General features: G+C 33.8%; 2 protein-coding genes across 3 annotated transcripts; both read left to right on the top strand.

Annotated features, from left to right (window-relative positions):
- The first annotated feature begins 24,185 nt into the window (after window positions 1-24,185).
- On the top strand, window positions 24,186-36,203 carry LOC141483289 (uncharacterized). 2 transcript variants are annotated; one of them, XM_074177785.1, is made up of 7 exons: window positions 24,186-27,192; window positions 27,576-27,703; window positions 28,100-28,231; window positions 30,508-30,639; window positions 31,031-31,294; window positions 31,437-31,663; window positions 34,756-36,203. In XM_074177785.1, the coding sequence occupies exons 1-5, from the start codon at window positions 27,081-27,083 to the stop codon at window positions 31,046-31,048; spliced, it is 522 nt and encodes a 173-aa protein (XP_074033886.1). In that variant the 5' UTR covers window positions 24,186-27,080; the 3' UTR covers window positions 31,049-31,294; window positions 31,437-31,663; window positions 34,756-36,203. The 2 variants fall into 2 exon arrangements, with proteins under 2 accessions (XP_074033886.1, XP_074033887.1); XM_074177786.1 differs by lacking the exon at window positions 30,508-30,639.
- Window positions 36,204-57,220: 21,017 nt separating this feature from the next.
- On the top strand, window positions 57,221-64,859 carry LOC141483288 (uncharacterized). Its single transcript, XM_074177784.1, has 3 exons — window positions 57,221-57,648; window positions 62,346-62,580; window positions 64,432-64,859. Exons 1-3 carry the CDS (start codon window positions 57,521-57,523, stop codon window positions 64,639-64,641), a joined length of 573 nt encoding a protein of 190 aa, XP_074033885.1. The 5' UTR covers window positions 57,221-57,520; the 3' UTR covers window positions 64,642-64,859.
- Window positions 64,860-72,089: the final 7,230 nt, after the last annotated feature.

Here is a 72,089-nt window from a genome sequence, read left to right as displayed (position 1 = left end):
TTCACATTGTCTATGGGCTTTATGCCATATAGAGTACTGCCTAATAAAACAGCCCTGTTATCAACCCATTCCACTACAATAATGCATTTGTCTTTATCGGTTTTGTAGTCATAGACTCCTCTTTATTATTTCTGTAGAACTTTGCCAGTTTCTATCAAGCAACCAGCAATTCTATTGGCTAGTAGTGATCCCAGGCTATTTATTTTCATTTCATTCTTGAGATACAAGAAGAGTGGCAGACTAGCGAAATAGTTATCAAAAAATAGAGTCGATTTGCTTGGATCATGCAATGATTTTGCTAAAGCAATTACAGTTGCAGCTCCAACACCCAAGTCAAACTCGTTCACAGTAATTTCATTCGTAGTTTCCTTCAAAACATCAAAGGTACTCGAACCTTGGTAGGGAATAAAATCTGATATATTTCCGCTTACACCATCAATAACAAAAAATTTATACCCCCATTTATGGGGTTTATTTTTATATACTGACAGACGGTCCACCAAGATCACAATCAAGATGTCATTTATGTAAATTAGCTCTTGATCGATTGTAATTTAAAAGTGAATGAAATAAAAAATTATTGTTTTTCTGTTTTTATTTCAATTTTTCAATATGTCATTTACATCACTAATGAGAATACATTTTTCATAAATAACTGTGATACATTAATCATCACTATCCTCGTTACAATAATCAATGAAACGATTAAATCAATTATTCGTATCCATGTTACATTCATAACGTGGCTTGAGTCTGAACAAAAATTCCTTAAATCGATTTTGACACCACATAGAACTATTTCGATAAATGGAGTGGATATGACATGAATATTACAAATTGCTATTTTTAACACCTTGACACGTATTTTGATTACCAAGTGATCATCTTCAAGAGGAAGATTAAACAGTAATATTCATTACTACACCAAAGGTTCCAAACAGTGCATCATAAGTGGATATGACCTGTTTGATAAAATAAATGAAAATGGTCTCTAATCACATGTAAATTTAGAATAATATTATGCAAAAGAAACTTATAACAAGATCTATATAAATTGAGACTTTTAATTCTATATCTGTTAACCATATACAATATTCAGGTTCTGGATATTTTAATTTCCAATCACATTGACTGATAACTGCACTTTGTTCACTTGATGTGGAAACTGTACTTTTGTATAACATATTGTTTGAAATGTGAAAATCATCTGTATTTGAACATTTTGAAATGGTCATCCATTCATAGTCATTGAATTTTTTCACAATTTCCAAAGTTAGGTTCAAAGGTAATGATGGATTCGAGGTCTGGAGAAATGATTTTCCCTATCAATGAAAAGTATCATATCTAATTGCTATAATGTTCCCATGAAAGTGTATTGAAAGAATTGGAAATTATTCTACGTTTGTCGTCATGAGGACTGAGATCAATTTTTGATTATTCTATAGTGAATACGTTATGGGCATAGGAACGAATAGTTTGTTGTGATATATTTTTGTTTTTGAACTCTTTCAGACAAGCAACATAATCCTCGGAAGTTATATTATTTTTCATTCTTCTTGACTCCTTTAAATCTTTTTGTAATACATAAATTCTTGATTTCCAAATCTATTCGTTTCTTATTCACACCCTTTTTCATCAATTTTTTCTTTAAACATTCAATATCTTGTTGGGTAACGAGAGTTTTGAAAGCATGCATCTTTGAATGAAGACCGGCAAAATGTGTAATGATTTTACCATTTGTCTCATCTTTCATTAAACCAGGTACTCTTTTATTCATCCATGGAACATTGTACTCATTAGTTTTCTCATAACCAGAGGTATCGAACTTTCCATTTTTTTTATTACATCTTCATAAACATCATCACAATTCAATTCATAAAAGTGTCTGTGTACATTAACTTGCAACTATCTAGTCTAACTGTGGGCAACATGAAATCGTGATGGAAGTCATACATACAAAGTTTGGAAATGACCAAAATTGACATACCAATGTAAAGAGGTTTATTAAAAATCAATTCGGCTTTCTTCAATTCAATTGCCATGAAATTTTCATCGAAAATTGTTCTACTATGGAACTACGGACTAGCAATCAAATTTTTGGCTCCTTAACGACCTTCATAAAAATTAACCAATTTAACAACTCTTTGTAGCCTTATATTTTTTATTGTTTTTCCAAATACAGCATTATCAGCTAATTTTTATGGATTTTTTTCAAAATTACTTGTAGCCATAGCCCTCAATCAAGTATAAAGTTCAATATATAGTCGCAGCCATTTAGACTGTTTAAATTCCAATACCTTATGTATCTTAGTTGAAATCAAACCGTTTGCCAATGCTTGTTTCAAATTTCTATAATGCAAGATGTACTCTTTTTTACTATGTAAATCAGCATTCAATTCTGGTAATTTTAAAGTGGGTGGAACTGAATGATCTGCATAAAATGGAAAGTCTTTTTGTCTTTTTGTGAGTCATGTATAGTTCGAGGTTAGTCTGAATCAAATTGTTAAATGTATCCCACCGGCATATATATATACATATATATATATATATATATATATATATATATATATATATATATATATATATATATATATATATATATATATATATATATATATGTTTTATATATCACGTGTCTATGGTTTGCCACTTTCATGAGTGCTATGTCCGATATTAACTTCTGTTTCTATATCAAGACACTCAATAAGTTTCATATTTGTATAATTTCCTGGACCCGGATGTCACGCAGGTAGCTATAGCTGCCTCCGTGGTGATTTTGATAGTTTTCTTGTGAACACGAGATCTATCAACTGAAACCACAAATGTGCGGTTGCCTCCTGTTGGTGGCTCCGTGCATTTGTATTTCTATCTTTTGGTAACCAAGTGTTGCCCATCCTTACACTTGGCTGCACCATACTGATGATGGGCCAAAAACCCGAAACACGTGTCTATGGTTTGCCACTTTCATGAGTGCTATGTCCGATATTAACTTCTGTTTCTATATCAAGACACTCAATAAGTTTCATATTTGTATAATTTCCTGGACCCGGATGTCACGCAGGTAGCTATAGCTGCCTCTGTGGTGATTTTGATAGTTTTCTTGTGAACACGATATTAACTTCTGTTTTTATATATATATATATATATATATATATATATATATATATATATATATATATATATATATATATAAATACACCATTCTATCATTTTGACGTCACCTGGCGTCACCTAGAAGGAGTAAATTTATTAAAAAAATAACCGTGTATATAGATTCAGCGATTTTTTTAGACCCCACACTGTTGTCGGCATGTTTTTATCTCATACTTTATGTATATTTATATATTCCACTCCAAGGTTTATTTTGACTTGTGAACAAAAAATCATTCCATAAGGAAACATTCTGGCGTCATACAAGGTTGTCAATTTTTCAGCATTGACAAGAGATATGATTTTGGCATCTTATTTGCACATGTACTATCATTATGGACTCAATATACAAACAAATTTATTAAAAGTTTAATTCATGTAACATTAGTAGCAATCGTGTATGTGATCAATTGAAAGATATTTTACCATCATTAGGACGTCATAATTTATAAAAACTTATTGAAATTTTACTACAAATTGCAGTCTGCTTACAAACTATTATTTTTCGCCAATGTGGTGGGAGTACTTTTCTGTTTTGAAGTTACTGCATTCAGAGAATATAGTTCAGTTTAGATTTTGTGTTGAAAGAGAGAAGTTGTATTATTGTGCTACGATGAGTTCTAGAGCTTCTAAAATTATGGCTTTAGCGAGATCCTTAGGTAAGTATATTTAAGATTTTCACCTTAATATTACATCCTTCTGACATCTTCATGCTTTTTACATTCTTGTAGCTTCACTATATTTTCTATATCTTTTTTGCTACAATATATGGTGTGTCTACTTTAGTTGGAATAATTTACTTTTGCTTTAATAATTTCTCGGATAGAGTTATGAAGAAAAATTCTGAATGATCCAAATCTTAAAGTAATTTTAATCATTCGCTTTCGAATTATTTCAGTCACTTGCTATTTGCTAATAATATATATATATATATATATATAGCTTTTGTATAAAGGACATAATACAGTAAATCTGTAAAAGTAAGACGCAAATAAGATATTTTTGATTAATTTTACAAAATACTGACGTACAAAGACAATAACCATTCTTTATTTAATGCCAGCTCAAATAAACATGTACATTATTGTATAATCATATCGTATTTCCTTTGGAAAAGTTAAACTTCATAATTAAACTTTTAGGGAAAACTAGGACCTCATTTACATATAACCGCTTATGTAATGTGCCTCTTTCTCTTAAAGAGAATAATTTTCTCAATAACGAGAATTGTTCTTCAGTTCAAGTGGCAAAAAATATTTCTTCATCTGCAACGGAAAATAATGATTGTAATGAGGAGAATAGTTCTTCGGTTTTTGTCGAAAATAATGTTCTCTCATATCTAACGGAGAGTGATTATTTTAAGGAGAATAGTTCTTTAGATCCTGTGGCTCCATCGGAGAACTTGCGCGACTCCCAAGAGAATCTTCATTTCCCTTTAGAAACTCCTCCTCCAGATCCAATCAAAGGATTGGAATTTTTGTTAGAAGTAAAATTTTTAATATTTTGAAACAAAATACATTGATATTACTTATTTTCACTCCAGCTTATATACACTTTCCACAAGAAATACGGGTTAGTTATTTGACTAATTGTTTTTACTGTAGTGTTATTTCAAAAACATCTATTTTCTAAATACATTTTTGTAAGGATTCGTTTTATTACGACTCGGATAAAGATCCATTATATACCCCTAGTTCCGATAGTGAAGGCAGCGAATATGGGATTTCAAAGGTATTCAGATATTTTGTATTTACTGTTGCTGTTGCTAGCTTGCTTTCTTTCTTCTAGCAAAAGAAAAATTGTAAAGATATTAACAATAGTAAAGATGAAAAAAGTAGTAATGATAAGACAAGTAGTAATGATACGAGAACTAGTAATGATAAGAGAAGCAGCAATGACAAGAGAAATAGAAGGGATAATGGAACAAGTAAAAAGAAAAATAGTATCAATAGGAGAGGCAGGAAAATCTATAGTAATCAGAAAACAAACAAAACTGAGAAAAATAACGAAAAGAAATTGAAATATAATATTAAAACCACTAAAAATATCTCAGAAAATCAAGAAGAAGGAAATTGTTCAGAGGTTGATAACAAATATTTTCAAAATAATACATTTGTTGATTATTTGTGTTTTTTTTATGCTAAAACTTTACACCTGGGGCAAATCGACGAGAAGAAAAATGAGGAATCACAAGAGTTGCAACAAGAATTTAATTTAACATCTCTCATAAATATCAAGCAAAAAGAAGAACCTAAACCCAAGAGAGTGAGAACGAGGGACTACTGTTATTTCTGTGAAGACCTTGTACTGAATTTCGCTAGACACGTAATTAAATATCATTCCCATGAAGTTGAAGTAATTAAAATAATATCAAAGCCTGTAGGCAGCAAAGAAAGAAAATGTCTACTTACAAATTTGCGTAAAAGGGGAAATTACGTAAACTCTCAGACCCATTTCAAAGCAATGAAAAAACCAAATTTACCCCACACTCAAAGTTCATACATTGCTTGTGAATTTTGTTTGGGATTTTATTCTAAACGTCATTTATGGCGCCATAAACAAAAGTATTCAGGAAAATCAAATGACGGAACTCAGAAGAGGTTTTTACTAAAACTCAGTATAGATAAAAAACTGCAGCAAAAAGTGTTTCCAACTATGAGGATGGATGAAGTATCATTGGTAGCCAAGAAAGATACCCTCATTTGTGCATTTGGGGCTAGATATATTAAAACTCCTCGGGATGCTCATTTTGTGAATATTGCTTCTCGAAAAATGAGGGAGCTATCTAAAATTCTTATCGAAGTGAGAAAATTAGAACCAACCGTAAAAACATTATTTGATGCCTTAAATCCAAAATGCTACGATCATTTGGTGACTGCCACTAAAATCATTGCAAAATATGATCCATTTGAAGGGGTTTTTGAATCACCAACTTTTGCAATGAATATTAGCACTGTACTAAAACAATGTTCTGACATCGCAATTGTTTATGCTTAAAAAAAAAGGTGTTTATTCTGATATTTCCACAGCTGTTGCTCAAGTAGATTTGCAAACGATGATTAAACTTTTAGAGGCTAACTGGAGATATGATATATCCACCGAAGCTTCAAATAACTTAAATATGCAAAAGTGGAACAAAATTACAATTGTTCCGCTCGCAAGTGATTTGCAGTTATTAAAACAATATCTGTGTGCTAAAGCAGAAGAATGTGCTGGAGTATTAAAATCTGATCCCGCAAATAGCAAATCTTATAATATATTATTAGAAACTATTTATTGTCGGTTAATTTTATTGAACAGAAAAAGACCTGGAGAGTTGCAACGTCTCCTGTTAGACACTTACTTTAATTCAGAAAAACCAAATGAAACTAAATATGAGGAATTTTCAGAAGTAGTTTCTCCGGCCGAAAAAGTGTTGTTACAAAAATTCAAAAGAGTTGTTATTAGGGGGAAAAGGGATCGTGGCGTACCAGTTCTATTTAGACCCGATGTACAGCGTCATATTAACATTATTTTGAGTGCTAGAGAAAAATATATTATTAAAGATAGTAAAAATTTTTTTGTAAGTAGCGGTTCTGATAAACCTTTCAGGGGATATAAAATACTGCAGCAACATGCAAATTCATGTGGTGCTAAAAACCCGAAAGCGCTCACATCAACGCGCCTAAGAAAACATTTAGCAACCCTTTCTCAAGTGTTCCACATGACGGAAAATGACCTAGAACAATTAGCGTCGTTTATGGGACACACTACTGGAATTCATAAGAAGTCATATAGGCTGCCTGACGATATATACCAGACTGCAAAAATTTCTAAAATTTTGTTATTAATGGAGAAAGGTTCGGCAGCAAATTTTACAGGCAAATCTTCAGAGGAAATAACGGTCGACATGGAACAGCAAAAGAAGTTGGTTATTTCTTTTTTTAATGAACATATACAGAAAAAAAAAGCTCCAACTCAGATGGAACTGAAAGAAAAACATCCCAACTTGTTAGAAAACAAAGACTGGAAAAAGATAAAGGTCTTCATTCAAAATGCATACTCCACGAAAAAGTAAAGTTATTTTTAGCTGTTTGCATGAAAAATATAAATCTTTATTTCATTTCTGCTTTACATTTGGAAAAGTATTTCCGTTTTATTAATTATATCTGAGTTACATTAACAGTCATTTATGTAACTTATATTTTAATTTTTAGCTGTTTAAAAATATTTTTGATAAAAAAATAGATGTGAATCTTGTGTTCTCTTTGTTGATTTCATTATTACCTGCTTGGTTGTTTGGAGCTGATTTTAAATAAAAACTTTCATATATTTAATTCTATTTCATTAACCTTACCTACTATTATTTGGGTCACACTGGATTTATATTTTCCGAACAATTTCAGTTTGGATTAGGTAGGTAGCTAAGCTGTTTCAAGAATACACTATTACCGAAAGTGTTAAGAAATGTTCTGAAACAGAAAACTAATTTAATATAAAAACTCTTAGACTAGGATTAATAATCTAATCTAATTAAAATTTGTCTGAAATAGAAGCTGGAGAAGCTCATTTCTATTGGGACTATATATTTTTTTGGAATATTTCCCATTTTTAGGGAATAATTAAGATTTTTCGTAATACTTTGGGACTATTATCCATAAAATTCTAAAAACGATAATTTAAGGTAATAATAATTTCAGTTAATATTTTTCTCAAAAAAAACAAAGAAATTTGAAAAAATAATATTTGGGTGCAAATTGGTATGCTACTTGAGTCTCATAATCATAAATATTCACTTAAAATGAAAGTCTTGAACCCGAAAATTCTCAAAAACTACCAAAAAATCCCAAACAAACCAAAAAACTAATATTTTCTAATAAACTAATAGTCAAAATAACCTGAAAAAATTACAAAAAGCTTTTAATAAGAATTTTCCACCAAGATAAAAATTTCAAACGTAGTAGTTTTCAATTGTTATTTTAGAAAAAAATATTGTTTACTTTATATTATGATTTTTTTTATAGTTACTTTGTGGAAACTATACATCTTTGAAACGTTTTATAAACAGAAGTTTATATAAATTTCCACCATTTTTTAATAAAAAAATGTTTTTATTAAGTAATGACGGCCGTTTCATGATTAGTTAAACTTGAAACGGCCGTCATCGCTAAATAAAAACATTTTTTTATTAAAACGTGGTTGAAATTTAAATAAGCCTTTGTTTATAATACGTTCTACTTCATATTACTTTATTCGCTTTTATTTAATAAATACGACAAAACATGACTTAGTGGCGAACTGCCACAATGTAACTGAATTACGTTTTCCTTCGGTTTAATACTATAATAATGGTGTATCTTGATGCCATAATGATAGTAAGTAATCCCATTTGTATATAGCTATATATCTTGAGGTTGAAATGTTATTCACTAAAAATTACTTAAAGAGTAATAAGAATTCAAGATCGACCAAATATCAATATACGGTGTTGCCAGATTTCTGATGCCGAAATGTTGATAGAGTGAAAGCTGGATATACATCTATAACAGCGCCAATGTGGATAAATCCCAAACTAATTATATATGAATTTTTACATTCTACTATCATTTGGACACACACGAAAACATTAAATTACTTTACACTGAAAAGAGTTAGATAGGTGGTATTGGGGCCCAATAATCTGGAGTTACATCTGGTTCGAATGCGGTAAAAACAGTGTTTCTATCTCACTCGAAACAAAATTTATTAAACAAAAACAGTGTGGCGTCGATATACTAACGCCACACCGTTGTGTGGCATATATATATATATATATATCAGTGTTGGTGGTTTGACCAATCAACCGACAACTGCGGTAGCAGAAATTTGGGAAGCTAACCTTAAATGCCATCGGAAAACGATTCCACATGTTTCTAGAAATGATATGAAATCTAGAAAGGTTAATGCAGTCAAGCTGCTGGAAAATAAATCCATGAAAATCAAAAAATGAATAGGTAAGTACTCTTTGATTATTCCCATATTGATTTCAATTTAAGAGCCACCGGTATAAAGCTGTTTCAGCCTATTGGGCATCGTCAGTACCGGTATATATATATATATATATATATATATATATATATATATATATATATATATATATATATATATATATATTGTATAAGTCATTTTCCATAGAGAAGGTTTTTACGTTATCAATTTTTCTGTAACTCGCCACTAGATGGCGCTGTAGAACACTTTTTTGAAAGCACTATTCTATAAAGCTGCGCACGCCTGAGTTCGTTGATTCGAGTCTGTCAAAACCTTGGAACAGCAGCAATACAGAAACATAGTACTAGTATTATATAAAATGATTTAAAATCCCTAAAAGAACCAATACAAATCAAAAATTAAAATTGATAGCTGAAAATGACAATTATATCAAGCAGAAACCTGAAATTAATGAAGTAAAATACAACTAAAAATGAATCAAATTGCCATAACCATAACATAACCAAAAGTTTGCAATTTGTAATCGATTTGAAGACGTGTAAATTCACATAACCATTTGTAAATGTTCTAATCGTGAAAATTACATATTTTTACTGAAGTAGACTTTTATTATCAATGATTATTTTTTTTTAAGTAGAGAAAATGATTCTGTATCAGCCCCAACAAAATTTCATAACATTCAATTGTCCAAACACTTGATATTTATAATCCCCCTTCAAAAATACATTCCTAGCTAGCACAGAAAAAATATCTTTGGAAAGTTACATAACCAGAAGTATGCAATTTGTGACGAATGTAAAGTAGCGTAAATTCACATAACTATTTGTGATTTTTCCAATCGTGAAAAGGACCTCTAAATCTGTAGGGTAGGGAGGGCGAGTGTAGGTCCACAGCACTTAGGCAACATGTAATCCATTGTACATCCTCCCGAGGAGTTGTCCTCCTAGGTCATCGTCCATCCTGTCCTTTCCAGGAAGGTGAGCAGGTTACTAGGAGACATATCCTTTATATTGGCAGGTGTAGGCCAAAACTCCTAGAACACACACTCTCTTATTGACGATAACTCCGGACACTCGCATAGGACATGCCTGACAGGACATCTTCCTGTTCACACATCCTGCATAGAGGTTTGTCCACTAGCCCTATATTATGGAGGTGTTTCCTTAGTTGACAGTGGCCAGTTAGAAATCCTACTCCGGACAAAATTAATAATGGTATCTTGCTCAATAAACTGATGAGTTTTGGTTTTTCGAATACCGCCTGTCAGCTGATGCAATCCTATTTGACATGTAGAAAACATTTCGTGTCCTATAACAGTTATAAATCTAGAACATATATAGCTTCTTCTGGTGTGCCTCAGGGCTCCAACCTAGGCCCTCTTTTGTTTTTATTGTTTATTAATGACTCATGTGAAAGTTTAGCTTGTGAGCGGTTATGCTTCGCGGATGACTTGAAATTATTTTCTATAATTAAGGAAGTAGGCGATTGTGTAAATCTTCAATCTCAATTATAATTTCTTGTTGCTTGGTGTAGCAATAATAAATTGAAACTCAATGTGGAGAAATGTAAAATAGTGAGTGATAGTCGAAAAAAAAAAGGTTTATACATTCCCGTATGTAATACAGGATTCAGATCTGCTGAGATGTAATGAGATCATCAAAGACCTTGGGGTAATATTCGATCATAAATTAACATTTGATGGACATATTTCACAAAAAGTTTCAGAATCTTTCAGAGCTTATGGTTTCATTGTTAGAAATTGCAGAAACTTTCATAATATTAAAGCCATGAAGCTGTTGTATTTCACCTACGTACGTTAGAAGATAGAATATGCAAGTATCCTCTGGAGTCCATTCTATGAGATTCATAACATAGCTATTGAAAGAGTTCAAAGAAAGTTTTGTAAATTTCTTATTTTCAGAATAGACGGTTTTTACCCTGAGAGAGGTATCAGTATTGATGTCATATATGAACGTTTGGAACTTTTTAGTTTAGAGCATCGCAGAAAATGTGCGTCGCTCATATTTTCATTCAAGTTAGTAAATGAGAGAGTTGGCTGCCCTAAAATTCTTGAACAACAAATTAACTTCAATGTACCACGGCCAGCTTCACGATCTCACTCCATTTTTGGACCTCTCAGAGCAAGAACTAACATTAGGCTCAATTCCCCAATATATGTTATGTGCACAAATTTTAATAGCATTCGTGCCCATGGTGATTTATTATTCACTAACCTTCATAACATTATTAGAATTGCTAACATATACTTGAAGTAGGTAATTAGAATTAGTTTTTCTTTTTTGTTCATTTCATTTTTCGTTTAAGGTTAAGTATTGTGAATAAAATTTCATATTGTCCTGTAAATGAGTAATTGTTGGACAATAAAGCTATTAGTATTATTATTATTATAAGACATGCCCGACCATCTCATCTTCCTGTTCACACATCCTGCATAGAGTTGTGTTCACTAGCCCCATAATATGGAGGTTTTTCCTTAGTTGACAGTGGCCAGTCAGAAATCCTATTGTTATACGTACATTTTTCCTGGTCATTGCCAAATATTTCTTCGGCGTCAGCTTCCCAAGGTCACCCAAGGTGATCCTGGCAAGATTACATCCTTTGGTTTCGTCCAATCTCTTTAAGGATTGAGCATGGGAATACCACTTGACTAGTTCTGCAATTTTCGAAGTCATCAGGCCGTAGGTGCCACCGATGGGTCCTAAAATTCTTAGTCCAGCCGCTTCCTTGGCTAAAGAGTCGGCAATGCGATTACCTTTACTTCTGTCGTGCTCTTTAACCCAGCTAGGATAATGTTTTTATCTACCAAGGCTTTGGCTAAATCTTGGTGACACTCTAGTACCAGCCCTGAGGTTATACGTTGTCTGTTCAAGGCTAATAGGGCTTGTCTGCTGTCAGTGCAGATTGTTATGTTTTTGCCAGAAATTCCTTTCTTGCTTATTTCTTTTGTGGCGATTGAGATACCAGCCAGTTCTGTTTGGACCACGCTGGTATTTCTTCCCATTCCCCACTTAATCCTTAGGCTTACTGATCTGGAGTACACTCCACATCATATGAAAAGGACATATTCTTACTGGAGATGATTTTTAGGATCATTGCTTATTTTTTCTCACACTAGAGAAAATAATTCTGTATCAGCCCCGAATGGTATGTATAAACATAGCTTGTCATTCCATTTGGATACCAGGTCATCGGCTGCGGATGGACATCTTCACCGGCACCCTACTCTATGATATCAAAGTCCTACCGACTTGCCGAACTAAGGCAGATCTTTTTTCCTTTCGTTTCAACACCCTGTATTCGTAATGTCATCTGAGAGACTTCCTCAACGATACGCACACCACTGACCATACCATTTGATTTCGAAAATACTGATACATTAAGGGTTTGTCCACTTTATTAACTCCCTGTATTATATAGGGGTTATTTCTCTGAATCTTTTTCATAATTACAGTCACTGAATATCTCTTCAAAAAAGAAGACGCCAAAGCGACACTGATCTCTTTATGTTCATTTAACGTTCAGTTCATCTTACCAGTATACTCTCAGTTATATTTATCACCCCCCGTATCGACGACGTCCTTGGAATAATTACTGAATACTGTCATTTATTCCGCCACCATATGAAACCTATCAAGTGACATAAAAAAAAAGATTTTCAACGATTTCCTTAAAATTTTGCCCACCACTGTACTCCATACTTCTGATATTGACATGAACTTGACTAACTTGGTGGATTCCAACAATGAAAATTCAAACCCTCATAGAATTGTCACTCGATTACAATACTATTTTATTATAACTTTAACAAAAATTTTTACCTATCCGACATGTCAATATAAAACAAATGTAAATGTATTTTTAATTAGGAAAGTATTCTGTTCATTTTATTATTTAATGCAAACAGTCACAATCGCCAAAAGTTGCTACATTGACTATCGCGGTATCATGTGTTTAAAACAAAACACCGTTGATAGTTCCATCATTTTTTTTCGGCTTGTTTGAGGCGTTCAAGTTCAAGATGATTGTCGATATTTCGTGAATCGCAGAGGAATTGAAAAAGGCTGTGAGTAATAGTGTTGTGAGTGATTAGACAATATTTTAGCGACAAAGAATTTGACGACTTGCCAAAAGCTTCGAAAGTCTCGATATTTGAATTTGACGAGAAGTTGCTGTTTGCAGCGAAGTAGGTCAGTTTGAATATTACTTTTTTATGATTTAGCATTTTCATTATTAGGAAATGAAAGTTATTTCAATTATATTACAAAATATTTCCCATTCAAAACACTTTGAATTTTTTGTCGGACTCAATTAGTTTTCGAGATATAACCTGTCGAAGTTTGCATGCCGTCATATTTTACCTTTTTTTTAAGCAATGAATGATGGCAATTCACAATTTTTTTTAATTAACAGAACTTTTCCCATATCATTGCACCTTTCTCTATCTCTTTTCCTGAAATTAGAATGAAATTCCATAATTTGTCAGGTGCACACAAATCACCTTTTATAAATTGCATTAGGATTCACTTTTCATTCACTATATGTTCACTATACGTTCCTTCTAGAATTCGAAGGTCAGGTTAGATGTTGAGAAAAGATAGTTTTTACAAATGTAAATATTCGAAAATACGTTCGTTTTAGAATTTGGAGGTCAGGTTAGATGTTGAAGATACATATTTTTTTTTAATTCTAAAGTAAGGTTAGAAAAGTTAGGTTAGGTCGGGTTATATTTATCACGTCCCGCATCGACGACGTCCTTGAAATAATTTCTGAATACTGTCATTTAATCCGCCACCAAATGAAACCTATCAAGTGACATAAAAAAGGGTTTTCAACGATTTCCTTAAAATTTTCCCCATCACTGTACTCATTACTTCTGATATTGACATGAACTTGACTAACTTGGTCAATTCCAACAATGAAAATTCAAACCCTCATAGAATTGTCACTCGATTACAATACTATTTTATTATAACTTTAACAAAAATTTTTACCTATCTGACATGTCAATATAAAATAAATGTAAATGTATTTTTAATTAGGAAAGTATTCTGTTCATTTTATTATTTTATGCAAACAGTCACAATCGCCAAAAGTTGCTACATTGACTAAAGCGGTATCATGTGTTTAAAACAAAATACCGTTGATAGTTCCATAATTTTTTTTCGGCTTGTTTGAGGCGTTCAAGTTCAAGAAGATTGTCGATATTTCGTGAGTCGCAGAGGAATTGAAAAAGGCTGTAAGTAATAGTGTTGTGAGTGATTAGACAATATTTTAGCGAAAAAGAATTTGACGACTTGCCGAAAGCTTCGAAAGTCCCGATATTTGAATTTGACGAGAAGTTGCTGATTGTTTGCAGCGAAGTAGGTCAGTTTGAATATTACTTTTTTATGATTTAGCATTGTCATTATTAGGGAATGGTAAGTTATTTCGATTATATTATTTTTTGTCGGATTCAATCAGTTTTCGAGATATAACCTGTCGAAGTTTGCATAACGTCATATTTTACCTTTTTTTAAACAATGAATGATTGCATTTCACAAATTTTTTTAATCAACAGAACTTTTCCCATATCATCGCACCTTTTTCTATCCCTTTTCAATCACTTATTGCCGAGTTTCCTGAAATTAGAACGAAATTCCATAATTTGTCAGGTGCACACAAATCATTTTTTATAAATTGCATTAAGATTCACTATTCATTCACTATACGTTAACTATACGTTTACTATACGTTCCTTCTAGAAATCAGAGGTCAGGTTAGATGTTGAAGATACATAGTTTTTTTAAATTCTAAAGTAAGGTTAGACAAAGTTAGGTTAGGTCGGGTTATATTTATCACCCCCCGTATGAATAACGTCCTTGGAATAATTTCTGAATACTGTCATTTAATCCGCCACCAAATGAAACCCATCAAGTGACATAAAAAAAAGGGTTTTCAACGATTTCCTTAAAATTTTGCCCACCACTGTACTCCATACTTCTGATATTGACATGAACTTGACTAACTTGGTGGATTCCAACAATGAAAATTCAAACCATCATAGAATTGTCGCTCGATTACAATACTATTTTATTGTTACTTTAACAAAAATTTTTACCTATCTGACATGTCAATATAAAATAAATGTGAATGTATTTTTAATTAGGAAAGTATTCTGTTCATTTTATTATTTTATGCAAACAGTCACAATCGCCAAAAGTTGCTACATTGACTATCGCGGTATCATGTGTTTAAAACAAAACACCGTTGATAGTTCCATAATTTTTTTTCGGCTTGTTTGAGGCGTTCAAGTTCAAGAAGATTGTCGATATCTCGTGAATCGCAGAGGAATTGAAAAAGGCTGTAAGTAATAGTGTTGTGAGTGATTAGACAATATTTTAGCGAAAAAGAATTTGACGACTTGCCGAAAGCTTCGAAAGTCCCGATATTTGAATTTGACGAGAAGTTGCTGATTGTTTGCAGCGAAGTAGGTCAGTTTGAATATTACTTTTTTATGATTTAGCATTTTCATCATTAGGGAATGGTAAGTTATTTCAATTATATTCTTTTTTGTCGGACTCAATTACTTTTTGAAATATAACCTGTCGAAGTTTGCATGACGTCATATTTTCCCTTTTTTGGAAGCAATGAATGATTGCAATTCACAAATTTTTTCAATTAACAGAACTTTTCCCATATCATCGCACCTTTTTCTATCCCTTTTCCATCACTTATTGCCGAGTTTCCTGAGATTAGAATGAAATTTCATAATTTGTCAGGTGCACACAAATCATTTTTTATAAATTGCATTAAGATTCACTGTTCATTCACTATTCATTCACTTTTCATTCACTATACATTCACTTTACGTTCCTTCTAGAATTCGGAGGTCAGGTTAGATGTTGAGGAAAGATAGTTTTTACAAAAGTTAATATTCGAAAATACGTTCCTTTTAGAATTTGGAGGTCAGGTTAGATGTTAAGGATACATAGTTTTTTATAAATTATAAAGTAAGGTTAGACAAAATTAGGTTAGGTCGGGTCAGGTTAAACTGAGTTAGCATGTGACAAATTATGGAAATTTAATCTAATTTCAAGAAACTTGTCAATAAGTGAATGAAAAGGGATATGTAGAGAAAAGTGCGATGATATGGAAAAAGATGTGTTGAATGAAAAATATGTGAATTGCAATCGTTTATTGCTTAAAAAAAAAGTAAAATATGATATCATACAAACTCTGGCAGGCTATATAAACCTTATTATGAGCACTGTCCAACTTTAATGCATTTAATAAACCAAAATAGACTTTCTCAACTTCAAAAACTCCAAAATAGGGGCATGAGAATTATATTAAGATGCAGTCGTTATACTTCCATTGATCACATGAATTATATCGCCCGTTCCCATGTGAACTGCTGACCATGCTGAAGCAGAATCTCGCGATTCTGGGAAACTGATGTGCAAGCATTCTTATCTTCATGGGAAGAATACTTTTGTAATTCAGTTATAATTATGCTCTCATACTGTTAACATCAATTTTTGTTAATAAAATTAATTTTTAAAAAGGGACTTTGACATCCGAAAGTTATATTTGGCGCAGTCGGTAGGATACTCGAAATTGAACGTATCGAACGTGCAGTTTTCGTTTCAACGATTTATCGGGTATCGAACTTGTTGTTTTGTCTTGTGGAGGTGTTTGTGAAGGAGTGGCTCTTCAAACCTCAAGAAACCCAATCCATCGTGGACCTTTAGCTACCCTCAACAGGCAGATCATCGGGGAGTGGAACAGAATCGTCCAGTCTCGCAAGGAAGTCTTTCTGGAAATCAAAAATCGAGGAACCAGTCGTCTACCTTATAAAGGATGCTCAAAGTTCTTACAATTTTAATGTAAGTCGTAATTTTTAAATGTCTATTGATAACTTATCTCAAATTCTTGGAAAGTTAAATTTGAATAACGAAAACCCTTCAGCTGACTCTTCAGTTTCTTTGCCTAATTCTTCTAGTAGTTCAAATATAATAATGGCTAATCAATTCAACTCAGAATACCTTAGGTGTGTGCCCGAATTCGACGGCAACCCTAATGATTTAAATAGATATCTAGCAGTTTGTGATTCAATAATTAATACTTTTTATAATGTGGCTGAGCCGACAAGCTTTCAAAATGTTTATTTGCTGAACTGTCTCATTTCAAAATTATCAGGCAATGCTAAAGTAGTAGCCAATATACAGGATGTTTCAAATTGGAGAGAACTCAAAGATACATTAACCAGAAACTTTGCCGATCAAAGGGATGAAACTTGCCTAAACAGAGACATGGTTATGCTTAGGCAATCCCCTAATGAAAAGCCTCAACAGTTCTATGATAGGTGTTTAAATATATTGAACCTATTGTGCAATTATATCGACGTTCACGAAATCACACAAGAATCTAAAAGGTGTAAAAGAGATTTATATAGCAATTTGGCATTGAAAACCTTTCTTTCTGGGCTCAAGGAACCCTTGGGTACTACAATACGTTGTATGCAACCCAAATCTCTCAGTGAAGCATTGCAGTTTGTTTTACAGGAAGACAATGTACATTACTTCCAAAATTTCTCAAATAAGAATACATTTAGACCAAACTTTCAACCTTCTAGAACACCAATTCAGATCAGACAGCCAAATTCTTCTCCTGTCAATAATTATAGTACACCAAATAACTTTTTCAGACAGCAAAATCAATTTCCTTCACAACCAATACCAATTCAGCCACGAGCACCAAGCCAACCCCAAAAATTCTTTACCAACGCGCAAGTTTTTAGACAACCATTTCAAAACAGAAATGTTTTCAGGCCCAATCAGAATCAGAACTTCACAAAACCTACACCCATGAGTGTATCCACCAGAAATACATATCAAACAAATAAACCAGTACCAATGAGTGTTTCGACAAGAAACGCCCCTAATTATCGATCAGGTCCCTCAAACTCATTTCAAAACCAACCCCAAAGAAATTTTATATCAGAGGAATTATTTAATACGGTAGTTAGTGACACTCAAAATGAACCAAATTATAGCGAACACGAATATTACGCTGAAGAAGATTATAACGAACATTATGACGAATTTCTATACTGTGAAAATGAAAATCAGGAAAGTAACTTTGACAATTCCGAGGTAAATTTTCAGGAAATGCCAACCACGAACAATCAAACCTAGTTCCGCAAATCATTTCTTTCAATAATTCTAGTTCTAGCGAATTATCATATATAACATTTCCGGAATATGACGCAAAATTTCTCATTGATTCAGGCTCCACGAAATCTTTTATAGATCCAGAAATTGCTCAAAAACTGTTTCCAAATCTAATTAAATACGACCCGTTTATTGTTTCCACAGTTTTCCAAAAATCAGCTCATAAATATAGCGCATCTATGCCCGCTTCAAAATTATTCAATTTGCCACAACAAAAACATTTAAAATTTTTCCTTTTCAAATTTCATGACATTTTCAAAGGATTAATTGGTCTTGACAATTTAAAACTTTTACAAGCTAACCTAGATTTTGGTAATGGCTATCTTATCACTCCTTATGCGAAAATAAAACTGAAGTTTCAAAAAACAAAAAGCGATCTCAATTTAATTACGATTGCTCCAAGATCTGAGCAAGTGATACAGGTCAAAACATCAATTCAGAATGGTGAAATAATAATACCTCACCAACGCTTCCATAATTGTGAATTGCCAGAGTGTCTTACTGTTGCAAATAAAGGTAGAGCTCTCACTACAATTTTGAACAACACCACCAAACCAGTAACCCTGAATTTTTCAGAACCAATCGCTGTTGAAAAATTTGATAAGAACGAAATTCAAAAAATCGATTTTCATAATTTTGATGATTCCCCTAAGCAAAATCTAGATTTTTCAAAAATTCGATGTGACCATTTGAATGACGAGGAAAGATCTAAGATACTTTCGCTGTGCAAAGAATTCTCTGACATATTTTATTATGAAAATACCCCGCTGACTTTTACGAGCCGTGTAAAGCACCAAATTAGAACATCTGATGAAATACCGGTGTATACAAAATCATACCGGTACCCATTTATACACAAGCAAGAAGTCGAAAATCAGATCAAAAAAATGCTCGACCAGAAAATTATTCGGCCAAGCAATTCTCCTTGGTCATCGCCTATTTGGGTGGTACCCAAAAAGGTCGATGCTTCTGGGAAGCAAAAATGGAGGGTTGTTGTTGACTATCGCAAGCTCAATGAGAAAACGATAGATGACAAATACCCTTTACCTAACATCACAGATCTTCTGGACAAACTGGGAAAATGCCAGTATTTCACAACACTCGACCTGGCCAGTGGCTTCCATCAAATTGAAATGGAAGAGGACGATATTGAAAAAACAGCTTTCAATACGGAACATGGCCATTATGAGTACCTGAGAATGCCATTTGGTTTGAAAAACGCGCCAGCTACCTTTCAGCGCGTAATGGATAATATCCTTCGTGGTATCCAGAACGAAAAGTGCTTGGTATACCTCGACGATATTATTATCTTCTCGACTTCCCTCCAAGAACACCTTGAGAGCCTTAAATCTGTCTTCAACAGGCTGAGAAGCTCAAACTTCAAAATTCAGCTGGATAAATCGGAATTCCTACGAAAGGAAGTAGCCTATCTGGGACACGTCGTGACTCCCGAAGGTGTCAAGCCGAATCCAGATAAAATCACAGCCATCAAAAATTTCCCCGTCCCAAAAACCACCAAACAGATCAAAGGATTCTTGGGTTTGTTAGGTTACTATCGACGCTTTATCAATAATTTCGCTAGACTAACGAAACCATTAACCAAATGCCTGAAGAAAGGCGCAAAAATTGAACATAATGCAGAGTTTTTGGAATGTTTCAATACCTGCAAAAACCTGTTAATCAATGATCCGATTTTGCAGTACCCCGACTTTTCTAAACCTTTTAATCTCACCACGGACGCAAGTAAATTCGCCCTAGGAGCTGTCCTTTCTCAAGGCCCTATAGGCCAAGACCTTCCAGTTGCATACGCATCTCGGACCCTGAATGACTCTGAGCAAAATTACTCAGTCATTGAGAAAGAGCTTCTCGCGATCGTATGGGCTACCAAATACTTCCGCCCATATCTCTTTGGACGAAAGTTCAATATAGTCACTGACCACAAACCCCTTCAGTGGTTATTCTCTCTGAAGGACCCCAACTCAAAATTGCTGAGATGGCGGATCAAACTAGAGGAATACGATTATACCATAATCTACAAAAAAGGCAAGTTGAACACCAACGCCGATGCTTTATCCCGTGTCGAAATCCACACTAAGGACACCAAAACCTTTTGGGAGGAATTGGATGACATACTAGACGAATCACAACGTCTAACAAATCAAAGTGTCACTTTCAGTGGTCAAGGAAACTCAGTAAGTCGTTGCCTTGAAACCCCGGATTATCAACCCTCTTCCGATATTTTGATTATTGGAGAACCCAATCTGGACACTGAATATTCCCCCATCATGATTCCTCCTAACGAAATGCATGTAAATAATACGGACAACGAGTTACCTCCGAAAAGTCACACAGAAAATGACAATCTTTCTTTACAAGTTCAACCTGATACCGAACGTACAGGAGATGAACCCCTACCAGAACTCAGAATACACGAAGACAATGAATTACCTTCCACAGGTAATGGAAGAAATGACATTTCTTCACCATTGCAACCTAATATCGAACAAATAGAAGATGACACCATTCACTCAAATGCTGAACAGAACCCAGTTGTAACAATTCCAATAGCGCAGTGTGCCGTGAACCTAGGGCTCAATCAGTTGATTATAAGCTCAGTTCTCCATTCTCCGGCCAAACCTAAAACTACCATTCTGTTCGAGAAAAAGATGAGAATTCATGTACAAATATCGCAAAATAATACAGAAAACGATATTTTGAATTTTATCAAAGAATATGTCGCCCCAGGAGTGCAGTACCATGTCTATTTTGAAAACCCCGAACTTTATGAACCATTTTCGGCAACAATTCAAAAATATTTCAAGTGGCCCTCTATAAAATTCAAAAGGTGTACCAAAAAGCTTCTGGACGTTACAAAAAAAGAAGACGTTCAAGAAATTATTAAAAACCACCATGAAGGTAAGTCAAACCACCGCGGTGTTGACGAAACTTTCGCAAGAATTAAGGAAAAACATTACTGGCCGAACATAAAAGAAACCATTCAAACATATATTAATCAATGCCTTATTTGCCAACAAAGCAAATATGAGCGAAACCCCATTAAAATGAAGCTCAACATCACCCCTACAGCAACCAAACCTTTCGAAATCGTACATATGGATACATTCACTATCGAAAGTAGAAAATTCCTCACAATCATAGACAGTTTTTCAAAGTACGCACAGGCATACCTAGTCAACTCCTTGACAGGTACGGAAATAGCCGACAACCTCATTCAATTTTTTTCTCATCATGGTATCCCCAAACGAATTATCGTTGACAACGGTACCGAATTCAATAACTTTCTCATTTCGGAACTCCTGGCTTTACACAAAGTCGAAGTTCATTTCACATCACCACACCATCCTCAATCCAATGGAATGATAGAACGGTTCCATTCTACCATTCTAGAACACATTCGTCTACTCAACACTAGAGGATTTTTGAAAACCCCTCCAAAAATGAAAATGTTGTACGCAATTTTGGCATACAACCACTCTATACATTCGGTCACAAAACTCAAGCCAATTGACATCATAAGTGGTCACATTTCAACCAATGATCCTTTCAATATTGATATTGATCGGAAATTACTAAATGATTACACCAATGATCACAAGGAACGATCGAAACTCCTCTATTCCAAAATAAACTCGGATCTAATAAAGCAAAAAGGAAAAGATAGTAGAACGAGAAAATAAAAAACGTGATGATCCCATTGTATTCAAAACCAAACAAAAAGTTTACGTGAAAAAACATATTAGGCAGAAGGATGCAAATAAATTTCAAAAACCAACTCAAATCAAAACGGTCGATCATACAATGAAAACAGTTTCTACAGAAAACCAACAAAAAATTCACATGGACAATTTAAAACGTCCCCTCAAAAAATACCCATCTCCCATTAAAAATTGATTAATTTTTCAGATTATCTGGAACTCTCGGACTCCAGGAAAATATATCTAAACAAAACCTAAAGAACAATCCAGGACTTATTCCTCTCAAACTTGGAACAGCCAAAGTCGAAACGCACGCATATTCACTTATTCATTATTATGATTTAAATCCAATAATCGTGGAGGTAAATAAACTGAAATTCCATTCAAAAAATGTAAGGACACTTGTAGGCAGTCACAAAGACTACTCATGGGACACATCTAACTATTTAAAAATATTAGAATTTTCGGAAAAGGAGGTGACTGATAGACTCAACAATATTTTACCACATCCACTTAGAACAAAGCGCGGTCTTATAAACGGAATTGGATCCATTTTCAAGTCGATCACAGGAAATTTAGATTCCAACGATGGTGAAAAATATGACCGCCTGATCAAAGAATTACAAGATAATCAAAATAATCTAGTAACGAATATCAAGAAGCAAAACTCACTCTCAATCTCATTAATTGATCAGTTCAATAGTACAGTTCAGCAAGTGAAACATAACGAAAGGCTTTTGGAATCAAAAATTAATCAAATAGCAAAAATTGTTGAAAATCAAACGTATAAAGAAAACTCTATGTTTATTAAAGACATCTTGAATCAGATAATCAATACATTTGAAATCATAAATTCAATTTTGCAAGATGTTGAAAACTCAATACAATTTTCTAGACTGAACATTCTTCATCCTAGTATTATAAAAACAAAAGATTTGTTCAAAGAACTGCAAAAATTGAATAAAATTGTTGAGAAAGACCAACTACCAATTGAAATAAGTTTCGAGAATACTTTGCTTTATGAAAAAATTATTAGCCTCAAAAGCTATATATCAAATTTCAGAATAACCTATATCTTGCATATTCCAATTACCCATCCATCAAATTTCGATTACTATCACCTATTTTCTATTCCGATATTAACTAAGGGTCAGTTTAAGGCTGTTATACCTCAAAACAAATATTTGACAAAAAACGAAAAATTGTATGCATTCTTGAGCGATCCTTGTTTGGAGATCTCCCATCGAACCTATATCTGCCCATCCACCAACATCAGAGAGCTGACAGAAGACAATCCATGCGAAATCCAGCTACTCAATGTCCAGAACACCTCCACTTGTAAGCAGACTGTCATACATTTATCGAGACCAGCCATTAGACAACTAGACAACTCCAACAAATGGGTTGTCCTTCTACCGGCTCAACAAACTACCAAACTCAAGTGCCAAAACCAGAACGAAATCGAGAACCTACTACCTGGAAGTTATCTATTCGACATTCCAATTGGATGCCAGTTATCCTGTGGCAACCAAATCATCACCAACGATCACCAAGTTACCAATAGTGAACCAATCATCTTACCAGACTTGGAAGAAGGGAAGCCAGAGCCACCCAAATCAATAGGGATCCAACTTGATGACCTGAACCTGGACGAACTTCATTCAATAAAAACTGCAATAATGGAAAACGAACCGATTATATCTTTCAAAGACGTAGCACATATCCCAAGTTTTTGGACGATGTTTATCTACTTGGTCCTAGTATCAATCTGTTTGTACCTACTGCACAAGAAGATTGGCTTCAGAGGGTGCAAAACCAATGGACCATCCAAACCAAGTCAAGATATCGAGATGTCTAGGGTTCAACTTCCTCGCTGACCCTCCTACGTTGAATCTTCGGGGGGAGGAATTATATCGCCCGTTCCCATGTGAACTGCTGACCATGCTGAAGCAGAATCTCGCGATTCTGGGAAACTGATGTGCAAGCATTCTTATCTTCATGGGAAGAATACTTTTGTAATTCAGTTATAATTATGCTCTCATACTGTTAACATCAATTTTTGTTAATAAAATTAATTTTTAAAAAGGGACTTTGACATCCGAAAGTTATATTTCATGTTAAATATACTACAATGGCTGTCGATTTCAAATCGATTATTTTTTTTTAAATGGTTTTTATATTTAAAATAACCAAAAGTCTCCAACCAACATATTTTGATGAATTTTTGGTTTTCAATAATCAAATACATGAACAGGAGACAAGATTTTATAATAATTTTCATACACACTGGAGGCGGAACGAAAATCTTATTCTACAAGGGACTACGGGAATTTGACAATTTACCAAATGCCATTAAAGAGGAAAATACTGTAAGAGGGTTTGAAAATAAATTATTGGAATACCTAGAGCGTTAGTTAGTTGGAAAATATGTATATTATATGTATGTTACTATATCAATATTGGTTTTCAACATTGGGTCTTATAAATTGTATATTTTTTATAATCATCTTTTTATTTAGTTCATCTTCATTATTGTTATTATCTATATACAGATTTGAATTTTATTAATATTTTTTGCACTGTGGAAATTTAAATTTTTAATTAGTTATTATGTCTTGTAAGATTAGGATGTATCCTATAATAAAGATTACTTACGTACTTACTTACTTACCTTGAAAACTAATTGATTCCGACAAAAAATAAAAAGTGTTCTGAATTCCTATCATCACGTAGTATAATCACAAAAACTTTCCCGTTTTTTTCAATTATATTACGAAATATTTCCCACATTTTCTAATTTTAATTGAGGATGCAGAAAATCAACAAGTGGGTATTTGTTTAAATGTTAATTTGCAATCATAGAACAGTGTTTTTTTTTTTTGGAACGAGAGTTTTCATTCTGTAATGAGTGAATGCTAAAAGTAGAAGACGTAGTCGATGTATTTGAGTAAAATGAAAGCACGAATGAATTCTTTTTTGTTTCGAAATCATCATTTGAATATGGAATAAATTGACGCTTCGGGAAAACGGCCCAATAAAACGATGTCATATCAGGTGATCTTGTAGTCCACATTATCTTCTATTGGTTTCAGAACTGTAAAATTCATTCATCTATATGATACAACGTATCATAGAGATAATCCATGATGAACCATTTACGCTTACGTGAACGTTTGTGTTTGACCATAAAAAGGAAACTAAGATACTCAGCTTTAATTACCTTTATTTATTTAGGGTCCGAAAGGGATAATTCAAAAATGAAATCGAAAGCAATCGGTTTGAGACGCGTAAATATAGGTTTGGAGGGGTCCTCTGTAAACTGCTACGAGTCAATTTATAATTAGGAAACTCAAAAGTCATTATAGAAGAATCCTGTACGTGGAATTCAGACGAAACGGTTTTTTTCATTGATGTTATGGAATCACAGAAGATTTTGTGAAAAAATTTCGAAAATCACTGATTTACGTAGCCCTCAAAAAATCAAGAGGTGTTGGGTAGAGAAACTTAAGGGGCCATACCGAGTGGCCAATTCATGCCTGAACATTACCATTCCAACATTTTTTATTATGAGCTTTTGTCAAAAATATTTAGCCTTTCTATCGAGCAATTCAAAAGTTTTGTATTTTTTCAACTACTTGTTTCTTGATGTACTTTCAAAACAGGTAATTGGAAGTACCTACTTGTACTGAAATTGGACTCCTTAATTTGATTTTTTCATTAAAATCGTTATACCCATTTCAAGTTAAAATAAATATCGTATTAACTGATTTCAATTTTTTTTTTATGTTTGATATTCCTGAATTTTTTGGTACGTAATAACAATAATTTCTAACGTTTCTATTTCCTATGGCGGACTCAAAGAAAAAATCTCCAGAACTCAACTCATCTGTTTCGAATGACCTCAGCATTATGGATCCATCTCCACCTTCAAGAGCAGTTAAAACTCTCCTGCCTCATGGTAGTTGAATCATTCGGACTACTCCTAAATTTTCGATTTGAGCTCTTCTTCCTAGATATCCATTATCTTCAAAAAAAATGAAAGGACACGGATTAGCACGAGTGTGGCCAATCGAGAGTTTAAGCGCCTTTGTATTTTTTTTTCTTCATTTTAAAGTTACGTTGCATATGGTAACTCTGTATATAATATATAGGGTCTTTCAATAAGTGCTTCTTATTTTTCAATTTAAATGAAACAAAGTGTATGAGTGAGATATCATTGAAATGTTTTATTCGTCTGAAAGACCTATTGATGCCATTTTGCGGGAAATATATCATTCATGTAGTATAGGGAAGTCCAATTTTCCATTACTAGCGCATAAATCAGGCTGAATTTGACCGATAGCAAGGGTTATGTCGCGGCTTTGAGGACCGCTGTGGTTTGGTGTTTATAGCAGGGGAGCTCACGATGCAAAATGGGGATTTATTCTAGCGTCATTGAGACATATTAGGTTGCAAAGCTTAGATGATAAGAAGAAAAAAATGTTATATAATATATACCTTTTCATCGATGGGGGAAGCTGCTATAGATTATTAGATATGTGAAAACAACTGTTGCATGGACATACTCGAGCGCGTCAGATATTGCTACCATCAATGTCCTACGTATTTTTAATAATGTTGGTATGTTAATCTGATCGTTTGCATGATGTGGGTGGTTGTACGTAAGGGTTAAAAATGAAAAGAAAAAAAAAATAACAGAGCGCGTCAGATTTTCTAAGGGGGTGTTAAGTGCCCCAAAAAAAAAGCTCTCATTCAATAATCTGACGATTTCGATCTGACGAAAACTAGCGGCCATTCTTATAATGTGTAAAAAAATTCGTCATTTTGAAATACTCAAGCGCGTCAGATTAAGATATATATGGTTCATCTTTACGTTTTAGACGTGCTGTTTCATAATCTGACGATTATCTAGAGGGATCCGCCTAATCTGACAAAAAAATATTAAAAAAAAAATTGTTTTTAATCATTGAACTTATTTAATTGAAAGTTATAATTTCTAGGATTCCGATTTCCGATGGCGGACTCTAAGAGAAACTCTTCAGAACCAAACTCCTCTGTTTCGCATGACCTCAGCATAATGGATCCATCTCCGCTTCCAAGAGCAGTTAAAACTCTCCTGCCTCATGGTAAGAATTGTTTCGGATGATGATATACAAATAAATTTAAAGTTTCAAAAAGTTGGATCTTTCGGACCACTCCTAAATTTTCGATTTGAACTCTTCTTCCTCAAGTTTTTTATATATACAGATATCCAGTATCAGCGAAAAAGATGAAAGGCATGGATAAATTAGCACGATTGTGGCCAATCGAGAGTTAAAGCGCCCTTGTAATTTTTTACGTTGCATGTGGTAACTCTGTATATGATATATAGGGTCTTTCATTATGAGCTTCCTATTTTTTAATGTAAATGAAACAAGTTAAAATTATTATCGTATATAACTGATTTCACAACTTTTTATAAATATGTGATATTCCTAATTTTTTGGTACGTAAAAACAATAATTTCTAGCACTCCGATTTCCTATGGCGGACTCTGAGAGAAACTCTTCCGAACCAAACTCATCTGTTTCGCATGACCTCAGCATAATGGATCCATCTCCGCTTCCAGAGCAGTTAAAACTCCTCTCCTACCTCCTGGTAAGAATTGTTTCGGATGATGATATACAAATAAATTTATAGTTTCAAAAAGTTGGATCTTTCGGACCACTCCTAAATTTTCGATTTGAACTCTTCTTCCTCAAGTTTTTTATATATACAGATATTCAGTATCAGCGAAAAAGATGAAAGACATGGATTAATTAGCACGATTGTGGCCAATCGAGAGTTAAAGCGCCTTTGTAATTTTTTTTTATTTTAAAGTTACGTTGCATGTGGTAACTCTGTATATGATATATAGGGTCTTTCATTATGAGCTTCCTATTTTTTAATTCAAATGAAACAAGTTAAAATAAATATCGTATATAATTGAGTTCACAACTTTTTTTAAATGTGTGATATTCCTAATTTTTTGGTACGAAAAACAATAATTTCTAGCATTCCGATTTCCTATGGCGGACTCTAAGAGAAACTCTTCAGAACAAAATTCATCAGTGTCGGATTACGTCGACGCGGTGGAACCATCTTCAATTACAAGAAGAAGAGCAGTTAAAACTCTACTGCCTCGTGGTAAGAATTGTTTCAGATGATGATATATAAATAAATTAAAAGTTTCAAAAAGTTGGATCTTTCGCAACACTCATAAAATTTCGATTTGAGCTCTTCTTCCTCAGGTTTTTTATACAGTGTCATCCCCAAAGTATGCACCATATGGAAAACTTATTTTTTAAGCGTTTTTCGACAAAAAGTTATTCTTGATAAAAGTTTGTGCTTCACCTAAAACTAAACATGCTCCAACGAAATACAGTAAAACACTCGTAATTTATGAGAAGCCTTCAAATATTTAATTTTGAGACAAGAATAAAGTACTCTTATTATGGAAAATCTTGGAAAATGTTATTTAGAAAAATTGTTGTGCATTGAAAAATATATCTAGTTTTGGGGTAATTGCCATCTAAGTGGAGTTTTATTTTTTTACTCATTTTTTTTAAATGGGGACTACGAATAATGAAAATTTCATAAAACGATAAATAGAAAGCATCCTGTATACGACGTATTATTTTAAAAGCCTGCAATATTACAAGTCACACAACTATAGTGTCAACCACGGTCAATTTTTTTTGAAAGTAAAATAATTTTCAAAGTTTTTGGTGCAAAGTTATTTTTATTTTTTGTTAACACCAAAAATTACTGAAAATTATACGGTATTGTAACAAGACCTTAATATTCAATAATATCAAATCACAAAATATCAAAATAAAATAGGTATTGTGGAACAAACTCATTGATTTTCTGGAGATCATTTTGGAGAATTATTTTGGACAAGAAAATCTCCAGAAAGTAAATGAGTTTCTGAAATACCTATTTTATTTTGATGTTGTGTGATTTGATATTATTGAATATTGAGTTCTTGTTACAATACAGTATAATTTTCAGTGATTTTGGGTGTTGACAAAAAATAAAAATAACTTTGCACCAAAAACTTTGAAAATTATTTTACTCTTAACAAAAATTTACCGTGGTTAACACCATCGTTGTGTAATTCGTAATATTACAGGCTCTCAAAATAAACTGTCGTATACAGAATGCTGTCTATTTATCGTTTTAGCAAATTTTCATTTTTCGTAGTACTCATTTTAAAAAATGGGTAAAAAAATAATACTTACCTTGGATGACCATAACTTCAAATCTAGATGTATTTTTCAATGCTGATCAACTTTTTTGAATAACATTTTCCGAAATTTTTCTTGTCTCAAAATCAAATATTTGACGGCTTCTCATAAATTACGTGTGTTTTACTGTATTTCGCTGGAGTATGTTTGGTTTTAGGTGAAGCACAAACCTTTATCAGGAATAACGTTTTGTCGAAAAACCCTTAATAAATAAGTTTTCCATATGGTACATACTTTGAGAATTACACTGTATTTACAGATATCCATTATCCAAGTCCAAGGACTTGGATTAATTAGCACGATTGTGGTTAATTGGGACTTTAAGCGCCTTTGTAACTTTTATTCATTTTAAATTTACGTTGCATGTGGTAACTCTGTATATGATATATAGGGTCTTTCATTATGACCTTCCTATTTTTTAATTTAAATGAAACAAGTTAAAATAAATATCGTATATAACTGATTTCACAACTTCTTATAAATATGTGATATTCCTAATTTTTTGGTAAGTAAAAACAATAATTTCTTCATCTAGCTTTTCCTATTACGACTAATAACCAGTCCGTGCAAAGCTTATTGTTAAATCATCTGAAAATGGAATTTTCAACAGGTGATGATCGACTGTATTGTCAAACATGCGCCAAACTGACTGTTATAAGGAAACAAGTATAGCTGAGGCACCAGTCGATCTAATAATAACACTGATGATTTTCAAACAAGACTCAACCTCTAACGGAAGCAAGAAACTCTTTGGAAAGTTCGAAATAGATGAACATTTCAACCTAGCAGACCACAATTATAATATTCATGCAGTCATTGTTCACTGTGGTTCTGGCGTTGAATTTGGTCATTATTACGCCTTGGTCAAAGACGAAACGGACTGGTTTAAGTTTGACGATAGTCGTGCCACAAAGTGTTCTGGCGATGCATTGAATTTATTGGAGCCTCTGGAGACACCCTACATTTTGTTTTATAAGAGAGAGGACATTGTTAGATCAAGATCTTCAGATGATGTGGTGCTGTAGGTTTTTCCGGGTTTTCCTGCAGCTAAAAAAGCAAATGCGCCACTGGAATCAATGAAGTCGCCTCGAAGCGCCAATTAATTTTTATTGTTGTTTTTATTTTATTTTTATCGTCATTTTGATAAAAAATTTCCTTCCTTACAATTTCTAGCATTCCAATTTCCTATGGCGGACTCTAAGAGAAACTCTTCAGAACAAAATTCATCAGTTTCCGATTACGTCGAAGCGGAGGAATCATCTTCAGCTCAAAAACGAAGAGCAATTGAAAATGTGCTCAGTGATGGTCAGAATTGTTTCAGATGATGGTAGACGAATAAATTTAAAGTTTCAAAAAGTTGGATCTTTCGGACCACTCCTAAATTTTCGATTTGAGCTCTTCTTCCTCAAGTTTTTCATATATACAGATATCCAGTATCAGCGAAAAAGATGAAAGGGCAGGGATTAATTAGCACGATTGTGACCAATCGAGAGTTCAAGCCCTTTGTAATTTTTTTTTCATTTTGAAGTTACGTTGCATGTGGTAACTCTGTATATGATATATAGGGTCTTTCATTATGAGCTTTCTATTTTTTAATGTAAATGAAAGAAGTTAAAATAAATATCGTATATAATTGAGTTCATAACTTTTTTTTTAAATTCCTAATTTTTTGGTAAATAAAAACAATAATTTCTAGCATTTTTATCAACTGTAAATTCCACGATGGAATCTCCTTCATGTGTTTCGGATGACCTCCTCATAATTGAACCATCATCGCCTCCAAAAGGGAGAGCGATTAAAACTCTCCTATCGGCTGGTAAGAATTGTTTCAGACGATGATATACGAATAAATTTAATTGATGTCATATTCTTTTCATAGTGAGGAGAAATCCAAGGAGAGCTGTACCGATAAGGAACTATTTTGAAGGAGACAAACCATCGGTTCTTCCCAAAAATTCATGTTAGTAAACTTGCACATCCGTAAGATATATTTTTCGAATAGAAATAGCTCAGGAATAATCATCTTATTTAATCAGTCGCGTTGCTTTCTTTGTCTCCAGGTCACTGACAAATTTAGTCCCCTAACAATCTTATATTTTCAGACAAAGCCTCTCTGGAAGATAATCCAGTCCCAGTTGGTTCAACGGATCGAGCCAGAAAAACTGTGCCAAGACGTATATTGGCAGTCCGTTATTCCAACATTCACGGATACGGAGTTTTTGCCGTAAAGAATTTGGAAACTGGAATTCGGCTGGGACCCTATGAAGGAGTTCGTACAGACGTCAAAACAGAGACTGGATATGCTTGGGAGTTGAGTGATGGAACATTCGTAAGTATATAATAACACTTTTGTTGAACGATATGCTCATTGAAGTTTGATTAGTAATCGACATACGAGGTATGTTAAAAAAGTAAGGCGAATTTTCATTTTCTCAAAAAATATTCGTGTCGTTGGGAGCAATACCCAGCTGAACTTCCACTAATTTCAAATCTTTCAATGATTCGACCTTTATGTGAGGAAACATTCTTGAAATGTGACCTTCATGGCTTTGTTGATAGCAGCGAGAAAGGCTACGCTGCCGTTATTTATTTTCGATATCTAAGTAAAAACGGCATTAAGATAACTCTCGTGTATGCAAAATCCCAAGCAACACCACTTCCTCCATATTCCTCCAAACTTCATTTTGTCAAAGTCACAGCGTGGTCTGATTCTACAACTGTCTTGGATTCATCTCCACATCGCTGGAGAACCTTCGTTTCAAATCGAGTGCCCTACATCCAAGATAAAATTCCTCCATCTTCTTGGCGACATCTTCTCCGCTCCGAAGACAATCCGGGGCATCCTGGCTCCAGAGGATTGCTGCCATCTCAGCTTCTTGACTGTCCCTTATGGTGGGCGGGGCCGATTTGGTTACAACAAAATGTAGAAACTTGACCACACAGTATTTCCGATCATAATTCTTCCCAAGCTGGTGATGAAGAACGAATGATCCAAGGGTTTCAACCCTCAAAATCATCCGTGATTTTAACGATTAATATTAGAAAGGAAAAACTGGGTTCAGAATTGTTCCCTTACCTTTCTTCCGGGCGGATCCCTGGGCGACGATGGCCTTTTCTACGGTCGAATAGGTAATGTGCAAAACCCTCGACTGAGGGTTTTGGGGAATTTTAGAATATCCAAGATATGTTGACCCGTCGTTTACCTTCACCGTTTTGCCTCTGCCGAGTCAACGAGATAAGGACTTTGTTTTCTTGCACCAGTTTTTATCGTGCTCTTTTTCGTTTGAAAAGCATCGCAGCAGATTAGACCAGTAAAATTTGAAAGGAAATTATTGTATAAAGAAACGAAATGAGGAAAATGATTTTGGCATATTGGCAGCAACAGATACAGGAGACATATCATTATTGATCTTGCTGGACTACAGTAAAGCATTCGACTCATTGAATCCAGAAATACTTATATCTATGTTCAATTACATTGGCTTCTCTAAAACAGCCGTTAAGATGATGCAAGAATATTTCACAATAAATGGTGAAACTCGAAGGCGAACTATCTGAATCGATGCTATTAATTCGCGGTGTTCCGCAAGGATCTATACTTGGGCCCTTGCTTTTTAGTTTATATACCTCCAATATACTGACTATGATCAATCTTTGTAAGTATCATGCTTACGCTGATGATACACAACTTTATGTTTCGTTTAAACCAGAATTGCTGAATGAAGCTGTTGCTGACATCAATACTGAACTTCAAAACATTTATGATTCTTCTATGAAACATGAACTGCATATCAATCCTAATAAAACGCAGGTTCTTATGTTTGGTCCCAAGTTATTATGCCAAAGGTATTTACCTCAAGTAAATATCTCTCTGAATGGTATAACTCTAAATATAGTACTGGAGGCAACAAATCTTGGCTTGATATTGGATAATAATTTCAAGTCCAAAAAGCAAGTCTCATTATATATCCAGAGAGCTCACGCCAACTTAAGATTGATTTATCCTCACCGAGCATACCTAAATACTCACACGAAAATCAATGTACGCCAGACTCTCATCCTTTCACAGTTCACCTACTGTTCACCTGTATATTATCCCTGTTTGGATAGTCTAGATTTATGCAGGATACAAAAAGTCCATAATTCCTGTTTACGCTACATCTATGGCATCCGTAAGTTCCAGCATATCTCTCATAAGCTTTCTCAGTCGCAATGGCTGTCAATGAAGCATCGTTTCTTATTGCAATCTCTAACCCTATTTCACACTTCAATCATCAACAAGTCAACGCAGTATCTGTATGATAAATTTCGATTTCGTGAAAATGAACAAAAAGTGAATATCCGACACAAAAATGCAATGACTCCCCCCCACCACAGCACAGCACTGTTCGAGAGATCGTTCAGTTTTTCTATCTACACTCATTACAATAGTCTTCCCAAACATCTAAAAAAATTAAACTGACACTTTTCAAGCTTCACGCTCGTAACTGGCTATATGAAAGACGGCTATCGTGCAACTAAAGTCTCGCATAAAATGCAAAGTTCAAGCCATTCTGTAAGCATTATAAATTACCCTTCTTTTATTCTTTTCATTTTTTTCTCTCTCTCTTACTACATAGGTACTATAATTTTTTGTACATCATATGTTCGATGAATACTTTTAAGTTTTGTGTATTGTTAGGGAGTTGAATGGAGGAGCAGGATTCGGCGTGTTGCACACGCTTATCTCCTGAATTCCGCTCCAGGATTTTACCAAACCCATTGAATTTTCGTTTATGTACTTTCTTTTTCACCTTAGTAAATAAAAGACATTATTATTATTATTATTATTATATTTTCCCCAGATATTGACTTAACTTCATATACATATGAGCGAAATATTAACAGTCGTCATTTTCTATTTTTCCCCTCCAAATTAGTCCCCCCTCAGATAAAATACACTTGTACCAGTTATTTTTCCAATACAGCAGTTCTGATATGCACTTTTTGGTATGTCCTTCAGCTCTCTCAGGGATTCGGTTCTTATCTTCTCAATCGTCGCAGAACACCGTCCTTTCATGGGTCTCTTCAATCTTGGGAATATCAAAAAGTTGCAGGGGGCAAATCTGGTGAATACGGTGACTGAGGCATGATTACCATGTTGTATTCGACCGCAAAATTACGAACAAGTATACGAAAAGCAGATATAATAATTATAAAAATATGCTTTACCCAAAGATGCATCAATTCACAATTGAACTTAACGAATAAACCATCACCCCTTTGCCGATCTGGATATAAACAACTAAATGAATAACAATGCTCTCCCCTGGCTCGCTCGAGTTGTTCCCATCCAACCTCTCGGGCCCCGCGTTTTTTCGGGTACCGTGTTTTTTTCCACCCATTTCGAAAGTGGTGATGAACGATTCTTTTTTTTTTCAGATCGACGCAACTGATGAAACCACCTCTAATTATTTAAGGTTTGTGAATTGTGCAAGAACCGAGAAAGAGGAGAATCTGGAGGCTTTCGAGTTCAATGGCGAGCTATATTATAAAACAAAGAAAAACATACTGAAAGGAGACGAACTTCTTATTTTTTATGGTGTTTCATTCGCAAAAAATCTAGGCATTGATATGAAAACATATTATGGCGAGGAAGATGCAAAAATAGTGTCTCGCCCTTGCAGCAGGCGTACGAGTGCGTCTACTTCACAGAGGTACGATTATTCTATATTGATTTTTGTTGTTTTTATATAGCGGAAGACCGACAATTTTTCCATAATATAATGTGCAAGATGAAGAATAATGAACATACCTATTTAAGCCCTATCAGGCTATCAATGCGAATCCAGCAAAATTGCAAAAAAATACATCAATTTTTAGCTAATTAGTTGCTAAAACAACGATTTTGTTGCTCGTGCCCATCCTTAGAAATCGAAAATAATGCTATCGTGATATCAAGGTAGCAAGGTAACTCAAAAAATTATACACTTTCCCTTTGATCTTTACAGAATATTTAGTTGCTATTTAGTTGCTTAACCTTGAATATAGCGAAAACATTTTAAATATTTTTTTTTTAATTTTTTATGATCTCGCTAACTTGAAACTGTTTTTTCCTGGAATTGAAGATGTTCTAAATTTGTTGCTCACCAAGAGTAAACTTAAATACATCTTGAGTAACAGCAACAAAATAGTTGAAACCGATCGGCCGATTTTTCTTCTTGTTTTTTTCTTTTTCCACGTTGTTGCTATCTTGAAACTGCTTTTCCTCAGAATAAAAAGTATTTCAAATTTGTTGCTCACCAGGAGTATACTCAAATAAACCTTGAGTATCAGCAGTATCGACCGATCGGTCGATTTTTAATTTTTTCTTTATTTTCCTCGTTCTTGCTATCTTGAAACTGGTGAAACTGGATAGTAATCAGCTGATCGGTTTCAAATATTTGTTGCTGATACTCAAGATGTATTTGAGTATACTCCTGGTGAGCAAAAAGTTTGAAACATTTTTCATTCTGAGGAAAAGTAGTTTCAAGATAGCAAGATCATAAAAAATAAAAAAAAAAAGTATTTAAAAATGTTTCGCTATATCCAAGGTTTAGCAACTAAATATTCCGTAAAGATCAAAAGGAAAGTGTATAATTTATTGGGTTACCTTGCAACCTTGATATCACAATAGCATTATTTTCGATTTCTAAGGATCGGCACGAGCAACAAAATCGTTGTTTTGGCAACTAATTAGCTACAAATTGATGTATATTTTTTTGCAGTATTGCTGGATTCGCCTTGCTAGCCTGATAGGGCTACCTATTCATCATTCTATATATTTCCAATCATAATGTTGTTACAATATTGATTTTTATAAATAAATAAATATAGTAATCAGTTTTAAATGGTATTTTTGATTGAATACCAAAATGCACGCCCCTGCTGGTATAAAACGACCCGAACGTCACCCATATTTGGATAAACGAAATCAAGAAACATGGAGAGACAAGAGCTGTTGCGCTTGATATTTCTAAGGCCGTTGTCCGTGTTTGGCACGAGGTTTTGCTGGTCAAACTTGCTATGACTTGTTGATTCATTGTTATGTATGGCTTTCCAGCTTCCTGGAAGAACGTTCCCTACAAGTGGACATCTATAAATATCTCTCGAATACTTTCATCATCAACGCTGGTGTTCCCCAGGGATCCATATTTTCTCCAATCCTCTTTTTATTGTATATCAACGACTTATTGAAAAAAAAAACAAGAATCCAATATATCGCTTTGCTGACGACATCACACTTGTCTCGTCAATCCATTTGGATTCCAGGACATCGGCTACGGAGGCACATCTTCACCGGCAGCAGGAGGTGACTCATCGTAATGAGGATCTAGTGGTGATTCCGAGTTGGTGTGATAGTAACCAGGTTCAATTCAATGCCACGAAAACCCAGGCATCGGTTTTCTCCAGAAAATTTAATGTCTCCGATGCGGGTATAATAATGTCAGGACAGTCAATTCCACTTTCTGCTTCGATGAGTTTGTTAGGGTTTTAAAATGGACACCAATATGTCTTAGCACAATCATGTCGCTGGAACTGCAAGGGCTGCTCCTCGAAAGCTTGGAACACAATTCCGAACCAGGAAACTGTACACACCTCAGCAACTTTTGATGCTTTATAAAGCTCAGATCAGATCTTCTTTGGAGTATTGATCTCATGTAGGGAGCTTCGCCTCTAGGCATACCCTGAAGCTGCTGGATTCCATCCAGAAAAGAGCTATCCACCTGATCGAAGACAAGAACATCACTTGCAACCTTGGTAGTCTGGAACATCGAAGAAAGGTTGGAAATTAGTCTCTCTTTTATAGATACTTCAACAGGAGGTATTCAAGTGACTTGGCATGTTTGATTACACCAAGAGCGGCACATATCAGAAATGCCCGACGGACTGTGGCTGCTCATCGTTTTGAGGTTCAACTCAGTACACCTCGACCTCGAATTGACCATTTTAGAGATTGTTGACGTGGTACCTTTCTACTAGTAAAACCGAACACTAAATGAGAATATTCTAACTGAACAATGATGTTCATGGTCGTACTGACATTTTTTGTCGTTTTTGTGAACAAAAAATAACTTAACAAACCTTATCGGGTTGTTGGAATTGCCATATGGCAGATAAAAAGGAATATTTCTAGAGATATCGATATTAATGTGTTTGTCTTCAGGAAATTATTAAATGTTCCGCCGCCAATTATTAAATGTTCCGCCGCCATTTTGTAGTAGGCGAAAATATTTTTTTTCCAGATGGCACCCAGTCGCCATCTTGAAAGTTTCGTTATTCAATTTCACTGCAAAATAAAGTATTCATGCATTAATTTCATTATCCCAAATTTCAATTTTCTGAGTTGACCCTTTCAAAAATTAAAAGGTGGGGGACATTGTAGAAATGCACTGTATAATAAACATCCACTAGTTTTAATTACTAGAAAACAGAGTATACCACTATTACTATTATTATCGGTGTATCAGTTGATTTAAAGAATGCGCTTATTTTTTTCTTCCACAATCACAATTTTCAAGGTCTTGTTCATTTCGTGTAAAGAATGATTTTTCAATAAACATGTTATTGATTCAATTCAGGACAAAAGGTGAAAGCAGAGGAAACTCTTCATTGTAGTAATAGTTTGGTTTCTGATTTGCAGTGAGAGCAGAGTCGAGTGTCGTTCCATGAAATCATTAATAGAGATTCAATGCGAAGATTGTGAGTATAAAAGCTGGGATCCAGAAGATATGGCCAATCATCGTGTGGCAGAACACGAGGATGAGAATAGTACCTGGTATTCCTGCAGCCTCTGCGACTTTCATACTAGTAGCAGAGGAGATCTTGGCAGACATTCGAACTCTCACATATTGTGAAGAAACAAAGATAGAAAGTCATCGAATGAACCTTCACAATCAACCGAATTATTAATTAATACCGCCTCTCTGTTAAAGCCTTTTTATAGTTGTGTTGAAATAGCTGCGATAGCTCAGCATATTAATTTCTGATTGCATCGAATAAATGGTTAAAAACATTATCTTTTTTCAAAAGGAAAATGTAAAAAAAATGTGTTATATCTTAAGACATCGATTAAATGGTAAATTTTGAATTCTAGTGCCTTCATCCCAGGATTGGTCTTCGCCGGTTTTGGAATTGTCAGTGACATAATTTTTCTATGTTTATAGTATTAGGTTGTTCTACTTGTTTTTTTTTCAGAATTGTTATACCATAGAGTGCAATTTTCTGTGCAATTCAATGTTTCCAAACAAAATAATTTTAAATCTAAAGCAAATGGAACTTCAAACGTTCAAGCCAGTCTCGATATACCTACACAATAGGTTTAATAGACTGACGCTTATCAGAAAACAACTACTCCCCTGGCTAATGCGTTGGATTATATCCGACAGGCGTCAGTGCAGGAATCTTCACAGAAAATGTCCTGCATATGCAACTGGCAATACAACTGAAAGAGACGACCTGAAAGAATTCCAATTTTGAATTATGGAATATCTTTGACTTTAGGTCGATGATGGTCACTATCTTGCGCTGAGGAGTGGCTTATAAGCCCGAAACCGGTCTGCAAGTGTGCCCGTTCCATAATTGAAGTTGCTTTGCCAATTGCATATGCAGGAAATTTTCTGCACTGACGCCTGTCGGATATAATCCAACGCCCTTCGTGGCATTAGCCAGGGGAGTAGTTGTTTTCTGATAGGCGTCAGTCCATTTAACGTACTGTGTAGGTATATCGAGACTGGCTTGAACGTTTGAAGTTCCATTTGCTTTAGATTTGTTTACTGCCAGTCTTCAAGCATAGCCCACTGACTAATAACGAAATAATTTTGTGAAATTACATAACCAAAATTTCATCAGTTCGGACTTCCATTGTCTAATCTTCTAATATATAGAAATGAATGTTTTTTGGTTGGTTGGTGGCTTGGTAAGTGATATACTTCTACATCGCTCCACCGATCTTGATGAAATTTGACATATACAGGGTGTCTCTGGACTTCCTCTTTTCCTCTCGGGAATGTATAGATGGGGTCAAAATATCACCAGTACTTCATATAACTTTTTTTCCTAAAAGTCTTCGTAACCAAGTTACGGGCCCTCGAAGTTACAAAATGAAAAATGTTTTTCTTTGATAACTTTTCAAGTGAATATTCAAAATCATCCAAATTTTGGTAATTGACTAAACAAATGAATTCTTTCGATGAGCTTTCATGCAGGAGTCAGTTGTTTTGCTACAAAGTCAGGAACGGACTACCCCCGATGGTCCACACCCCAAAACTTTGAAATGACAGATATTTTTCAATATTTTTCAACAAAATAAGGTTACTTGGACAATTTTATGAATAAAAGTACTGGTGTGGAAAGTCGATCGGAGCAACGAGCCTTGATAAAAATGTAGTTCTACTCGACGACATCAAACCCGCTCGTCCACCATTATTTGAAATGAATAATTATCAAAGCAGAAATAATAATGATAACGTTAATTCAACAATACATTTATAACAGGAATAATACAAAGTATGCTAAAATGAAGTCGTAAACAAAAAGTACAGTACCTATATGGAAGTTTAAGTCACAATTGTGATAGCAGATATTTTTTCAAAAGAAATATCAAGTTCTGTAGATTCGTGGTGTTTTTAAACTAACAAGCTACTCTACTATGAAATATCGAATTCATTCCATATTTTGTATGTACATAATACGTGTGGAATAATCACGTTTCGTGTTGATCAGTTATCTGAATCTCATGAAACTCAACATTCGAATGTTTCAAATTCTTCTTCACAGCTAAACTGTTGAGGAGTTTCACTGATAATTATAATTTTATGGGAGAAATTCTTCAACACGAATCTAAATTTAGCTGAAAAAACGCACATCGGAAAAAATATTTACTATACTAATAAAAAGCAAACGAATGAACTACAAAAACGGCTGCACATGATCAGGTGAAAAATATCCAGGGAATAATTATGTTCCATTTCTTTCACAGATGTTGACAAAAAACCTTTTAGAAAGTTTTGATAAAAAATGAGAAACTGGAATGCGATTTTGTTTTGTTGAGTGGTGCGTTGTCATATGACTATCATTGTATTGTCAATATTCTATAGGATATATTGAATTTTTTGATATGGCCGAACAGTTTACATCCAATGAATATGCAGATATGCATGTATTTTATGGACGAGCATTTTGTAATGCTGCAGAAGCTCGTCGTCTGTATTCCGAGCATTTTCCCAATCGAACGGTACCGTCAAGAGAAACATTCGAGCGTGTCGATCGCAGCTTGAGGGAGACAGGTATGTAATAATTGATAATTAATTTGAGCACGTTGTTTTATTTCGATATTATTGTAGGTACAGTTTTGCCAAAACGAGGTGGTGAGGGCGCTCCTAGGACTGTACGTACCGTTGTATTGGAGGAAAATATTTTGAAAGCCGTCGCTGATGATCCTTCAATGAGCATCAGAAATCTATCAGAACAGTTCCATACATCCAAGTCCACTATTCATAGAATAATTAGGGAACAACTGCTCCACCCATTTCACATCCAGAAGGTACATGCCATGACACCTCAAGATTTTCCAGCACGACTGGAATATGCCAATTGGTTCAAGGATAGGCAAAGAGAGGATATGACTTTTATTAATCGAGTTTTATTCACTGATGAAGCAGGTTTCAGTAGAGATGGAGTTATCAACTCTCATAATCTCCATATATGGGCCGAAGAAAATCCCCATGGGATATTGCAAACCAAACACCAACGGAAATTCAACGTGAATGTTTGGGCTGGTATCATAGGAAACCATCTTATAGGACCATTCGTTCTACAGGACCGATTGAATGGAGAACGTTATTTGGAGTTCATTCAGAACGATTTGAATGGACTTTTGGAACATGTTTCATTGCAAACCCGAAGAGATATGTGGTTTATGCATGATGGCGCTCCTCCTCATTTTAGTTTGATTGTGCGTGACCATGTGAACCATATTTTCCACAATAGATGGATTGGTAGAGGTGGGCCATATTCATGGCCATCGCGGTCTCCGGATTTAAATCCATTGGATTTCTTTCTGTGGGGGCATCTAAAAAGCCTTGTTTACGCTACACCTTCACACAAGAGATGCATTGTTGAATAGAATAACATTACATTGTGAAGCCATACGAAACGACCCTGGAATGCTATTTCAAGTACAGAGAGGGTGTCTTCGCAGACTAAGAAAATGTATAGAGAGAGAAGGTGGTCATATCGAGCAGTTTCTGTAGCGGATTTTTCATTTCTGTTTGCTCTTGAGGCTCTTGAGTTTCGTTAGTTAAACGTGTTTGCATTATAAAAATTCGTTATGAACATTTTACATATCATTTCCATTTTCCTTAAAAACTTATATTTTCGAATAATGGTAGACATCTCAGGATAAATGTTGTTGAATTAACGTTATCATCATTATTTTGAATGATTTTGAATATTCACTTGAAAAGTTATCAAAGAAAAACATTTTTCATTTTGTAACTTCGAGGGCCCGTTACTTGGTAACGAAGGATTTTAGGAAAAAAAGTTATATGAAGTACTGGTGATATTTTGACCCCATCTATACATTCCCGAGAGGAAAAGAGGAAGTCCAGGGACACCCTGTATATATCGATCGATTACTCCATACCGAAATACTACCTCTAATTGCTTTTTCTATAAACATGATCATATCGATATCTTTTAAAATTTGTAATTTACATTTTGTGTATTTCAACATAGCTTCTCACGTATATCCGGGCATTGTAAAATACCATGCAGGATCTAAACCATAAGTTTTCAAAGCAGTTTCCCTAAAATTTTCCATCACATCTGCAAGTAGCAAAATATAAGTTTTCATATACAAATAACTATACTCTCTCAGACTTTGAATTCTTTCCATACATTTTGTGCATGAAGGTAGTCTTCTCTACACAATTCTACATCATTCTATTTATTGTAGAATTTTTCAATGGGTAGAAGTTGAGTATCATTCAATTTTTCAACATTATCCAAATAATCATAGGGAAATACCCCTTTCCTAGTCAACAGTTTGAATGTTTCATCATCTAAATCTTTAAATTCAGACTTTAAATTCTGAAGATTGTTCATACCTTAAGTGGATCAAGACTTGCACCCATAAATCTGAAAGAGTCAATAAACCTAAATGTTATTCTATCACAGCCATTAAGAGTGAAGGAAATATATTTTTCTTTGTTAAATGGAAGCACGCCCAGAGAACCTCGTTTGACTAAATATTTAATTATAAAGTGGGAATCATAATTTGACATATTATGACAAATAACTGGTACATTAAAGAGTTTTTTAAAAGAAATGTTGCATTTTTGATGCGCGAAGCCTAGAAATTGTCCCGTGAAATGATCGTGGTCTCTAACGATGACACCATTAACCTTGAATATTTTTTCACAAATGTGACAAATTCGAAAATTCACGGTTTTTGGTTTTTCTATCATTGGCTCGATATTGAGTATTTTACCTTCCACAAACTGTGCTATATTCTTCATTTCAGTAGAAAATCATTCTATATAATCTTCACCTTCATAACTATTGAAATAAGAAAGGGAATCATCTTAACAACACTTTAGATAATAACCCACCAAAAATGCCTTATGTATTTGATATTTTGTAGTTGTTTGTGATAATTTAGAATCACACTTTTCTAATATGGATTCAATATCAACAAAAATCACCTAAGGTTCTTTTTGTTTGTAAACATAATTTTTATGTTCTACAAAGTCATATTTGGGAAATGATATTCTACAATCATTCTTCTTCTCACACAACACATAATGATTCATCAATTTTTCTTCACTTGAAAAATGATTGAGACAGCGGTCACAAAAATGAATATTTCCATGATGACTGGTGACTTGCTTTCTTATTAGACGAGAAATATTTTTAATCCAGCAATAGTGAAACTTATTTCAAATTTCCCATTATCTGAAATTTGTGCAGCCTGATCATTCATTTCAAAAAATTAATGATTTTGAATTAACAACAAATTGATGTGATGTTCTAATTTACATTGAGTTAACCTCACAGGCACTACTTTATAAAAATATTTTTTTCACATTCACAGAAATATTATTCAGTTTCTCAAATTTATTGATTTGATTCACTTTCATGGGTATTTCTAAACCTTCAGTATTCAATACAAGTTTGTATGGCGAATATGATGTTGTATATTACACCAAGCCTCTTAATCTCAGGCTACCAAAATTATTAACTGAAGGTTCGTAGGTGATTGGTAATTTAAATAAAAACAATAGTGTTGGCTTAATTTATTTGTTTTACTTCAATCTAATCATTATCATGCAAAATCAAAAGGTCATGACCCTGAATGAAAACACCATTCCCATAATTAGGAGAATGCAACAGTGAATATTACAAAAATTAAAGCCCTAATCCTAATCTTAATGTTCGAATCCGAGTGGAGTTCAAAAGTCTACAGTTACGCACTGCGTGATAATGAAGAATTCCCGGAATTGTACCCGGTGTTTCGAAGTAACCAGTTCACACTGTTTTTCCCTGCATTCGGCGGACAGCACAACCAATGCGAATTAGGATAAAATAATTGTAAAGATCCTACCTTGGACAGCTTCTCACAGAAGTGTTGTTTGCAATTTTCACTATTAGAAATATATGTAGACTCTTCACCACCCACATACATTAATTAACAGAACTTGTTAATTATAATTCGTTGCACTGAGATAATTTTTGTTTCGGCATTACACTGCCCTTCTTAACGTATCGGCAGGTACCAACCGACTACTCGACAATCGTACCCTAGACATATTCCCTTTTCTCCGCGTCAGCGTCTGGTTTACACACATGGGCGTGGGATGCACAACAATTGTTTGTTTTCACTATATTAGAAATAACACTTATATTTACAGTACATGGTATCGTGAATTACGAGATGGAATAATTCAGGCTCGGCACAATATCGATAATCTTCTGTGGGTGGGTATAAAGCACTAACTATACTCCAAAAAAAGCATGCCTCATCATTATTTTGAATATTGATACATACTCGTTTTCTCGAAATTTGTGATGGTATTGTAATAAATGAGGTTCCATTGCCAATTTCATATTTGTTGATAGCTACTTCTAACAGCAAGATTTTGTGTAATGCCCAACCGCTCGACTCTTCAGAAAACTCTGACAGTTTATTTAAGATGTAATCAATGACATTTTCTCGGTACCACACAACCAGATCCGTTCCCTGATCTAAAACTACGTTGGGAGCGGTTGAATATTTTTGACTAATTATTTCCTCGTCACTTGATTGTTTCACAAAATCACTCCAAAGAGTGGTATTAACTTTGAGAAGTGGCATTGTCTTCAAAATTTTGTTGATGACTTTTTTGAACAAACTGAATCCGTCAGCCAAAAATGCTTTTATATCTTTGTTTCACATTGATGATGACACCCGTTTTTACTCTGTTATTGAAATAAGAGTTATCATCTTCCCAGCAAACCTTTCGCTCCTTCTTTGAACCTACATTTTTATTTTTCATCATAAGTAAACATCTCAATCGTTTCAATTGACCAATTTTCGTTAAGATTTCACTTTTCTCACCTACTTTGAGTTTTAAGTTTTTCAAAGCTTCATTACACACTCTGATATGTTGATTTATTGCTTCGATTGCATATTTTTCAGCTGAATTTTCTTTGATTAATTTTAACGTTTCATCAATTTTAGATATTGTTTCACTGAAAAAGCACTGAAAAAGTTACAATATTGAAATTAATTTGACGTTTTGTACTACCAAAAAGACACTTAGCCAGTAATTTATTTGTTTACCCCATGGTTGTAAGGGGTGAAAAACGCAACCCTTAAAATTTATTTCCAATGTAACTTTTTGTCTTATTATTTGTTTACTATTTAAACAATTATTTCCGATAGCCTGTTTCATTCTAAACAAAAAATGTCTCTTGGGTTTTTTGCTTAAAATAAACCAGTTCGCCGCAAAAATTTATTTTACGAACAACTACAGAGATACATCGTCATAAATACGAACTGGATTTATTGTTATTTTGTAGTTAGTACCTGCATTAAACGACTAAAGAGTAATAAACAGAACTGATTTATTGATAACAAAACACACAACATGTAGAAATCATAGTAAATGTTCAATATGTCTACCTTCAGACATTACGCATGCGCCTAGACGTCGGCGCATTGAGCCACGTATTCGCTCAAATATTCCTGGAGTCTCTGATTACCCTGCACGCATCGATGATGCGGTTCCTTAAGCCCTCTACATCGCGAACAGGAGTACGATAAACCAAATTCTGTAAATGGCCCCAAATAGAGAAATCGAGAGGATTGAGATCCGGGTATCGAGCGAGCCAATTCTATAGTCTTCCTCGACCTATACACTGATTTGCATATGTTTCAGTTAAATGCTGACGTGCTACTTGACTAAAATGGACGGAAGCCCCATCATGCATAAAAAACATATCCCTTCTGACGCCCAAAGGAACTTCCTCCAGCAGTACTAGATGCACTTCTCTTAAAAATGAACGTATGCCTCACGATTTAATCGAGGAGGTAGAAAATGAGGCCCAATTAAATCATCCCCAATAACTCCGAGCCACACGTTAAGAGAAAACTGTTCTTGATGGTTAGTTTCGACAATAGCGTGAGGGTTTTCATCAGCCCATATGTGGTAATTATGAAAATTAATAATCTTGTTCTGAGAAAAACTACATTCATCTGTGAATTCTATCGTCTTCAGAAAGTCACAATTTCTTCTAATCATTTCCAGCATCCAATTGCAAAATTCAAGACGTTTCGGACAGTCTCGCGGTAAAGGTGCCTGTACTCGTTTCAGATGGTAAAGGTATAAGAGTTGTTCCTTTAAAATTCGAAATACCGTCATATGATCAACATTTAGCTGGAAAATAATCTTTCTAGTACTGGTAGTAGGTTGTTCTTCAATCAAATTAAGTACTGCTCCCTCAAGCTGTTGTGTTCGTACTTCTTGATGGCGACCACGATCCTGCGTTCTTTCGTCGAATGAACCATATTCTCGTAATCGTTGATGGAGTCGAGCAAATATTCTATATGAAGGATGCTGCCGTTGAAGATACATTTCAGCATATCTTCTAGAAGCTTCTAACCCATTCCCCTGCGACAGACCGTAAACGTAATGCATATCAGCCATTTCCTCATTTGTGTATGCCATTTTAATAACAACTGAATTATTATTGGTTGTGGAATTGGCCGCAGTGGTAGTGCGCCCGACTCACGATCGGAAGACCGTGGGTCTTATCTAGTTGAAGCTGGAATGATTCTGCAACCGTGTTAGGAATCACACGTTAAAAGGTAAGACCTCGATAGTCCTTAGCTCGCACAAGTTTCTCAACTTCTGAGAGTTGTCGTTCGTATGGGGGCGACAGCTGATTAACGAAAAAACAGATTTTAAACAGACAGACAGATTAAAGTCACAAATTAAAAATATAACAACAACACACAATTAGTATTGATTCAATTTCGAAAATTCACAAACTGACAGTGTCATACCAATTTAATTGTCACTATCGCTAAAAGCGAACTGGTTTCATTTGGGCAAAAAACCCAAGAAACATTTTTTGTTTATAATGAAACAGGTTATCGGAAATACATTTTTGAATGGTAAACAAATAATAAGACAAAATGTTACATTGGAAATAAATTTTAAGGGTTCCGTTTTCCACCCCTTACAACCATGAGGTAAACCAAATAAATTTCTGGCTAAGTGTCTTTCTGGTAGTACAAAACGTCAGGTTAATTTAAGTATTCTAACTTTTTTAGTGCTTGTGAAAAAACTTGTTATACAAATTTCATGTGCCCCCTTTAAAGGGTTGTATCTTAACAAGGGATGCTCCAATGAAATTTCTTTATATGAAAGATCCTATCTTTTTTTCGAATCACCTCCTTAAATGTTTCACACTTATTCAGTTATACCCTGTATATATATATATATATATATATATATATATATATATATATATATATATATATATATATATATATATATATATTGTTTTAAACTACCACAACATTCTTGTAATCATTCAAACGTTCCACTTAAACATTATCTCCAGTCAACTTTCTAATGTTACATTCTCTTGAGAATTATATAAGATTATACTGCTTTGGGATTATGTGTAACAAGGTAATTGAACATGAATATTTGCAACGTAGCCTAAATTTCACAAACACTTCTCAAGATGCATTCTTGAATCGTTTAAGATTCGTTGGGTACCGAATGTTGTTAATACTTAGACATTCTTTTAGGTAATTGAACATGAAAATTTACTAAATTTCATGAACAATTCTCATGATGCATTCAAACCACATTTTCGCTTCATAACTGTGTCTTCTTCCATCAAAGCAAACTCATTCTAATAGCATACAAAAAAAAAAGTTCGCAATAAGGTACTCCCCCACAAGGCACTGAAGTACCGGGTCTCCCCATATTTGTTGATGCACAAAAGCATATCAAAAATATGCTCAGATGTCAACCGTGTGTGTGTGTGTGGTGTCGGATCCCACAATTTGACAAATTCTCAATAACGTATTAGAAAAAATGGACTGAGATGTTCACAAGGTGATAAGTCCCTAATTATAACATTCATAATAGCGTATCCAAAATTTGCTGAGACGTTCTCCGTGATGTTTTGAATCCAAATCACAGGAGATATATTTATCATTATAGCAAATATAAGATTTACAGTGCTTGACTATGAATTACTTGAAAGACCTTTTGTATCACTACTTTTGTTCCTCGAAATATCGACTTTGTTGGGTTAAGTTGAATTTCACCTACACTGAGTAATTTTGATAGTTGATAATAATGCATCTCTGTATTCTTCCTGAGTTAACTGTTCTTGTGTTTTGAAAGATCGCAAACTCATAAAAGTTTTTGAAAAGTGGTGAAAAATATAGAAAGTTTCAATTTTCTTTTCTTCATTATGATTTCCTACCACGTAGTGTAACGGCTACATCCATCAATTTATCGAAATACTCTTATCACATTCTTTTTCATTCTTACTCGCTGAATACAAGGCTGATGCAGTATATATTTCTGATTCACCTTGCTTTTTCATTTTATAAAGCTTTTGGATTCCTTGTTATTTATTCTCCTATAATGAAGCTTTCTTGTGCAAGATTTATTTTCGCTTCAGATCCCGCTTCTTTTTTCAAAAAATCCAAAAGCATCAATAGAAGATCAGTTCTATGATAGATACCTTTATTTTCTTTACCCTCCTTGCATGTGGTAACTGTATTTAGTGCATCCACACTGCGGTATCTCTGCCAAATTAGTTCGGATGGCAATGCAGATTCAACTAACGAGAAGAGCATGGCGGTAAACTTATCGCTAGTGACTCCAAGCGTTACCAATGCTCTCAATTGAGTTTCCAACTTATCATACAAAGAGGGTAAAGTCATACCTGACATATTAGTTGCTTTTTTAAGAACAAGATCCAGCAATTTTTTCACATAGACCTCTATCAGAAATTCATCCCTTTCAGTTGGTCAAAAGCTTTTCCATAATTTGAACCAGAAGGCGGTGAACTGTTGCCTGTAGTAGGTATTGGAATGTATTATCTAAATATATTTATTCATCCCCGTGGATTTTGCAAAACTGTCCCCAGAACCAATCCAGTTTTTTACGTTGCCATCAAACTTTCTCAGTTCAAGTTGCGGGAGTCGAAATTTTCTTCTGTTGTTTCCAGTGGACTTGTTGGAAACTCACAACATTGCATATGAATCGGTAGTTTAACAAACTCTTGTGATAACTCTTCTTCGGTAGATTTGCTCAAAAATATTTTTTCTCTGATCAGCTCATCCAGTGGGACAGTATAAAGAGGCGGCATACTATTATCAATGTAATATTTAGATTATCACATCCACATGCTTTGAACTTAATATTTTTTAGAGTATGAAAAACAAAATTTTCGTTCACTTCTGAGAATAATAATAATTTGTAACCCTGCTCATTCTCATGGTAGCCTATCCAGGAAGAAAGCAACACCCTCGGGTAAGAGTTTTTCTTCAGAGAAGACCATGAACTTCGATGCAACCATAGATTCCGGTAAACAGGTAAATGGTTAAATAATAAAATTAGTATAAACATTAATGTGGAATCTTGTTGAATTGTAGTATTGGACATTACATGCTGGGTATCATGACTATTTAGTGTGGTTGAAAAATATGTGTGAATTTGTGAAAAATGGACGATAAATTCAAAAGCGAAATCGCAGAGTAGTATGACATCGAGAATAAATTAGCAGGTGAGTTTTCATCGAATGTTGATTTCCTATCTGACTGAGAGATCTCGATAATCCATATCACTGTACATTTCTCCAGTCGGTAAGATTCTCAACTTTATATAACCTTCAAAACTGGAACCTGGAACTTGGACTGGCTTATCAGGTTGGTTTTCACTATATTTGCCATTAATTATCAGTATACAATACAATAATATTCAATTTCTAACTTTTCTATTGTAATATTATTCAATTTCTGGAGACAAAAATTTTCGTGGCGTTCACCTTCGTCGCCTTGAGAATAATCCCGTTGTTGATAAAAAAGTTGAAAATATTTTACTTTCTTTAGTTACCAACTCTCAATTTTCATTACTTCAAATTTTCAACTTCAGTATCAAAAAAACTATCTATTCTATGATTTTCATATTTGTTCATGAATTTAAAAACATATTCACTTAACAATTATGTACAGAAATGGTAAACCTCACATTATGTCTAAATATCAAAATTCTTCAAAAGCATCACTTGATGTCCCTATCTAAGGAAACGGTTTACAACAATAATATTGGAATTTTTCATCATTCCTAAATATTTACAATAAGTTTATTATGTATTTTCCAATTTTACATAACAGATATCATTTTGCTTTCATTTGACATTTATTTACAACGTATATCGGTTGTCTGTTTTTTGAAAATTAATGAAATTTGGAACGCAAATCTTGAAATTTGAATTTCCCATTCGTGAGTATTTATTTCCTGTCAAGTCTGTGGATTTCAATACATGTACAGGGTGACCTCACTGTACTCCTGAATTTTTCTGTGATGTTGTGAATATCTCTACACATTGTTGTTTTTGAGACTTTTTATAACAATATATATATATATATATATATATATATATATATATATATATATATATATATATATATATATATATATATATATATATATAATCAGAAATGATTATTGAATAACGAAATTAGTTAGCTTCGTAACTATATTATTAAAGGGGAGATGTTGGAAGGTAGGTTGCACTATATCGTTCACTTGAACTATACACCCGTCGTAACGTATAGCGGTGTGGATGTCCCATTTTCATACAATACGCGCTGATATCTATCCATTAAGAATGCCTATCAAATCACAAGCTGGTGTCGAGAAGCCAATGTGATTTAGAATCGCTATTAATAATAATTGTGTTTCAACATATCGAACGCTTTGGTGTAATCTAGGAATACCTACTAGAATGGTAGCCTTAATTTCATCAATTTCCCTATTTCATCAGTTAACGCGGTAGTACGGTTGTAGCTCGATCTGAAACCAGATAGCTCCTCAGGAAGATAATCAATCAGTGTTGAGAAAGGGTACTATTTGAGACTTTAATGCCCTCTCGAGTACTCTCTAATGTACGAGTAACACTGACACAGAACAAGGGTGTAAAAACTCTGATGGGGGGACAAAATTTCGGTATACGATTAACGAGAGATACCCTCCACAACCTCGGAAACGACAAATTTTGAATGCAGGAGGTAATTATATGTGATATATGAGATACTATAAAAAGGCGGCATGGTACTATCAATGTAATTTTTAGATTATCACTTCCTAATACTTCAGACTTAATATTTTTTTTAATAATAATAACGAAGATTCCGTTTACTTTAAAAAATGTGAAAAATGCGGTTCATTATTAATAATGATCTGTTGCTCTACTCATGATAGCCTATTTAGGAAGAAAGCAACACCCTTGGGTAACAGGTTTTTTCCAGGCAAGGCCATGAACCCCGATAGAATCATATATTTAGGTAAACAGGTAAATGTTTGAATTATCAAATCAGCATAAATATGAATGTGGAATCCTATACGAATTAGTATTGGACATTACTTGTTGGGTATTGTAATTATTTAGTGTGGTTCAAAAACTGTGGTAAATTTGTGAGAAATGGAGGATAAATCCAGAAGTGAAATCGCAGAGGAGAGTAACATCAAGAAGAGAAAATTTGAGGGTAAGTTTTTATTGAATTTCGAAAATAAGTTTTCATGTGTATCGTGTTATTTGGAAATGAGAATTATTAATCACTGTCGACACTGAATAGGCTACCATCTGACGAATGTTGATTTCATTAGGTGATTGCTATTATAATTGATGTGTATCAAAAGTCAACGGAGAATTTTCGACATTATTTTACCATTGTGTCACTCAGTTCACAAAAATCAATTTTATAAATATTCAATATATATATATATATATATATATATATATATATATATATATATATATATATATATACAGAGTGACCCATTTGAAAGCGGGCCACCTCTCTAAAACTGTTATTTATTATCCGATTCAGAAGTTTTTTTTTTCAATAGATAGAGCGTCAATAGTTCTATTAGAGTGCTGTGAAGTCGAAATATAAATAAAATTTTCAAGGCCTACTTCGAATTTTTTTCAAGGTCAAAAATCCAAAAAACATACTAGCGATTTTTTTATATGAAATTTGACGACGCCACTGGATTTGTGATGCTTTCAAATGGTTGTGACTGAAATTTCAAGATGAAATATGTTTTTTTAACAGAAATATAGCATAAGTAAAATTTTTATCACTTTATCTAAATATTTCGAATTGTCGTCATATTAAATCACAATATTATTAATAATATCGTTTAAAATGCTCTTTCACGTCGTTAGCAGTCGAGCTTGTAAACAGCAGTTATTCAAAATGGTGTCAAATTATGTTTCTTTCAAACAGAACTCCATAAAGTATAGAAGATAGTTATGTCCATCAAAACACTGCAGTTTTTTTGTCATCAGAGAAATGAAATATACATCTTTACATCAAATAGTAATCAATATTCAATAATCAATAATAACCAATACTGATGAAATAAATGAACTACAACAAAAAAATGGATTGAGATGAGAGTGCCCAGACATTGATTTCCGTACTTTGTAACTAATTTCCGATTTAATTCGATACGTTTATTCTACCATTTTCTAATGCTAACTAATCATAAGATTCGATCAAAATTCGATCATTGGTTTGGGGTAACATTTATGCAAGCCTGGTCTTATTCTTTCACGCAGTTCCTCTTTGGTGGTTGTCAGTTATTCCGAATATCTACATATCTTGGTTTCATTCAAACATGTTTGGGATGCCACATTTCGAAAATATTATTTTTATTAGAAGGCTTTGAAAGTTAAGTTGCCGTGGAGATGACAAGTCATTAAAATAAAAGACGAAAAGACACAAATTTGTCAGTATTAATAGTGAAGTTTATAACTCTTCAAGTACCTACACTAATAAAGAAGTATGGCAGATAATTTGACTTTGCAGGAGAAAATTGAAATAGTAAAACTTCGTGGTAACAACGACAGATCCGAAAGGGAAGTATGTAGAATTTTCAATAACATGCATCCGGAGCGTCGAAATATTAGCAGAGCTACAGTTGGAAGAGTAAACAAAATTTTCAATCAGTATGGAGCTGTTAGTAAACATATCCTGAAGAATATTAATACTGTACAAAGGCAGAGACGAAATAATTCTGAACGAATTCGAAATTATTTTAATAATAATCCGAAAACAAGTGTGAGAATTGCAAGTTTGGACATCAACTTACCGCGCGAAACAATAAGGAGAAATCTTAGGAAATATAATAATATGAAGCCCTTTAAACCAAAGTTTCTTCACACCTTAGAAGAAGGCGATAATGAAAAGAGGATGGAGTATAGTTTATGGGCTCAAGGAGAATATCTAAATAACAGGAATTTTCTGAAAAAAATTTTGTTCAGTGACGAGGCAACATTCACAACCAATGGAACAGTTAATTCTCAAAATTCAAGGTACTGGACGGAAGAAAATCCACATTGGATAATAAATTGCAGAAGACAGTACTCCCAAAAAATAAATGTTTGGTGCGGAATATTACATACCAGAATAATTGGCCCCTTTTTTTTTGAAAACAATTTGAATGGTCAAATTTTTTTGAATTTTTTGAAAAACGAGTTTTCCAACGCTATGGATGAACTTCCACTAGCAGAAGAGGCCCATATTCTATTTCAATTAGATGGCTGTTCCATCCACAATAGCAGGATTGCTAGAGATTGGCTGGAAGAAAATTTTCCTAATCGGTGGATAGGGCGAAATAGTTCACTGATTGAGTTTCCCCCAGATCCCCGGACTTGACTCCACTTGATTTTTTTTTATGGGGCACCGTTAAGGAAAAAGTATACAAAACTCGCCCAACGAGCAAAGAGGAACTGCGTGAAAGAATAAGACAGGCTTGCAGAGATATCACCCCAAATCAATTATTGAATGTTTTGGTTAACATTAGAAAACGATATGATAAATGTATCGAATTGAATGGAGATTTGGTGGAACAGTCCAAAATTTAATGTGTGGGCATTGTCATGTTAATACATTCTTTTGTAGTGGTTCATTTATGGTTTTAATATTGATAATTATATTATGATATAAAGATGTGTATTTCTATTCTTTGACAACAAACTGCAGTGTGCTAATAAAGATAACTATATCGCACATAAAGTTGTTATGTTCTGAAGAAGTATTTCAAACCATATTATTTACAAAATTGTTATTTAATATACAACTATTTGAATTATTTTGACAGTGATTGGTATATTTTACTTATGCCATATTTCTGTTAAAAAACATTATTTTATCTTGAAATTTCAGTCACAACCATTTGAAAGCATCACAAATCCAGTGGCGTCGTCAAATTTCATATAAAAAAATCGCTAGTATGTTTTTTGGATTTTTGACCTTGAAAAAAATTCGAAGTAGGCCTTGAAAATTTTATTTATATTTCGACTTCACAGCACTCTAATAGAACTATTGACGCTCTATCTATTGAAAAAAAAAACTTCTGAATCGGATAATAAATAACAGTTTTAGAGAGGTGGCCCGCTTTCAAATGGGTCACTCTGTATATATATATATATATATATATATATATATATATATATATATATATATATATATATATATATATATATATGCCCTACCAAGCTAAGCCTTGTATTGATAGGTATACTAGATAATTAAAAACATATGTTTTCTTTTTTCAGTAAACTTTTCATTAATTCAATAAGTTTGTAGATAGTACTGGAAAATTTCAATTAATAGTTCACATTTAAATTGAAAGGAGTATGTACAGTTCTAAGAGAGGTTAGTTTTTGTTCATTTCAAGCCAAAAAGTGTTATTTCATATTATATTCAAAAAGGCATACACATTTCCCTAACTAAATTTAACAAGCGAACATTTGAAGAATTGAAATCATTCCTGAAAGAAATCATTTCTCTGGAAACTCAAGGCGATGATGTCACAATTCATAGGTAAAATGAATGAGAATGTGCTAATTTGATATAAAATGATTGTAGTTGTCATGTTCTTCAATATATTTATTCATGCGTGTTTTTTGCAATTAAAATTCCGAGGTAGGTATATCGATAAATATCGAATTCAGATCATTTAACTAATGTTTGTTCTACTTGTATTTACTGTGTAAGTGGATTGTTAAGTCTTTCATGAAAAATGAAACTTCATTTAAATTTTCAATACCACTTGATTATTATCGGAAATGTGAACATCATAACGAGTCGAAGACAAGGACTGATTTTCTCAAAACTTTCGTGAGAAAAAAAATCGAATAATAGTTAGTTCAGATTGAAATGGTGTTTCGTAAAAAAATAGGCACTTGACATAAGACATTCCTAGTAAAGGTTTGGCGAGTATGTCATGTTTCTGAAATTGTATGGTTTATCAGCATGTAATGATATTTAATAGATTATTTTACCTATTTAGTGGAGGACCCTGAGTGTTCGGAAAACAAAAAGAACAAATTCACGGAAGAAATAGAGTCGAAACCCTGGGCTGAATTGCCACATTTGGTCCTGACGGAAATTTACAGTTTTTTGAATAGAAAAGATGGATTGAACGCATCCGCTACTTGCAGGCATTGGAGAAGTAACTATTTCCAACCCAGGTGAGGAAATTTTAATATTATTATTACTCTTGGTGATTTTTTTTTTCATATCATAGTGACAGCTCAATTTCCAAATCTCAGGAGAACTTGAAGTATACCGATAGGTAACCAATTTTGTGCAGGTGAAAAATCCTAAAGCAGATCAATTTTAAAAAATGACAATAAATAATAGAATAGAATTTATTCGTGCAATGCATACATAAATAGTGTTCGCATACGTCAATGGGATAAATAGTATATACATTGAAATCAATGTAACACAATATAGTCAAATAAATACATAAATATTGTTGTATAAAAATATATCTATTTTTAGACAGGCAACAAATTTGTTGATGAGTCGAAATAATCAAAATATTCTTCGAATGTGTAAAAGGCATTCTGTAAAATACTATTCCTAATTTCAACTTTAAAAGTGTTCATACTCATGTCCAAAGTCTGAAAATTATATGGTAACACGTTAAAAAATTTCAAAGATATATATATATATATATATATATATATATATATATATATATATATATATATATATATATATATATATGATGTGTTGTTCTTCCGGGTGTTCATCCGTTGGGTACTATTCGATAGTCGACGTTTCGCCATCATCTCAGATGGCATTATCAAGACGAGTTACTGCTTCGCTTCGAGAGGTGTAACTGTTACACCTCTCGAAGGTGTATATATATATATATATATAAATGAGAGTTTTGCGATTTACCTAATCTATATTTGGGTAGCCTTACATTTGTTTTGGCCTTGGTATCATGGTAGTGTATGTTCTCCTGCTTAATCAACTCATTTTCACCTATTAAATTTTTAACATAACACAAACATTCATATATGAAGCAAGGTCGCAGAGATAATATACGGAGATTTTTGAAAAGAGGTTTACAATGATCGTCAAATTTAGCCTGTGCCATAATTCTTACAACTTTTTTTGTAGTTTTAATATTATATCTAGATGACATGATGAACCCCACACTATTAGTCCATATGTCATTATGCTGTGAAAAATGGCGAAATACGCTACTCAAACAATCCGTTGTTATTATGTTGCTAAGTTGTCTTATCATATATATACACATGTATTGTCGCTTTGATAATTTGTGATTATGTGAAAAGAAATTAAGAGATGAGACAAAATACACTCCGAGAAGCTTGACAGGTTCATTATTTTTTATATTATTCTCAGTTGAGAAATCTAACGTTTTGGTTATTATCATTTATAGTGAGATAATTGCTTCTAGACCAGTTTGCTAAAAAGGTTTCAGATGCATAAGCGTTAGAAAGTAGATTGTGAGGCGTAGTATCACTCATCAAGGAAGTTGCATCCTCAGCGTAATTTTTACGTGAAAATTCAATAAAACAGGTCTAAATTGTACAATTCAAGTACATGTCAGATATAAACAGTATATTCCATACTTCGGAAGCAGAAAATGTGCACACCACAAAAATGTGCAAATAGAATTAGTCGATTTAGCTAACAAAAAAATTAATATATATTACTGGAGTTTTTTCCCAACATCAAACCTTTGTTTCAACACCTCGACACGTGTTTCGATCTTCGATCACTTGGTGAGGTTAGGTTCATACGATACGTATGAAATGTACGAATTGAATGAGATCAAGGTCTAAGCCAGGTTTAATCCTCTATGGAGAATTCGGTCATAGACTATTATTTCTTGAAAGGATAATATTAAATTTGTATTTTCGTTAACATTTTTATCCCAACAGTTTTCATCCACGTCTGATTTATTCCAGGTTTTGGGACTCCCTGAGGATCTGCTTCATACCTGATAAACTTGACAGTGCCAGGTTTTTAAGTGGCGTACTTGGAGGAACTATAAAAAAAGTAGGCGTGTGTTTGAACTTTTCATCGATGGACTGCTTGAAAGAATCCATCGAGTTTTTTCATCGTTTAGCAATCAACAACAACTTGAGGACATTGTACATTGTTCCGGTTGTTTGTGGAAGCGAAGCACCCTCTGAGCATTTGAGTGTAACAGAGTAAGTTTGAATAGTATATTTTTAAATTAATAGATTTGGGAAGCTGATTTTGAATAATTGAATCGAAGAGTTTTATATGGAAGTGTATAATAATAAATTCTTATTGCAAAGTGCTCTCGACTTTTGTCATCATCAGTGCTCATATGAAAGTTAGTGATATAATTGAAAAGAACGTTTTTTGTGATTTTTTTTATTTTTTATGTTAAGGTCATGCATTTAGGAAAATTTTTGATGATTACTTACTCGTCAGGTAACAGGACGTATCGAAAAACGAGGACATAGTACACTCGTAAGATCTGATTTGTATAAAACTAGCCTAATAACCGATGAAATACATGTTAGAGATTGAGGCCGTGTGGTTCGGTCAGAATGTAATATGAAAGAAGGACAACTTGTGACAGAATGTATCAACTCAAGTGTCATATTGAAAATAATGGTACCAACTTGAGGAGTGATTCACTATGGATTTGAAACATTTTATTTTTTGTTGTGGGAAAGCCAATATAAAATTTTATATTTTATTAATAAATTTTTAATTTTGATTACAATACATAATGCTTTCCCATTATTGAAATATATATAATTTTATACTGGTTTCTCCACAACAAAACATTTTTAAAATCCAGAATGGATTACTCCTCAAGTTGGTACCATTATTTTCAACATGACACTTGTCTGAACACATTATGTAGCTAGTTGTCCTTCATTCATATCACATATTGACCTAACCACATGGCCTTAATCCCTAACATGTATTCCGTTGGTTATTAGGCTAGTTAGTTTTATACAAATCAAATCTTACAAATGTACTATGTCCTCGTTTTTCGATACTTCCTGTTACCTAACGAGTTAGTAATCATCAACGATTTTCCTAAATTCATAACCTTAAAATAAAAAAAATTAAAAATTTCATAACAAACTTCCTTTTCAATTAGATTACTCACTTCCAGATGAGCACTGATGATGACGAAAGTCGAAGGCGCTTTGCAATGAGAATTCATAATTATACACTTCTATACAAAACTCTTCGATTCATTTATTTTTATTTAAGTACTGCCTTATTTTCATGTATATACTCATGTTCACTTATAATTTATGGTGGTTCTGAAATAGGTTGAATTGTGGGAAAGCTGCCTATTTTTAGAATGATATCAAATTATCGACTTGGTTTAGTAATTCCAGAGAAATACTTGTATATTATGTAACCAAATTTCGAAATTCTATTCTGTTCTGTTCTGCATCTATATCTATTCTATTTCCTTATTCGCAGATATACATTCACTCGCTTTCATTTTAACTTCCATTGCACTATATTTATATGATATCATTTGTATACAGGACTTGGAGCTCATTTTTTTCACACACCGATTCATATTGTTTTATATTTTTCAATGGTGGACTCCCAAGCCCAATACCAAAGCATCGCATTCCAACACCAAACAGCGCTTTTTCGAGGTACCACAGGTCTCATCAGTGGTATAAGGCTGAACTACAAATGCGATATTGGACTCAACTCTGATTATTCAATTACTCACATTCTCATCCAAAACAAGTAATTTTCGCAAACATCAGAACTGCATGACTCTTCTCGGCGTGCGTTTCAACAATCAAATTGATGTATTCAGGAGACAAAGTACACTGATTGCCAACTCTGAAGCTGGTCTCTATAAACATTCAACAGGGTACACTGTTTGGAATGAAACCTTCGTCACTGTTAATAGTTCTCTTGCCACACTTTGCTATTTTCAGACTTCAAAAAGCCTTTAAAAATCTAGTGTCATGTTCATATCTCAACAGTTTTAGGCACTTCCCACCTGTTTCATGGCCATCCTTCAAGGCGTGTTGACACTAAATAATGTTAGTCTCCGAAATCGGATATATGGTGCGTGTTCTTTGAAACGAGTTATGATGTCTCGCCTAATCAGACCCATATATTTCTTGTAACGATCGCAGCTTATTTCATAGTGCCCCGACTCTCCATTTCCCAATATCATGTCTTTATGGTTGCCTATTTGAAAGGTATAAATTCTTTAAGCTCAATTCATACCACTCGATCAATGAAATTCAAAATATTACACTCCCGGATAATTCCGAATTGATTTCATTCGATGTGAAGAATATGTTTTCCAGTATTTCTCCGATTGAAACGAGTATTCTTGTAGAGAATCTATTGGTCGAAAGGTCTGTCAATCCTGTAGTGACCCAGCAAATATAAATCTGCTTACGGTATTAACGATAATAACGACAGTTAACGATAAACATGATTTTTCAATTATGAATTATCATTCATAATTCGTCCACCCACCCGTATCAGCACAAAGTAGCAGCAGTCAACAGTATAATCCACATACTAATGAATGTTCCCTTAGCAGATGCGAATTTCAATGAAGAACTAAACATAATAAAACATATAGCCGTCAAGAATGATTACGATAGCAGTCTAATACATTCTCTATTATCAAAAAATGTATACAACCTTAACTTACTCAGGCCAACTCACTATGAATATTTCCAATTTTCTGCACAACAAAGGTGTAAATAGCAAATAGATAAAAGTTTATTTTCAGAAAAATCGGGAGTGTATAAATTATCATGTATCAAAATGGAAGAACGTTTAAAGATTGAAAATTTATTCCCATTCATAAATGAATTGAAGAGAAGTGGACCGGAATGTAACCCTTGTGGTACGCCAGAAGATACATTAATTGCATGTGAAATATATCCGCCACTTTGACACACTGTATTCGCCCATTCAAGGAGCTCTTGAACAAACTCAACAAATGACCGTTGAAACCAAAAGATATCAATTTGGATTCTAGGATATCATGGTTGACCCTATTAAAAGCTTTGGAAAAGTCTGTATATACAGAGTCAACCTGGGATTTACGTTAAAAATGTAATAGAATATATTTGTTTGAAGGTGGTTGATAATGTTTCGTGGTGTATTTCATCAGTTCGGAGTTCCATTGCCATTAGGCAAATCAATCAATATTATCAATATAATATAAATTGATTTGAAATCCCTGAAAAAAATTTAAAGGATTAATGGAAAATAATAATTTTATTAAAACAAAAATTAAAAATAAATCCTTTTAATTTTTTTCAGGTATTTCAAATAAATTTATATTGTATTAGACAATGGAAGTCCGAACTGATGAAATATAGTTTGATACGGTAATGAATTTGCATTGGTAGATCTTCCCTTTATGAAGGCATGCTGTTGATCATTGATTATATTTTTGCACATCCAAGAGACTTTTTTGTTACAAAATAATCCAACATTTTAGGAATTTCTTATTGCAGGCTAATTGCTCTATAATTTTCAATATTAACTTTTCTAACAGATTTAAAAATGGGTGATGAGAAGATATATTTCCAGAAATCGGGACAAATCTCCGATTTCATTATATTAAATATTTTGTGGCTAAGGTTTGTGATAGAATAAATGCAGTTTTTGATAAAATACAGAGGGATCCCATCGAACCAAAAAATAATTTGATGGAAAACTTGCACTACGATCACTAATTCTGACTTGAACTATATTCACAGTCCTAGCATAATTAATTTCAGGTCTTGTATAAGTATTGTTATGGTCTTCATTAGAATGGACTGTAGAAAAAAAGTTGGCAAAAAGATCTGATATATCAGTACCATCGGAAATAACCATAATATTGTAGTGCATTTTTTCAGGACTTTTGTGTGAATTTTTTATTTTATTGACATGTGACCAGAAATGCCTAGGATTGTTGAATATGTTTCTCTCTATTCCTTCAATATGACTTTTGTAACAATTCTGGCTATTCAATTTACACTGAGCTCTCAACTTAGAAATATTTATATAAAAACTAATTAATACAGTTAATTGTATGATTTTCACTGTAAACGGTTTTACAAGAACCGCGACACGTGTTTCGTTATACAATAGCTTTCTCAAGCGTAAACAGTTTACGTGTTTCAGCGTTTTTCGGAAAAATGAAAACTATTCGATTCATGAATTTTGTGTATAACTTTCAGTTAACCATGTATTTTGAATAGATATTTGAGCTCTTCAGATGAAAATCTTTTACACGCAGACATTTTCGTATTTTTATTCAATGATAATAATAATAATGATTTTATTGCCGCTAAAAAAACGGGTTTTCAGCAGAAGTAGATATGTGTGTGTGAGAATACAAAAAAAATATAAATACGTATAAAGATAAATTTATCAAATAACAATCTGCTAACAATGGATTATAAAATCCTAAAAGTATAATATACTAACCATCATTCACTCAATATAAATGAACGTAACCTGAGAATGTTCTAGTATATTCAGAGATTTCTTTTGCTACCGGATAGTTATATTCTCTAAAGCACGAATAAGTTCATCCAAATTCTGAAGGCATTATTTGTTTTGTTTCATAACATTGTAAATCGTGCATTCGAATATGATATGAAATAAAGTTTCGGCATTATTACTATCGCAAACAGTGCATATTACACCTGGATCGATCGAAAACACAGTTCCATTCAATGTGAACTTAATTTTGAAATGATTGGTCAAGCGTAATTGTGCAAGAGTGCAGATATGAGCTTGGTTTCTTTGAGGTACTTAGCGAATTGTACATATATATGTAAGGGTAATGAGATGCCGCAGAGGCATCTTTGTTGTACAGATAACTATAATATTCATTTACTATATTTGTTATTTACAGTTCTACTTGGCACATGAGGAACGCGTTAGTGGTCCAGCTGATGGATTGCTTGTCAAATCTCGATGATTTCAGCATAGGTTGTACCCCAGAACTGTTTCCCTGTTCTATCAATCATTTATTGGAAAGTCTAAATCTTTCCGTAAAAAGGATATATCTATATCATTACAGAAACGCATGTTATCAATGTGGAATTTTCTTTGATCCAGCTCTTCTACGACGCTTTACGAAGCTACAGGTGAGACAAACTTATACACTGTCCCATTGACTCAAATATATTCTTCGGAACAATTCAAAATATCAGTTTTTGTACGATACTGAAACAAAGTATATACTCGTTGAAACAATGAATGGAATTGGAGGATACTTGATCAAAATCCATACCAAAACTTACTGATCAACCATTCATGATTCCACTTATTGTTCCTATTTGAAATTTCGAAAAAATCTCGAAATATCCGGAAAAAACAGAAATTCCGGAAAATGGTTTTTATTTTTTTCTCGCTTCATTTTTCGAAGGGTACGAAAATAAATTGCACTTCCACATTGCCACTTTTTCCCTGCTACATAATGGTGTTTTCAGATTTGCTATCCGACGTTTCGTTTCGTATCGACGTTGAAGATATTGAAAAACATCAATTCTTATCATAATAGCCTTCGATTTTGATGTTTCTAAATTTGACTTTCAATTTGTTACACTCAGTGACATTTCGTTATTGCACAAGTTATTGAATTTTTGAATGGACCACGAGACTAAAGAAAATTTGATAAATGAGGTATGTATGAGGTGAGTTAGACATTGTGTTCTTTCAATAAAAATAATTTGCAGATAAATATGAACCCGGGAAAATATTGTTATTCACTCAAAGTTCTATTTTCATTGAAAAGGACACAGTCTAATTTACTCATAGACACCTCGTTTATTAAATTTTGATTGCTGATTCTCTCCCTATTTTTTCATTGGCTTTCAAAACGGACCAAACTCAGTGAGATTTTGACTCAATAACTTGAGCATATTTCGATGTAGTTGTCGTTTAAATACATTTCCGATGTCCTAACACTGTTTCTATCGTATATTTGAAATAAATTTGTATCATATCTCTTTATTCTTCATTCGTGAAAGCCATTTTTCGCCAAAAATTCAATGACTTGTACAATTACAAAATATCATTGAGTGTAACAAATTGAAAGTCAAATTTAGAAACATCAAAGTCAAAGCCTATTATGATAAAAATTCGTTTTTTTTCGATATCTCCAATTTTTCGAAAAAGAATGATAACTTATGATACATTATTGAAAAGGTAAAATTTGTTTCAATTTAAAACCGAAAGAATCCAATGTAGCACCCGTAGGAAAAAATAAAGTTGATGATGGTGGCCAGAAGACGAAACGTCGGATAGCAAATCTGAAAAGACCATTATGTAGCAGGGAAAAAGTGACGATGAGAAAGTGCAATTTATTTTCGAATTCTTCGAAAAATAAAGCCAGAAAAAAACAAAAGCCATTTTCCGAAACTTCTGTTTTTTCCGGATATCTCCGGATATACTCGAAATTTCAGAACTTTCTCAACGGCGTGTCATTAGCCAAGTGAATGCGCAACTTTGCCCTCATTTATTCATCTTCGTATCTCTCATAGTTTCCGAGATCCCAATGGTGAGGATCGAATTTGAAATACCCTGTGTACATCTTTATCTTTCGCAAATGAAGTACCCTTATTTCAAAAATACAGCAAAATGTTATCTAGAAAATTTGTTGAGAATTGAAATTGGTGCTTAGATAATTCATCCATTTATTCAACTTTTCATTTATTCATTTATATCCAAAGAGACCACACTGTTGATTAAATTTATATCATTCGAATGATTCAGAAAATCAGGAAACTTTCGAAAACAACACAATGTTATTATTCAATAAATATTATGGTAAATAGGTAAAATCATCAGGGGATGACCAAAACTCCTCATGATGATGCTAATTGGATTAGCGAAATGCGCGTCGAGCGACAGTATTTTCCTTTTGGTGTGGGACAAGTGTTTTCAATAGAATTTTGCTTTATTATTTTTTGATTATTTTTTTTTTCAATTTTCAGGTACTATTAATTGATTGGACGCAACTATCTCACGGACTGTTTGAGGTACTATTTGAAGCCAAATCTTTGAAAAAAATGATCGTACACGTAGATCCTTATTCCGTCTGTTGCTATCATTTCGTCAACGAATTCGATAAACTGAAAGAGCAGGGTGTTGTTGTGAAAGCAGTAAGGTTTCGATTTGAGCAAAGAAACCGAGAAGAGAGCTGAAAACAAATCTACGTGTAAAGTTGTCTTATATTTTTAATATATTTCTTAAGTATAACTGTTGTTTTTTATTCAATTGTGCGCCATCAGTTTCATGAGTTTCAGTAGGTTCTTTGTGTTTTTATTGTATTTTTGTCGGTCCATAAGATGTGTTTCAATGTCAGAGGGATTGATGAAATATTTATATATCAATTTTTTCTCAACCATATCCAAAGAAAAGTTTTGACTTTCTCCTTCTTCATCTCCATACAAAAAGTGTTAGACACTTCCGAAGGAAGAAGAAAGTGAGATTATTTTCAGACACAAACTGGAAGAACAAGTCCCCTCAAAACCTACATTTTTTTTGTATAAACATGGAGAAGTCGGAAACGATAAACCTTCTTTCTCAAAAATTGTTATTGATTTGATAATTTCGAATATGTTCCCCATTTCATAACTTTTGGTTTCATATTCCCTAAAGAAATTAATTTGACCTACAGGGCATTCCAACGAAAACTTGACCCCCCGTAAGTCAGAAACGGATGAGTGATCAAAAATTTCAAAGAATACGTCAATTTTTATTCCTTGGGGGACTAATTCTGATATGAAAATCATACCCGAAACTTCACCCCCCTGCGGTCAGCAACTACCCCCCTATTTTTTTCAATGGCATGGGGAGATCGAGTGATACATTATCTGAAATGTCTTTTGTCCCTCTATTATTTTTGTATTTTTTCCCTAAATTAGTTCATTCATTACTGAGAAATTAAATGTTTGAACGTATTATTTAAGAAAAAACAGAAAATTCGCTGACGCTTATTTCATTGAGGAAATCAACAGAAGTAATATCAATGGCAACACAATCAACGATTAAAGTATTCAAAATGACTTCCATCTAGTTCCGTATAATAATACAGTCCACTTTCAAAAGCGTTCCTTACATTATTGAAGATGTCCAGAGTCAGAAATCGGCATTCCCGAACAATTTTCGGACGCAGGCCTTCTAGATTTGTACAATTTATTCAATTACTAGTTAAAGTTTTGAAATGAACGACACTGTTAGTTTTTTGTACACTGGTAGTTTTTGTTGAATCTAGTTGTCGCAAAACACAAAGTATATAGTTGGCCACTGTCACTTCTTCACGAATTATTATTCAGTCATCGTTGTTCACTGTTACCGAAATAATGAATGAGCTAAGGCTGCTGCAAGAATTTATAATACGAATCATCCAGACCACATCTTGAGCCATCAATACGTTAAACAGTTAATGGAAAAGTTTCGAACTTCAGGTTCTGTTCACAACAGAATCCCGTCGTGTCAGAAATGATGGAGTTGAAGTTGCAGTTTTGGGACATGTTCGAATGGATAATCAACAATCTATCAGACAAGTAACTAGAGCGCCTGGTGTATCAACTACTAGTGTTTCTAGATTTTTGAAACTTCCATCCTTTCAAAATAAGGCTAGTTCAGGAATGAACGAAGATGATCCTGATCGCTGACTTCAGTGTTGTGAGGTGTTCTGCGAGGAATTGACAAATAACCCAAACCTATTATACAATACAAGTTTTTCAGACGAGAGTTCTTTCATGTTGAATGATGAAGTGAATAGACATAATTGTTGTAATACGAATGTCTGGGCCGGTATTCTTGGTAATCATATTGATGGACTATTCTTTATTGAAGGTATTTTCAATAGACACACTTATTTAAATATATTACAAAACTGTGTAGATCCTATTATCACACAAATTCAGTAGAAAATGAAATAACGTTTCAGCAGGATGGTGCACCTCAACATTTTGATGTTCGGGTGAGACAGTTTTTGAACGAACGTTTTCCAATGCGTTGGATCGGCAAAAGGGGTCCAGGGGAGTGGCCAGCAAGATCACCTGATCTCACACCGATGGACTTCTTTCTGTGGAGATAGCTTAAGTCAAAATTGTACTCTACCGAGCCTACAAATCTAGAATACCTGCGACAGAGAATTGTCGATTGCCGATTCCGGACATCTTGAATAATGTACGGAACACTTTCGAGAGTAGACTGTATCATTGTATGGAACTATATGAAGGTCATTCTGAACACTACACTTTATCCGTTTATCCATTAATATTACTTTCGTTGATTTTCTCAATACAATGAGCAGCAGCAAATTTTCTGCTTTTTTTAAATAAAACGTTCAATATTCAATTCCTCAATAACGAATGAACCAATTTCGAATAAAAAATACATAAGTAATCGAGGGACAAAATACCTTTCAAATGATGTATCACTTGACCCCCATGCCATTGACAAAAATAGAGGGCGTAGTTGCTGACCGCAGGGAGGTGAAGTTTCAGGTGTGATTTCCATATCAGAATTAATAAATTGATGGATGTAGCCGTTACTACATGGTAGGAAATCATGGTGAAGAAAAGAGAAATGAAACTTTCTATGTTTTTACCACTTTTATTTGTAACTAAGTTACTGCAGTTTCGTCCTATAAGGATATTTTCAAACTTATACATTAAACTAACAATGGTTCATTATCTTAGCTCTTATATACCACCCTTGTAGGTAATAATAAAGATACTTGGCTTGATTGAGTACCTGAATTTACAGTTCACAATGCGGTTTAAAAACCGGTGAGTTGACTAAATCGATTTGATCATTTAACAGGTTGCATCCGCAATGTTCAAAATTTCCGTATCATTTAGATTCGAAAACTTATGGTTGCATGCCAAGGAATGGTTGGAAGATTACCGTAAAAAAATGCCGACCTGGGTAAAACACATATTCATTTTGTTACAGATATGTAGACGATATTCACGCCTGTTTCAGAGGTACTGCACGACAGCTGAACCAGTTTATGACATTCATGAATAATCTCAATAGCAATAATCAGTTCACAGTCGAAACAGAGATAGAGAAACAGATAAATTTCTTAGACCTGACACACAATCAGAATGAATTTGAGTTCAATGTTTTCAGAAAACCTAGCTATACAGACATTACCATCCCAAGCGATTCTTTCCATCCAGACAGCCATAAATTGGCAGCCTACAATTCAATGTTGCACAGAGCATTCTCACTGCCTTTGTCTGCTAAAAATCTAGATAGGAAAATTGATATAAATACTCATATAGTTCATAATAATGATTTCAACGCAGATACTACCCAGAAGTTAGTCAGAAAACAAATCCATAAATTCACTTATAAATTAATATACCCTCAGGTCAAACAACCAGACATCAAGAAATGGGTAGCTCTTTGGAAAAAGAAAAGAGATAACTGCGGGTTTCTTCAGAAAAAACAATGTGGAAGTGGCATTCAGTCCACATGCCAGGTTATCTAATTTCCTGTTCAAATCCAAAGATAAGGTGGTCAAGTTGGAGAAATCTGGAGTTATAAGCTTAGGTGTCCGGAGTGTAATAGTGTTTATATGGGACAATGTTGTCGAAATTTCCAAAAACGGTATGCTGAACATGAAAGGTCCTTCAGACTGGAAAAAAATGATTCGACGTTTTCAAACCATTCCTTGGCATCCAACCACAAGTTTCCGAATCTAAACGATACGGAAATTTTGCACTATGCAAGGAAGGGTTGAATGATCAAATCGATTTAGTATACTCACCGGTTTTCAAATTGGCACATCAGCATTATAAAGTGTGAATTATGGTACTCAATCGTTAATGCTAGTTGAATCTCAACGTGCAGCACATCAAATGAAAGGAAAAGAAATGCAGAATACTTCGATACAAAAAAATCGAAGACGATGCCACGAGGGAACTGAGTTGTTTCTTCGCTAATAATAGTCGCATCATAATATTCGCATCAATTGAAAGGGAATTCATGTGTTTGTGGACCTTCTCTATTCATACTCATGGTCACATGTTTCCAATGTCAATGCTGAATCAACCAACATCCGAAATACGCAGTTCTCAAAGCTAAGAAAGATTTTGAAAGATGTCATCAATTATACACCCTGCGTGGCGAAATGAGTTAGTTTTGCATCGCTATTCTATTTGAAAGTAATTTTTCTAAGTTTCACTTTTTTTTCAGATGAATTTATTAAAATGTTATTCAATTAAAAGTTGGTGGGAGTTGTTGAATAATCATTTAATTTTCAAATTTTTTTTCAATATATACATATTGGATGATTTCAGTCAAATTATTTCCATATCGTCTTTTGTTTGAGGAAGTGTTCGTATAATTTCTAATTTGAAACGTGAACTTTTTATTTTTCGTTTTACGAAAATGGAATGCAGTTCGGTCGTGAAGAGGAAGCCAATTAACAAAATAGCAGATTTACCTGTAGAGAAGCCGCAGAGGATATTGACAGCCAACATCGTGAGAGGCAAATTTGGTGGGGTGGTGTTCTTGGATTCAAGCAAGAAAGTGTAATTTTTTACCACATCGAATGGCGGAGGAGTATCACTCCCATTTGGAAAATACGCTGTTGTGTTGTTTCATTTGAATTTGTACGAAATCAAAGTTAGTATTGTTTACCATTTCTTCTCCGTTTAATATGCAAAGAGTTTTTGGTTGTATACAATATTTTTTGTTCGACTCAAAAATTCTCAATTATATTATTATTCCTTACTTCCACTCTTGAATATTATTCTTCTTTGGTGTATGTTTATATTGAGGATCGAATTTAGTAGGAGATTTGAGCCGGTTCTGAGCCTCCCCCACCACTATGATGTATTAATTGCTTTTTTTCGTTTAGTGAAGTCGAGGCGATGTGACCTTGAAGTGTCTGGTTCATGGATCGTTCAGAATTTTTTCCCGGTTCTAAGTCTCCCCTCACCACTATGACGTATTAATTGCTTTTTTTTGTTGTGTAGTGGAGTCAAGGCCATGTGACCTTGAAGTGTCTGGTGCATGGATCGATCAGATTTTTTTTCATATGAGATTTTGTGTGTGTGAGTATGTGTGTGTGAGAGAGAATACATGGTACAAGGTTTCATCATGTGTTTGTCTATGTACAAACATACGTCTGCATACTTCGAAGATCCTCCAAGTAATGAATGTTCCATCGGTGTGAGCCCACCAAGTTAGTAGTGGTGTGACCTCACAGCAGCAGCAACTTTCAACGGTAAGAGAGCGAGATGTTCATTCCACGACGTGTGGCTGAGTAATGCGTATTCATCGGTGTGCCCTCCCCTCTCTCGGTGCGATGAAGATTGTGACGTAACGCATCGCTCTAGCCTCGCTATCGATGGTGACACGCAGGCGGCCAAGGACTGTGTTAACGTCTGCCCTCTACGAGAGCGCAACGACCACTGCCTGTTCGTATCGACATCTGTTATCGCATCCAGCTGGGAGGTGGGCTTGGCAGTGATGTCAGGTGTTATAACAACAGCCATTTGTTCACCACCCATTTCGTAACGAATTTCATCAAAGAGAAATGCAATTGCATTATTCGAGAGATAGCATGTTTTCGCTACGTCTTTGGGGGTGAATTTACCTTCTATGTAAATGAAGCTCTCGGCAATATCTAGTATAACATCTTGATTATTGATTGCAATTCTAATTTCATCCGAATTCCTGAATAGCGGTGATCCATAGGGCTTATATGTGTGCTCATGTAAACTTATGAGAGAATGATCGAGCACTGGTTCATCGAATATATTCAACTTTTCACTGTTTGTTTCGACCACCATTGTTATTTTCTCACTTTCAATCCAATCGATTTCAAAAATTTAAGATCACTCATAGACAGAGCGTTATGTGCTAACTGTTTAGCATACACTTGTGGAATGAGCTTCTTTTCATGCACACTTTTCTTTTTGATGGTGCAGCTCGTTTTGGTTTGGGATTGTTCAATAAGATTTTGTCTATTATAATTGAAACCCATAACAATAGTTATTCGATTTTCTTCAATTCCAAAATAATGAAAATCTCTTCTTCACTTGCAAAATCAATAAGGTTATTTTTTTCATCCAAAATACGCACTGTAATGTTGTGAATCAATTGACGACCTTCTGGACTAACAGGCATATATATAATACTGTGTGGTTCTTTAGTAAGATTGTATCCAGGTTCAACATCAATATCGAATGAGAAAAGAATGTGGGATTCTTCACCATTTATATACGAACCAGATATTATATTGCAATCTAAGCGGATAAGTCTCACAGTTGTAATGTTTATTGGTAATGAGAGATTCATTTATCTGATTTGGTGGAAATATGCCATGAGCGAACCCCTTCATTTCTGCTATAGAATTTGGATATGTCAGATCAATTTCATATTTGGATCGCATTTCACATTTGAATGTATTATTATTGGCGTGTAGATAGAAAATATCATCTGCAACGATATAAATTGGTTTTTTATCATGAAACAACCTGAACAGGATATGTTTCTGTATGACGGCATTGATCTCTTCTATTTCGTAAGCACCACATGAAATTTCAATTGTAAACTTTTGGAGTATCGATGAGTTGTCATTACTGATTCTGAAACTCACTAAATTATTAGCTTCAGTTATATTATTGATTGTATTGCATTCATAGAATCCCAAAAGTCCTAATCCATAACGGCTGTTCCTATCCAATTCAACTGGTGGAAAAAATCCGCACTCAAGACACTTGTCCCGACAGTTTGTAGCTCGAACTTTCGTGACATGACTGATGAATATTTTGAAACACATTTCAATTTATTGTTGTGCACAGCAACAGCACATTTGAGACAATTTACACTTCTTGGAAGGTGTTGTATTGTAATAAATATCATTTTTATTAATACCGATATTCACATCCTCTATATTACAAATACAACACATAGATTTTCGAGGTATAGGACCATCATTAACATCCGAATCTAAATTTTCATCGGGGTGGTGTTCATAACAATATCTATGTTTCATTATATCGATGACATGTTGTAGATGTTTGGGTAACTTTTCCCAAACATATGCAATTTCATGTGCAACACATGCAAGTATCACTTCCTTGGGCATATTTGCAAGCACCACTTTATCCATTTTTTTCAAGGTACCATATTTTGAAAACATTCTGAGTGAAAACACCATTCCCTTGATGGCCTCCCGATCCAGTTTTCATTTGAAAAATCATCCAGAGAGAAACTGCAAGCACAAGTGACCACAGAGAACTTTATTGAATTTCTGTTGACGATCATAGTTATATTTGAATTTTACATTCGAACATTTTCAAAAGAATCGACTCATTTCCCTTGGTGGGGGTAGATCTCCAAAACTATCGAAATATGCGACTTCTTTTCCACATTTTTTATATGCCACCCAATGTGTTCCTGGTCCACTTATTCCACCTGAATTAACAATAGCTGTCTCGTTTTGTTTTGGACCTGAAGAGGGTAATCTGTCACGCATCAAAACGCTACGAAAAGGTGGAATTTTGTTTTTTGTGCATAATAACTGAGATCGAGATCGGTGAGAGGCCTCTGAGGTAGGGGTTCAATTAGTTTTTTGTTTTGTTTGTGGTTTGTATGGTTTTAAATATAGTCC

The sequence above is a fragment of the Leptinotarsa decemlineata genome, unplaced genomic scaffold, assembly GCF_025532065.1.
Source record: "Leptinotarsa decemlineata unplaced genomic scaffold, Ldec_3_MD MMD2_tig00003192_RagTag_RagTag, whole genome shotgun sequence".
Lineage (NCBI taxonomy): Eukaryota > Metazoa > Arthropoda > Insecta > Coleoptera > Chrysomelidae > Leptinotarsa > Leptinotarsa decemlineata.
Note: the sequence above shows the minus strand (reverse complement) of the source record. Positions and strands in the feature narration are given on the sequence as shown.

Excerpts from the sequence above, each read along its gene's own strand:
- LOC141483289 (XM_074177785.1), top strand. The coding sequence starts at position 27,081 with ATGGCGGACTCTAAGAGAAACTCTTCAGAACCAAACTCCTCTGTTTCG. Across the intron at positions 27,704-28,099 it reads AACTCCTCTCCTACCTCCTG|CATTCCGATTTCCTATGGCG; the intron begins GTAAGAATTGTT and ends AATAATTTCTAG. Across the intron at positions 28,232-30,507 it reads TAAAACTCTACTGCCTCGTG|CATTCCAATTTCCTATGGCG; the intron begins GTAAGAATTGTT and ends TACAATTTCTAG.
- LOC141483288 (XM_074177784.1), top strand. The coding sequence starts at position 57,521 with ATGGACTGCTTGAAAGAATCCATCGAGTTTTTTCATCGTTTAGCAATC. Across the intron at positions 57,649-62,345 it reads GAGCATTTGAGTGTAACAGA|TTCTACTTGGCACATGAGGA; the intron begins GTAAGTTTGAAT and ends TGTTATTTACAG. Across the intron at positions 62,581-64,431 it reads GACGCTTTACGAAGCTACAG|GTACTATTAATTGATTGGAC; the intron begins GTGAGACAAACT and ends TTCAATTTTCAG.